Source organism: Cydia fagiglandana, chromosome 21 (assembly GCF_963556715.1).
Source record: "Cydia fagiglandana chromosome 21, ilCydFagi1.1, whole genome shotgun sequence".
NCBI classification, from domain to species: Eukaryota; Metazoa; Arthropoda; class Insecta; order Lepidoptera; family Tortricidae; genus Cydia; species Cydia fagiglandana.
The window spans coordinates 8933063-9004059 of record NC_085952.1 but is presented as its reverse complement, the minus strand read 5'-3'; the positions used below and the strand labels follow the sequence as shown (position 1 = coordinate 9004059).

At 39.3% G+C, this 70997-nt stretch overlaps 1 protein-coding gene across 1 annotated transcript; it reads left to right on the top strand.

Annotated features, from left to right (window-relative positions):
* The first annotated feature begins 42816 nt into the window (after positions 1-42816).
* On the top strand, positions 42817-70035 carry LOC134674963 (uncharacterized). The gene is made up of 2 exons (XM_063533108.1): positions 42817-43137; positions 69745-70035. The coding sequence occupies exons 1-2, from the start codon at positions 42817-42819 to the stop codon at positions 70033-70035; spliced, it is 612 nt and encodes a 203-aa protein (XP_063389178.1).
* Positions 70036-70997: the final 962 nt, after the last annotated feature.

Sequence of the window (70997 nt, the reverse complement as noted above, 5' to 3'; positions counted from 1 at the left end):
CCTTAGGGCCCCCCCACATCTGGCGTCTTTCGAGCGTCGGCGTCTGTCGGCGTCGGTCCAGCGCTATGGAAAATGACGTCGCTGCGCAGTTGCGTCGACGTCGGCCATAGAATTGTAGACGCCGACGCTCGAAAGACGCCAGATGTGGGGGGGCCTTAATGTACAGGCAATAAAGTACTGTATACATATTTTTGACACTTTGCCTGTATTCATAGCTCTGTTGTTGACTGTACATAATTTCCGAAAAACTCATTGGTACGAGTCCGGATTTGAACCCGCAACCTCCGGATTGCAAGTCGCATGCTCTCACCGCTAAGCCACCAGCGCTCTAAGCAGATTTTATTGAATGTAATCTGAAAAGGGCAAAGGACGTTCGAGAATAAATAAATGAACTTATTTCGATTGATCATATCATGATGAAATCTTCTTATGATATTATATCGTACGCCATGCCCGGAAGCAAAACTATGTCGCTTATGTCAACCAAAATAGTAATGAAAAACAGGAAAATGATACTGCAATAATATAAAAGGTCTCGCTAGGCCGGGCCCGGGCCGAGGCATCCGACATGTAATTTTCTATGGCGGCTGATCGTAGATCAAGCGGTGCTTTCCATAGAAAACAACGCGCCGGAAGCTCCAGCCCGGTCTAACGAGGGTCACCCTTAAGGATGACTCACGTTTGACCGGGCCGTGTCCGGGCCGAGGCTGCCGGCGCATCGTTTTCTATGGAAAGCATCACGTGATCGCCTGTCATGTCATATAAAAGTAAGCTCCGGAAGCTCCGGCCCGGACATGACCCGGTCTAACGTGAGTCATCCTTTAACATTGTCTTTTTGATAAAAAGTTATTTTCTTATAACATTCCGCCCACGTAAGCTAGAAACACGACAATATTTTCTTCTGGTAGAATCGAACTTACTCAATCATTGGAGTGTCAAAAGCAATATTTACTAAAGAAATAAACGATATTAGACGAGCGCGTGGGTATAGGGGCAAATAACGGAACAGAGTAAAGGATGACTCGCTAGACCGGGCCGGGATCGGGCCGAGGCGTCCGACACGTCATTTTTTATGACAGCTGATGGGTGATCACGTGTCACATTGAACATTACTACCATGTGAGGCAATTTCGAATATGTTGAGAATTGATTTTGAATCAGAATTAAATGCCAGTGTCATTGCTGTAGCGAACTGACACCAATGACAGATGATGATAACAATGAAACATTGTAGTAGTGGTGGTTCAGGTGCTACAGCTATTGCCTACTTTCCAGCTTGGTTTTAGACCATCTATTGCCACATTTCCGAACAGTGGCGTGAAAAGCACTATGTAATGCTATATGCTATATTTCTGATGGCTAATACCTAATTCGTAATAATATAAATGTAACTTTACTGAATGAATCGCTATTTCACATACAAACTGTCTCAAACGGAGACAAAGCGGTCCACACTGCCCACAACCATGATTGTTCGCAGTAGGGCATTACCCTTCGCATGAATTTGTTACTCTGTTTGGTTTCTATACTCCTTTAGCGTGAGTAGGGGTAAGGTATAGGAAATAGCAACAATATCCGTCTCACAATAGGCGTCGCGTGATATTTGGGAATTATTCTAAATGTGCTGCCAAAGCGGCGATCATCAGATGAAGGGGAGGTGAGCTTTTCTAAGCGAATTTAATGAGGTTTAGTCGTGTTGTAGGTACTTGTTAATCGAGTAAGCGCTATTTAACGCGATGCGTGTCTGTTTCAGTTTGGGCAAACATGCTTTCATCATTGACATAGATATCTAAGGACTGGCCTTACGGGCAATAAGAAAAAGGCATGAATGGGGCCATTTACAACGCGATTGGTTTATGAGTCCTCATCACGCGCGCGATTCATAGAAGAAAATAAATTAAATTTTTTTTTTTTTTATTATGAATGGGCTTACTCATGGCCACAGACTAGCCGAGGCGTAGACGTGGCCTACGATGGAGCGAGCTCGCCCAGAAGGTGCCTGTTCACCACATTTATAACACGTTACACGTTACGTACCCGGGTATGTCCTTAAACTACGTCCAAGACCACCGGTGGACGGGCAGCAGCGTCCCTCAAATTCGGTGTACTCGACTGCGATCGCCAACCCGCCTGCCAAGCGTGGCGATTATGGTTATTCACCCCCCAAAGGGGGAGGCCTATGTTCAGCAGTGGACGTCTTATGGCTGAGATGATGATGATGATGATGACACGTTACGTTACGTATGCTTGTTAAATTGACTTTATGATTATTCAAACATGGTAGAATATCAAATGTAAAAGCTATCTGTCTAGCACAAACTAAACATAAAAGCAACGTATCTTTCTCCGATAAGTTGCTCTAAAACATGTACATATACCTATGTACAAATTTGTACATAAGGTAAACTATTATATTGCCGCCGTTATCATTTGGATGTGGTCCCAGTGTGTGAGTGAGACAGTGCTATAAATTTTCTCGGTTTCCACAAATTATCAAAGCAACTCGGTTTCTATTCTATTCTATTCTAATCAAAATGGCGGTATCATCAGATCTAGAGCACACAAACCTCTTACAAAATACCTACCATATACATTATATTTCTGCTACAATCAATCATTCATTGTACATTTTGTCATCCTTTTTCCGGCAAGCCGAAATCTTCCGGAAAAGTAAATAGAAAAATATAGACGATCGGCCCACCGTAATCAAATGTCAATTTTGGCCAGCAAAAAGGTAAACGATCTAAGGAATCCGCAATATTCAGAAAAACCGGGCAAGTGCGAGTCGGACTCGCGCATGAAGGGTTCCGTACCATAATGCAAAAAAAAAAGCAAAAAAAAACGGTCACCCATCCAAGTAGGTACTGACCACTCCCGACGTTGCTTAACTTTGGTCAAAAATCACGTTTGTTGTATGGGAGCCCCATTTAAATCTTTATTTTATTCTGTTTTTAGTATTTGTTGTTATAGCGGCAACAGAAATACATCATCTGAATTCATCAAAATTTCAACAGTCTAGCTATCACGGTTCGTGAGATACAGCCTGGTGACAGACAGACGGACAGACGGACGGACGGACGGACGGACGGACGGACAGACGGACGGATGGATGGACGGACGGACGGACGGACGGACAGACGGACAGACGGACGGATGGATGGACGGACGGACGGACGGACGGACGGACGGACGGACGGACGGACAGCGAAGTCTTAGTAATAGGGTCCCGTTTTACCCTTTGGGTACGGAACCCTAAAAATGTGTGTGATGTATGAATGTTATATTATCAAAGGAGTGATGTAGGTCAAAAGGTTTTGCTAATGTGGTCGAGGCTTTTATGTGGGCAGCTGTGCTTGGTTTGACCCGAACTCGATACAGAATGTTATTTTTACTTTAGGTGCATGTTGCTTGGGCAATAGAATTGAAAAATAGGCAGAGGGTCGCTAACGCCGGGGCCACTCAAAAGGTGACAGTCCATTTCCAACGACAGCTGCACTACTGTTCACTTTACTATGGAAATTGACAATAACACCGACGCGTTCAGTACCAGCCTAGGCTATCAGGCGATAGCTTCGACAACGAAACGCTTATTTGTGTCTCTCTATCACTCTTTCTTATTAGTGCGACATTGACAGTTGCGTTTCGATCGCTACGTAGCGTAAGCGATTGGCGTGTTGGCGACGCAGCCTGTAGTGCAACTGCGGTCAGAAATGGAATGTTACCATAAGGGTAACATTCCATTTCCAATGACAGCTGCACTACTGTCAATTTTACTATTTATTTATTCGTATGGCATTTACAGAGTCGCTAATTATCAATTACAATATTTACAATACGATATCTAAATTCTTCACCCATTGGGCAGCGTGTGCATTAGGCGAGTGAAGGTCTAGGGCCTCTCCGACATATTTCCGTTTCGGGCAACTATGTATAATGTGGTGTATAGTCTGTACTGGGGCCCCGCAGTCACATGCTGGTGAGTCTCGCCAACCACACTTAAACAGGTAGTCCGCACTGCGTCCATGTTCGGTACGGAGTCTGTTTAGTTGGCACCATTCCTTCCTAGATGCTGAAAAGCCATACGGCTTTTTGGTAGGATCGTAGGCATTTAGGCTGGGGTTTGGCAGGTTAGATTGCCACTCATCTTTCCAAGCGTCTTTTATATTGAAGCCACCTTGCGTCAGGTTTTGAGCGGTTTGATAGGGCGGGTGTCGAGACTTCAGACGATGCTGTGGTGGGTTAAGGAATTCCTGGTGGATCGGCAGGTTCGGGTCGCTGTGAATTTTGTTCGCTTCTTTTACCAGTGCCAATTGTCGTCTAAGATGAGGTGGTGGGATGTGGCTTAGGGTTGGGAGCCATTGTACGGGTGTGGATTTGATCGTGCCTGATATACATCGCATAGTATTACGCAGTTGCACGTCAACTTTCTCTGTGTGTGCGCTATTGAGCCAGACTGGTGCGCAGTATTCACCAGCAGAATAGACTAAGCTCAGGCCAGTTGTACGAAGAACGTCCGCTTTTGCTCCCCAAGTCGTGCCAGTTAATTTTTGGAGAATGTTGTTTCGGGTCACAAGTTTTTTGCTCAGCTTTTGAAGGTGGGGACCGAAAGTAAGTGAGCGGTCCAGCGTAACACCAAGATATTTAGGGTGCGGGTTGAAAGTTAATATTTCACCATCAAATGCTACCGTTGGAATATAAGCAGCTTGCTTGTTGTTGAGGTGGAACGTCGACACTTCCGTTTTGCTGGCATTTGGAACAAGCCGCCATTTCCTAAAGTACTCGTTTAGAGAACCTAGATCTTTGTTGAGCTGCTCTTCAGATACCTCGAATGTCTTGTGCTGGTGCGCAATGGTGATATCATCTGCATACACAAATTTCCTAGAGACTGTTTTAGGTAGGTCATAAGTATATAGATTAAAGAGCAGTGGGGCCAGTGTAGATCCCTGTGGAATGCCATTGTTTAAGGTTCTAATGCGGCTTTGTTTATCTCCTAGGTGAACTACAAAATTCCTGTTCCTAAGCATATTGTCAATCAGGCAGGTAATTTTACGACATGGAACAGCCTTCATTAGCTTATAGTAGAGTCCCTGTCTCCACACCGTATCATAGGCTGCACTTAAGTCAATAAAAGCAGCTACAGTTTTCAAGTTTACTATGGAAATTGACAATGACAGCGACGCGTTCAGTACCGGTAGTGCAGCTGCGGTTAGAAATGGAATGTTACCATAACGGGAATTGCCGGGAAAGGCCGATGATTATCGCAATCATTGACACTTTTCAGAGGGCCACACTGGGAATTATTTATCTGGCATAAAACAACTCGAGGATGATCGGTGAATGACAGAAACCCGATACGTGAATATGTGTGCGTGAGAAATTGGCTTGCAAATAAATCACAGTTTTGTCTTACGTGACCCTACTCTGGCTGTCTATCTATTCTGTGGGTTAGTAATGGGATAATTTTTTTTTTTCAAAATCAAAATCAAAATCAAAATCAAAATCAAAATTTATTTATTTGTAAACATAGGTTAAATAAAGATCTTATACAATAATTTATGTTTTCTCTATGTTTTACCATTTGGCATACAAATATAAAATCAGAAGAGATGGAGCATGCACTAATTATAATATAATGTCAAGCGAAAATAATATGTAAAATGTCAAGCAAAATAAGAGTGTACTTAAAACTAAATTAAAATTAAAATGTGTCCAGTAAATATTCCATTATCGAATAGTATGCTTTTTGTACCAAAAATCCATACAGGCATTTCTTAAATTCAATTAAATTATCTATTGTAATAATATGTCTTGGCAACTTATTGTATATTTTAGGTGCCATCCCAAAAATACTTTTAGCAAGCAAAGCAGAGTTCACGGATTGGATGTAAATTTTGTCGCATCTGCGAGCACTTTTAAACATTGAAAATTGATGTATGTTGTTCTTGACATAAACCGCAGTTTCAAAAATGTATAGACATGGCAGAGTTAGTATATTGAACCTAATGAAGTGTGGTTTACAGGTTTCAAGTAACGGTAATCTACAAACAGATCTTAAACATTTTTTTTGCGCCTTAAAAGCAGCCTCTCGATCAGTGGAATTTCCCCAGAACATGACGCCATATCTTAGTGTAGTTTTTTAACTTTACTTTGTTTCTAAATTTACAGGAAACAGACTACACCAGTTGATCAATACAATACAATACAAATACTCTTTATTGCACACCATAGTAAAAGAAGACAATACAAAAGAAAACAGAAATACAGGCAGAGGTAAACAACAGGCGGTCTTATCGCTAAAAAGCGAGCAATATTTTGTCATATAGACTTTTTGAATTTTGAGGAAACGGGAAATTCTGGGAGCTGGAGCCGATACTGCGGTGCGGTGTCTAAAAGGAAATTTTTATAATCGTAGGTGACTCGCTTACCCCGTTAGTCCGTAGTCCTCCTCTCTCTCTCTCTTCAGTCGTTCCCTCATTCCTGAGGATCGTGATCACTTGGTTTCACATCCTCATCCACATCGCTCTCGATCCATTGTTGCCCTCACTGCTTGATTGCTTTGTCCTCCTCTACTAAAACCTAAAGCGGTATATTCTTATGGTATGCGGCGGAGCGGTATATTATCAACTTCTTAAATTATTCTCATTTAATTGCGAAATCAGTATACGATGCGGCAATTTATTTTCAAGAGTGATGTCAGTTGTCAATATGTCAATATGTCAGAGCGCCACGTCTCGGTAGCCAGTAGTCACCGTAGAGTTTTTATTTATTTTAAAAGAGATGCTGAAAAGGAATTTGGCGCAATAGCGCCACCACCAGTAATACTGCCCACTGAATTACTGCAGGAAACGTCAAATTTACTGCATTGCTGCCGCAAATGATCTTTGGCAACAATGCAGTCGGCAGTAATGTCGCGCTGCAATACTGGCTGGTGTAGTCTGAATCCTTTAGATTGGGGCATAGAGCATTTAGTAACTGGAGATGTCATCGCTGTCATTTTCTTCTCATAGTCTGCCGATTTTTGCGGGGGAGGGGACGTCAAATGTATTGCTGTTTCATGAACAGAGAGCGCAACTTTGGTGCCGATGACAGACGTATGACGTGAAGCTAAATACAGAGTGTTGTTATCTAGATTATAGATACTTAAACAAATGACAACTTATTAGCCTCTTTAGTTTACTGATATTGAAACTTGAGTTGAGAGTTATTATACGTACTGGCCACGTATAAAAACATAACTGTCTTTGTCATGTTAAAAATAAGATTGTTGGAAATGACAACCAATTACTGTTTACTTATTTTTTTATTAGTAAAATATAACCGAAATATTATTGTTTGAAGTCGCTATGGAGTATTTGCAGAAATTTCCTTTTCTGATTGTAAAATATGAAAAAATGTGACCAAAATTTAACAGCAAAAGCAAGCAATATAGATAAACATTTGAAAACAACAAAACATATTGAATGAGAAGGAGATCGTTTCGTATCGTTTTTTAATGTTTACATTATTTTTTGTGTAAATTACCAAGCATTTTTATAAATAAACAATTATATAGGTATATATTATCATTATTAAGAATCATTGAGGTGTTACAACGTTGTTTAAAAAAAACATCCTATATGCGACTTAACGTCATAATGACGTCATCGGCACCAAAGTTGCGCTCTCTGTTCATGAATTATACGTAACGTACAAATAGCCAAGTCAGTCCAAGCTCTTAAATGGCCACTCCAGTTATTAAATGCTCTAAGTATTGGAGACAGGGTATTTTGTTAGTTATGCTCGATGATGGTTTGATATGAAACTCATATTCATTTAAAGCCCGAATATCAAAATGGTTGACACAGGAAAAATGTTCTACTTTACCGTCAGACGGACTAATTAACAGCAGACCATTACCAGCTCGAACGAGTAATGATACAGTAATTATTCGCGTTGATTGTGCGCAATTAACAAGCCATTTGTTACTGCTTGACCTACTGAGGATTGGCTTTTATTTTCCAATCGATACTTTAGGCATAGAGAAACACGGTGTAACATGAGTAAACCGAATAATTTTAACAGCGTATTCCTGATCATATTTAGAGACAAAAATGTCCTATAAACTTTTTCGAAATTCGCCTAGTTTCGGAGATATATTTAATTTAAAAATAAAAGGTAAAAGGCCCTATTGATGGTGATGTTGCTGCTATGGGACGTAGTCTAAATATCCTTATTGATAGATGTCATAAAGTGACAAGTAACACTTTGCAAAAAGTAGGTTTACGAAAAAAAAAATGTAAAAATCAATTTTAAGTGACAAGTTTACCACTAATATTTATTTTTTATGTACAAATACATTCAAAAAATTGAAAAAACTAGACAAAAAAATATTTTTTTTTTTGGTGAAATTGACCTAAACTCATATAATTTTTTTTCCTTCTTTTGACCTCAGAAATGCGAGGTTAAAATTATTCGGTTTCCTCATGTTACACCGTGTATAGTAAGAATAGAGTGCTCAGATTCAGATTCAGATGTTTTATTGGTAAAAGGCAATCATTTTACAAGTCAATAAATAAATGTACAATATCTAACTGTTATAATTTTACATTTCAGGTACACACACACATACGTATTCCATCAGGCCATAATTTAAAAAAAAAGTAATTAATCGTTTTAACACATTCATTGCCAAGTGCTACGAGTTATACGCTCGTAGCGCGTAGCCACGGTTTTGTCGTATGGAGAGCGTAGTCGCTACGAAGAGTGTACCCGACTATCGGGTTTTTGGCTTTGAATGTGTTAAGCCACAGAATAAATAATAGTACTAGGTACAGAAGACTCACTCTAACAAAACGCGTCTGTTACGATCAGCACAGATATGGCCGCTAGGTGTCGACAGCGCCACGCGCTGCTTATGGCAAACACCAAAATTGGGGTCGAACGGATGTACTTTTAGCTACCTGTAGCAAAGCGACGAAATAGCGGAGTGAGACACGCCTGGTTAAGCATTCAACATTGGACCTTCTGTAAGTTCTGTACAGTCAGCAGCAAAAGTTGCTAAGCGGGCGAGGTGTTCAAAATTACCTTGACACACTCTTATTCTCCTAACAATAAAGTCGCGTCAAGATCATTTTGAACACCTCGCCCGCTTAGCAACTTCTGCTGCTGACTGTACCTAAATTGTTTTGATGGCAAAGCTAAAAGATAATTTCCCCTACCGAACGAACTGTTTTCAGGACCGGAAAATGTAAACTAAATTTTCCGCGTTGACGACTCATTAAATTGGCTCATTAATACGGGTTCCGATTTGCTTTTAATTAGCTACAAAGTTTGTGAAAACAGTAGTATGTTTTACTCATTATTTCCGTATTTTAATGCTGCTTACTTTACTTAAGCCACCAGATTTTATACAGCGATATGTCGATATATTAAAGTCAGGTGGCTGGACAACAAATATTCAATAACAGGCTGATTCTGTTTTAAGAATTTGTTAAGGTTTTGATCTTGTTTAGATACCACCTTGGCAATCGCTTATACTTACTAAAAGAAATTCTGAGATCAAAAACCTTCAAATGCTTCAATCATTGCATGACTTCTAAGTTAATGAGTCAATTGCAGTAAAATTTTAAGTACGTATTTAAGCGCAATTAAGAATCTGTGATTAGTCTCAATTTAATTGATTCATTTGTGTTACGAAAATTAAGTAAGTACCTAAATAAAATTATATTGTATTGGATTTATTGTACAGACAACAACAGAGCTACGAATACAGGCAAAGTGCCAAAAATATGTATACACGACTTTAATGTACAGGCAATAGAGTACTGTATACATATTTTTGACACTTTGCCTGTATTCATAGCTCTGTTGTTGACTGTACTTCATTCGTACACATAAGTATAAGATTATAGCCTACGCTGACACACTGTCATGCATCAAACTGTAATAGAAATGCCTTAACTATGGTAACACAATGGAATCAATTAACTTTAGACTAATTACAGGTCCTTGACTATGGATTTTTTTTGCAATTCACTCTCAATTCACTCTCGGCTCCGAAACGTGGTCTTTCACTATCGGCCTCATCTCAAAACTCAAGAATCAGAAATGAGGAGATCCGTAGACGAACGAATTAAAGTCACCGACATAGCCCACCGGATTAGCAAGCTGAAGTGGCAATGGGCAGGCCACATTGCACGCAGAGAAGATGGCCGATGGGGTCGAAAAGTGCTCGAGTGGAGAACACGGCTAGCAAGCGCAGCGTAGGACGTCCACCCACAAGATGGACAGACGACCTTGTTAAGGTCGCCGGAAGACGCTGGATGCGGGGCGCTTCCAACCGGCACGTATGGAGGTCCAAGGGGTAGGCCTATGTTCAGCAGTGGACGTCTTATGGCTGAGATGATAATGATGAAATATTAATTGTATTGTATTGGATTTATTGTATTTCATTCGTTTTCGTACACATAAGTTTATAGCATACGCTAACACACTGTAATAGTAATGACTTAACGAGGGTAACACAATGGAAACAATTAACTTTAGACTAATTACAGTGGAATTACTATGGATTTTTTTTTTGCAATTCACTCTCATAATACATTGTGATGGTTCCTAAAACCCGCTAAGCACTAAGGGCACACGTACACGTCCCACGTGATTTACGAGGATAATAATTACATTTTCATTTGCGTATGTCGGCAATAAATCTCCTTGTATTAAAATTCTGAAGTCAAAAGTTAGGCCAAGTTCGGAGAAGTAATTTACACTCGTCACATTTTTGACAGTTAATTTAGGTAAGGTGAATGCGGACTAATCCGTCTGCGAGAAATTCCGTACTCCCTGCTGGAACTGAAAGAAATCGCTACCTAAATGTTGAATATTTTATTGACTTCTGTGCGGATATATTATGATGGTTGTTCTTGTCTACGTGACAGCGTGATAAAACCGTGTCCGTCACTTTCTATCCCATGGTGTTAAAAAGTGACAGTTGTATTATCACGTGGATAAAGATGGATAAAGCTATCCATAATACGCCGGCTGTACATACAATTTAGAAATCGCTACTTGTCGAAAATTCCTATTGTTATAAAAAAATGCGCATGTGTAGATTGTGTAGGTACGCAATTACCCAGACGTAGTTGGCCGCATTGATCTACTAAGAACTTTCAATCGCAAAGCCCGGTCGTAACAATTTAAGCAAAACAGAACTAATGTATATATTTTTGTAACATTTTGAACAAACACTTTTCTTACATATCATCAAAGTCATCATATCACAAAGATCACTTATCTTTGAACAAAATAATTTCAATACTAGTGAGAAGGATTAGGTGCCTCAAAATTTTGGACATTTCCAACTAACAAAGGTGTAAATGGAATCCAAACTTCTTAATAAAACATTTAAGTACCTACTTTAATGGACAAGTTCGCGAATTCTCTCAATTCTCAAACATTAAAACCGTGATGCATAAAATTATGTTCAGGGGTTAAAAACTTGGTAGAACTTATTTTAATAAACTCAGTTCGAGATTCTTAAATAACAACACTGGTTTTGTTTTCCATCATCATCATCATCTCAGCCATAAGACGCACTGAGAGAAAAATCATCACCAGGAATTTAAAAACAGTTCTGTACTGGGGGAAAAAATGAAGTATTAGTAATAATTATGGACGTTTCACTATTTCTGTAAAGTTTATTTATTTCTACAAACAGCTCAGTAATCCCAAATATAATTTCAACAAACAGATAATAGAAATTGCAAGAACTAATAGAAATTGCAAAAGTCAATTTGTTTCTATTAGTTAACTCTCCTTGTCCCCGGATTAAGTTTATTTTTGTAATTCTAAGTGTATTTTTGTTGTACTTTTCTCTCAGTGCGTCCACTGCTGAACAGAGGCCTCCCCTTGGATCTCCATACATGCCGGTTGGAAGCGACGGTACGTGGCGGTTGTTTTCCATAATTGAAAGAAATTCTTTCGCTTCTTGGAGAGACCTTGTTTTTTTTAAGTTTTATTACCTGGGTACATAAATCAAGATTCCTCTTCATTAATCATTAAACAAAAATAGATATGAAGAAGAAAAACATTAATTTTAAGTTGTTTTTATACTTACTAACACTATGCGCTTACCTTTGAATAATTGTTAGGGTAACATTCCATTTCTATAACCGCAGCTGCATTACTGTCAATTTTACTATGGAAATTGACAATGACAGCGACGCGTTCAGTACCGGTTGTGCAGCTGCGGTTAAAAATGGAATGTTACCATTACGCTTAGGGATAGTAGTTTAAAACGTTTGTAGTTATATTTTACACAGTGTAAACAATTGTAATGTTGGTGAACCAATAAATATAAAAAAAATATCCACGAATTAGAAATAAATAATTAATTTAAAAAATAAAACACTTATTAACTTGGCCCTCACCCTTCACTACCATCGTGTTCGTGACAATATAATATGGGTGGTGATTAAACGCTGCGGTCTACGTAAAATTTACGTTCGACTAAAATACCTAAAATATCATGTTACATTATTATGTATAACATACTCTGGATTTATCGGCTTAGGTCGGTTTTAGTAAAATTAAATTTTGTGGTACCTATTTGATTAGTTACATAGTTTGTGCATTAATTATATAAATTGGGTAGCTCACAGTATCTAATTAATTATTCATATGCTTTATATAAAGCATCGGCTCCATCAGCTAGACATACCATATATGTACAGTCAACATCAATAGTACCTATAGTTCGTTTTTTTATCATTAGAAATAAGGTAAACAATCTTGATGTGTCTTTTAATTGAAAAACCCATTTTAAAAATAAGTTACGGCAAATATGTAACAATTATGAATCTAATACGATCATTTACATTCTTTTGCTTTCATAAGTAATAGTTTTTGATTTTTAAAAAGGGTTTTTCAATTAAAACACATGTCAAGATCGCTTACCTTCTTGTAAGTTCTTTCTAATGCTAAAAAAACGAACTGTAGCAAGGCTCCAAACCGGTTTTTGACGTGATAACGTCTTATAAATCGATGAACACCGGTAGCGTGCACGAAAAAGTGTCACGTTGTGGACAGATCTCCATGGTAACGTTATGGACAGGTGAGATCTCCATTTACCACGTTAAGTAATGTAATGGTAATGTTTTCTTATGACGTTTTCAAAAATTATCGTCCGTAAACCGACTTTCAGACAACCATATTTTTTTATACTAAAATACCGGTATTTTTACGTTAGGTACTTTTTCGTTATTTTTGCTGATTAATGTGCGAGGTGGTCGTAATGTTTTTACTGTTAAAAAAACAAAAGCAAGAGAAACAGGAGAGGAGGCTTGAGGTCACGACCTTCCATTTTTTAAAGGTTTAATGTTAAGTATAATGTTAGGTTACATGCATTTAAGTATCAAACAAGTAATCGAAAAAAATAACATAAAAAGAACATGTCAAGATAAGTATATCGAGACGAGAGTTCCTTTAGGGACTAGCGTTCGCATAGCGGCGCGATTCGAGAAATGAATTAGACATTCACTAGATATGAAATAGTAACGATATGTGACGTTCCACGGCAAAAGGTACCTTATGGCCGCAATAATATTGATGGAGCGGCGTTAATAATAGCGTAAGCGCCAACCGCCATACCCTTTGTCGTGGAACGTCACATATCGTTACTATTTCATAGTGAATGTCTACTTCATTTCCCGAATCGCACCGTTACACGTGTAAGGAAAAGATGATAAACAAATGTTGACAGGAAAAGAGAAAAGGACCCGGTACGTGACGAATGTTGTAAACGAGTTATTTGTTGTTTTGGGGTAATCGATATTGGTAGTGTCATAAGTAGTAGAGTTCAACGATTGTTATCAGCCGAAATACGCCCACTGCCGAGACCTTAGAGCATTTAGACTGGAGATGTCATCGCTGTCATTTTCTTTACCGTCTGTACAGTCTGTAACAGTCTGCCGATTTTTGCGGGGGAGGGGACGTCAAATATATAGGTATTGCTACTATTTCTACATGATTTGGACGTAACGTACAAATAGCCATGTCAATCCATACAAAAGTTTGCACAAATTGTGCAAGTTTTTCGGCAGAGGGGTAGCTCTCAATGACCACTACAGTAAAGTTATTAAATACGTCCACTGCCGAGGCATATACCTACAATTTTTTGTCCAAATATATGGTCATTCCACGATCAAGTCTTACTCTGAGTATTAGGTACTAGATACAAAAAAAACAATAACAAAACAACTAGAGTTAGACCAAGAAAAGTCTGCAGAGATTTTGATAGCCCACGCAGTGCAAAGTGTTATTTTAAACGCCAAATTTCTATGAAATTATGACGTATAAATAACAGTTGCACTGCGTGAGCTATCAATATCAGAAAAAAACACAATAAAAATAAAATAAAACAAAACCAAGCTAACATGTGTGAGAAAGAAACTCACTTGAGTTTAAATTATTAATAGAAAAAAAACTGTACCTACATAATCCGTGCTTTAAAAAATAATAAGAGTACCCATTATCTACCTATGCACGTCTACGAAATAATCCAGTAACTTTGTCGAATTTTGTAACCTGGCTATTTTGCGTCAAATCCGGTAGTTCTGATTTTTTGCAGGGTTGTTTATGATGTTGGCCCAATGAATATAGCCTAACCCTTATATTATAGCTAAGAACTGATGTAAAATTATAAAATTATGAAAGGCTTTATCTCGGAAAATATTAGATGTACAGAGACAATTCTAGTGTCTTATTGTAGCAAATTTAGTCTACTTTAAAAACGCCCAGGAAGTTACTATCAAAATCTAGTACTTTAGGGTTATAATCGTCCAAATCTAAAAAAATTGCGGTTTATTCGATTTTTGACAAAGTTGCGTTCGGCGCTCGAGGTCACAAACTTGGATTATTCATTGGGCCAACATCATAAACAAGCCTGCAAAAAATCAGAACTACCGGATTTGACGCAAACGCAAAATGTATAATTTTACTGTATTAAAAAGCATAATCGCAGTAAGACGCTTGATTAAAATACTTCACAGATATCATTCATACGGCATCGCACCGTCTGGGTTACACTGCCTCACACACAAAAGGTTATTACTTGGATTGTTGCCATTGGCGCTTAAGCCTTTTCATGTGTGAACCGTGAGCCTTTCGCATAAGGCTTTTGTCCGATGTGTCCAATCTTAGCCTTTGTGCGAACGGCGTGATACGTGACTTCTTTGGACCTAAGATGCGAATTAATAAAATGCAGGAAAGTTTAATCACGGAGAATCGGGTATAGCGAGGTAGAATCTTATTGAAGTTATTAATAATGTCACGTAGGTACAGTCGCCATCAGATATATCGGAGCGTCCAAGGTGTTCACAATATCTGAACACGCACTCTAACGCCTTGACAACAGAGGCGTGCTCAGATATTTGTGAGCACCTTGGCCGCTCCGATATATCTGATGGCGACTGTACCTACAAATAAGTTTCTTGAGACTTTTTGGTTGATACATTAGTAAAGTTTCCTCACAGGTAACAAGAACTTGTATTAGGCCCAAGATATAGTACACATCGTTTCGTATAGGCAAAAAGAATAGATAGTATAGAGGGGTCCTGTCATTGTCAATTTTGTAGTCACGGTACATTAACTGCCATCTATCGACACACGATTAAAACTTAAAATAAAATTTAAAATGTATAAATTAATCAAAATATGTTTACGGATAAATGATTTTTAATTTTTATTGTTCCATACTGACCCAAGTTCTTTCACTGATATGTGTTAAAATTGTTAAATATCAAACGGTGTCCTCAACGCCATCTAACCGAGAATAGGCCAAAGGTATAAATTATAATGGCGCCATCTATTCGAGAATGACTTATTCTTGATATCCGAGGCACGTTTTTTTCTTAGACTTTATCTATCTTATACGGAGTTATATATATATCTCTGGTATAGGTGTTATTAACTTAGGTATTATTTTGCTACAAACGCGCTATAACTACCTACATAGTTATAATTACCTCTTATAACACGAGAAATAAACAATAATCAATGTAAATTAAACGTATAAAAACACCCAACGCAATGGATCGATTTTGGTAAAACATACTTATATATAAGAACCAACTGCTATAAAATCGGCTTTCAAATAAATATAAACCGAATCCAAATCGGTTCACCCGTTGGATTTGTCGAACTGACACACACGCATACCGGTCAAACATAAAATCCCTCTTTTTGCATCGGGGGTTTAATAACCGTAAATTAAACCCATTTATGTAATTACTTTACTCAAGTGTAATATGAACAAATAAATATGTTTGGTAATTAACTACACTGTACAAAAAATGGTTTAATATAATAAAATACCAAACTCCAATTAGCCGCTGTAATTGATTAGGTCCTCGATTAGCTACCCAGCGCTCTTTATTCAGTCTGGCATTTTCATATTTGAGCCATTTAGGGGGTTTATTTAGGTAGAGGGTTAAGTACAGGGCATTTTATCGAGTAAATATTGAACACGACAATGCGAGGCGGCTTCAGCGGCAAGCGGAGGCCATTGGTTAGAGAGGGACACAGCGATCAGATCTTTCGTTCCCACGTATGGTTGCCGCCACCGCCGCCGCCAGTCGCGCAAAACCGCGGCCGGGCCGTAAAGGCAGGGACAATCTGAGCCGACGTAAACAATGTATGCAATTCTTTAGGAAATCAGCCGGCCTAGCCAAGGTTGCAATCGCTATCGCTTCGAAAGCGAAAAACTTTATGTCTCTCTATCTCTCTTCCATATTAGTGCGACAGTGACAGTTGCGTATCGATCGCTACGGAGCGTTAGCGATTGGCGTCTTGGCTACGCGGCCTGAACCACTATTTAACTGTCCCTTACAGGGATAAGTTCGCCTTTGTACCATTAATTCTGTAAATATTATGTAAACCTGTGTTGTGTGCAATAAACTGATTACTACTACTACTACTAACTGTAAATCAAAAAATACTAACCTAAAAACTAGTTGCACCGCCAAAAAACTCACTGCACAACAAAACAGCAATCACCAATTGTAGGTATCACCGTTTGGCCCTATGTTTGACTGGTAGAGAATGCCATTTGGCATTAAGTCCGCCATTTGTACATTGTTGTTTATATTTTGTGCAATAAAGTTTAAATAAATAACAAAATAAACAAATCATAAATCTAGCCCTAAATTAGCCTGAGGCACTGTTCCCAGGACAAATAAATAAAACAGAATTCTGTGATACATCAGAATTGAAGGATGTTTTTATTTGAGGGACCAATAAAAATATATTTTTCAATGTTTATTCCTTTTGCAAAGCTGCATATAAATTAACACAATCAGGGCTAAGAACCCGACTGTCGAGTACACTGTTCGTAGCGACTACGCGCTTCATACGGCGAAACCGTGGCTACGCGGCACGAGCGTAACCTACGGGTTACGCTACGGGTTAAGGGTTACGCCACTTAGTGCCAATGAATGTGTTAAAAGCTTCTACTACTTTGTAAAGTAATTTCTGAGGCACCGACCGAGCTATAAGGCCTGAAATGTAAACCTTAACGCGTGCTTCTATTTATCACCCTGTCATACTCACAATAAAATGAATAAACGGACCAGTCACGGGTCACGCCTTCATAATTACCGGGGCAACGCGCACAGACCTGCAGTGTATGGATATGGACTATTCTAATATCATCATCATTAACTTAAGAGTTATTATCTTGTCGGTGGAGTATCCAGTGGCGTAGCTAGCATGGGTGGCACCCGGTGCGGAAATTGTGGGTGTCACCCCCAAAATTCAATCAAAATTGTAAAATATATTTAAATAGAGTAATTGTAATTTCTACTTAAATAACCCTTAGAGCCGGGTGTCACCCCTAAATGGGTGACACCCGGGGCGGACCGCCCCCGCCGCCCCCCCCCTAGCTACGCCAATAGGAGTATCTTCCAGCTTTATCTTGCGCCAGCTCTTTGACTTTACTATGACTCGACCTTTTTTCTTCCACTTGTTACAAAATGCTGCGTCTGGGTTTTCTTCTTCCGCTTGCGTCCTCTAGGATAGTTTTAAAGATGTGGTCGTGTCGTTTTAAGTGTCCAATCATTTTTCCGCATCTATTTGCAATGGATATAGTACAGTTGCTAATATAAGTTATACAAATTAAAACGGCAGATAGGTTGAGTCATCCATTTGCTATCTACTCATGCCTAGAAAAACAAAATTAGCCATGGTTTTTTTTCTACTACGCAAGTAATGAAATTTACGAAAAACTGTCATAGAAGTGAAAAATTTTTTTTGCACCAAATAAAAAATTTCTAGACCTGAGAAGATAGCATATGACTAAACCTATCTGCCGTTGTAATTTGGCAAACGATGTACCAAACACCCTGTATATAAAAGGACTGGAGCGCGACATCCAGATATTTTAAATAAGAAACATACCATGGGCTGCCCCGTACAAACACATTTCTATATCGTGTATCAGAATTAAGGTAAACGTAACTAGAGCTCGGCGTGCTAATGCCCAATAGATGACACCTTGGTGTCACCTCTATTGACAATGACTTAAGTTTCAAGATGACATGTACTTCAAGCACCAGTACGTTTACCTTACTTTTTCCGGTTTAAGGCGATGATTATTTTTCTAAGCCATTTTTCATCCCTTGTCACAGAAAAAAACTTCTATACCTACTTGCAAATCTTTAAGAAATTCGCGTTTTTGCGGCACAACAGTAGTCAAATATGAGGAATGCTCTGCTGACATACTATGTCCACAATCATTACATAGCAAGAAGTTAAAATTTAAATCGGCTCCTGAAATGAAATCGAAGTTCATGACATTCGTATGTCTTTGCCTAAGTACAGCAAAAATACTTTTCATTGCCTGGGAACAATGCCAAAAGGTGATTTGCGTGTTTTTTTGTACATTGACGTTCATAATTATGTACACTCATTTTCACCTTATTGCTACGACTTAGGGAGTAAAGTTGTATAGATATTTATGACTACACGAGTTCAGGGCGTGGGCGTATTGGCGTGTGTTAGGATGGGCGTTGCATATGATGTATGGTGATTATTAGTATGGTCAAGGCCATAATATAATATTCATGGCAATTATAATATGCCTCGTGCATGAACTATAGGGAGTAGCGTAGGAGCCTTCAGATTTTTGGCATGAGGCGTAAATGTCTAGTTTATGGTTCCGATGTAGCCCACAAGATGGCAGAACCTACTATTTAATGCACAAGGAAACGTACCGACGAGAACGGTAGATGTTAGCACTTGCTTTGGCAATGAACATGTGCACATATGTTTCCGATTCAGGCCACAAGATGGCAGACCCTCCAACGCGCACGGTCTCTATAGGTTTGTAAGATGCCCATTGAGTATGGAAAATATTAATAAATAAAGGTAATCTACATGTATCTATGAAATACGATTGATAAATAATTTTTCAGATGGGACAGCAATGAACTAAATGAACAGTAGAAAAAGATTTTTTTGTTTGAAATTATTAGGTAGGTAGGTATTATTATAATATCACTAGCTAGACATTTAATGCAACAGTGGAGGCTGTATAGTTGTAAACCATCAAAAACATAAATGTAAAAAAGGAGAGCCAAGTTCAATACAAAAATTATGCTTGGCTGTGGGGTTCGCCGCAAAAAGAATGGAGATCTAAATGAGTGCCAAGTTCTATGCAAAATCCAAATATGTATTTATAGGAACAAAATAACATTATAAACAAGTATTAAACTCTATTTCTTTGCTTTATTGGATACCTATAACAATTGCTGTTATTTAAAAAAAATGTGAGATCTTAAAGCAGGTTAGATTTGACTTGACCAGTTTTCATTACATCAGTCATTTTATAAAGTTATTCAACATATATATTTTGTAATTCTGATAAACACTGGCCAAGCCAAATCTAACCTACTTTAAGATCTCACATTTTTTTTAAATACATTCCATGACTCTTCTCTTTCCACACAGACTGCCGTATTCGAACTTCAAAATATTCACAAGAGACGACACGTTCTAGATCCATTCTAGATACGTTATAGTTTAGATATGTCACTTTTACGTTAGATAGAGTAAGATATCTATTAGATGTGAATTAGATCTCTAAGTCATATCCCGAGGAAATCGTTCAAGAGTATCTCCAGAATCGCGAAAATGTCAAATTTGACAGGATAGATCTTAAACATATCGTTATCGTATCTTGGTGATGTCTAAAAGATGTCTAATAGATGTCTATTTCATAATCCGAATCGGGCCCAGACTCTACTCGTACCAAGTGTGCCTAACCTCGATAGCGGCTAGATAACTAAACTTCAAACTAGAGATGCACCGGATATCCGGTTACTATCCGGTATCCGGCCTATATGGCCATTATTTTACTATCCGGCCGGATACCGTATAGTGAACTACTATCCGGCCGGATACCGGGTTTGCTTGATTTCGGAGTAAACAAATTGGATTTAAGAAACAGACACGGTCATTATCGTACTTGTGTATTATTTTAAAACAATTTAATCATTCCACTGACTTGAACGCGCATTCATTTCGAACCTAGAAATGAGTCCGCGCGAACGTTTACTAGGAAACAGGTCAAACCTGCAGAATGCGCTCCTGAAAAACCGAAATGTAGGTATAGTTCCCCTGGCTGAATATTCGGCGGCCGGATATTCGGCCGATGGTCAGGCCGAATATCCGGTATCCGGTATCCGGACAAACAACTATCCGTTGCATCTCTACTTCAAACACCACTACTGTCACTAAAAAACATTTTTCAATCCCGATTCAGCAAAAGCAGCCGCATATGCAACGCTGACAGCGACATTGATAGAATGACGCGCCAAACGAGCAATGTCGGCTGTTGCAGTTATGAAAAAAGCAACGTTGACCAAACCGTTTTCTGTTACAGAAATATGGAACGGAAAATAGAATCCACTTGGAATGGATACAACCCGCGTATGGTAAAGTCGGACCAAGCTAACTCTGCATTGCCTATTATGCAATGACAAATTGTGGCGCTGTCATCATTTATGTCAAATTTCTATGAAATTATGACGTTATAATATAATGACACTCCATACTTTGCTCTATTAATTTCGTGCAATCTAAATATTTATCCGAGGACTCTAACATACTGGAGTGGTATTTAAACTTTTGGTCTTTCGATCTCTTTTTGCACAGAATATCGCTCACAAAAATACAATAAGCCATTTATTTGTGTGATGCGAACAGATATTTGTTCCTGAGTCATGAATGTTTTCTATGTATTTAAGTATTTGTATATTATACATACGAGTATATACATATAATATACCTAGTTGCCTGAGTACCCACAACACAAGCCTTCTTGAGCTTACCGTGGGACTTAGTCAATTTGTGTATTAGAATGTCCCTATAATATTTATTTATTTATTCTACATCCTGCTACATCTTGATGAAATCGCTAATAAAAGTGAACTCTAGTACAGGTGAATAAAACTCAAAATATCATGACCAAATATATTTAGATGCGAGCTCGAGTAACTTTACAATTTCTATTCGAATTTCAGACAATTAACGCTACAAATTAAAATTTCGAATTTTAAACAAGCTCACTGACCAGCAATTTCGGAACTAAAGTTTTTCAATAGGTACAAAGGAGGATGAGTCAATTATACATAGTGGACTAGTCCTTGAGTTTTCACTTCTGTCGGCACTCCCGGAGTGCAACCCGTTGTTTTTTTTCACATGTTTTCACTCACTTCTAGCTTCCTACAAAAATTATCATTTTAGGTAGGTAACCTACCTATATATAACCTTCCGACTATCTAGTCTATGATATGATAATATTGCTTTGTCATCCTCTCTATTATGCATGCATTTCAGCCTGATCGAATAATGGGGGAGGTCAAAGTTTAACCGGCAAGATTAATGAAGATTCTTATACAGTAGGAACATTCGTTTATTAGTCGAAGTATTTTTGGAGCAACCTGTAGTTTTGACGCCACAAACTTAAATAATAATATTCTTAAATAGACTTCTAGTTAATTTTATTCTTTTAAGCTTTCTCGTAATTGGGTAAAAACTCGATACATTTTTAATACCTAATTATGAATAAATTTGTTAGTAGAAAATGGTGGCAAAAAAATGTAGGCACAAAAATTCCTTCCATATAACTGTTGAATGAAATGTAGAAGCAGTGGTGGCCGAGTGGATATGACGTCTGACTTTCAATCCGGAGGTCGCGGGTTCAAATCCTGGCTAGTACCAATGAGTTTTTCGGAACTTATGTACGAAATATCATTTGATATTTACCACTAGCTTTTCGGTGAAGGAAAACATCGTGAGGAAACCTGCATACATCTGCGAAGAAATTCATAGGTATATGTGAAGTCCCCAATCCGCATTGGGCTAGCGTGGGGACTATAGCCCAAGCCCTCTCGCGCACGAGGGGAGGCCTGTGCTCAGCAGTGGGACGTATATAGACTATATAGGCTGAAATGATGAACTGTTGAATTCCGCGCATTTTTCGACTCAAATCATTTATGGCAGGCAAAATTTTCGTAATAGAAAACTTCCGGAAATTCCCTAAAGGAATAAAATCCTTATTTCCTCCACGAAATTCGGATCAACGACACCCTACTTGTCTCTCAAGGTACTCTATCCGCTTTCAATTTAAATTTTTGGTAACCGCCAATCGATAGGATATGCAGAACCCTCTCTAATAGCACACCGACCTAAGCTGTTATTCTTACTGGTATAAAGCTAATAGCCTTAGCCTAACCAGCTAAACTATGATCCCCGATTGCTCAGCTTTCCTACGGATCCCAATTTAATACTTATATTGGTTTTCCTAAAGCAAAGCGCTTGTAAGCTATTGGAATAACAACGCAACGACCTAGCAGAATCGAATCAACGCTACCTTCCGAAACACCTTACCTTACAATAATCTACCTTAACACCTACAGACAACGTTCAAATTGTATTAACATTACGTTGAACGTTCTCGGAGACTTTTAGTTCAAACGAGCAATTTCCAACTTTAACACCAGCGTATAAAGTCGGAAATTATGATTTAACTTTCTCAATCGCTCTGAGCATTTCGAAAATCGAAGTTGCAAGCTGGTGTTGTGTTAAGGAAACTTCTACCTTGGTGATTAAAGGATAGAGTATAAAATGGAGTACAGATAAAATGTAAACGATTTGTTTAAGTTTTTTGCTAAAGTGTCTCCGATATTAAACGTTGAGAGCTGATGGAGGAAATAAATTACGTATTAATTGAGGTAAAGGTACGGCAGTCGGTAAAACTTTTAGATTTTGAAGGACAAAATTATGCTGTTTTAGTCTTTTTGAAACTATAATGTACTACAGTCACCTGCATTAATTATGTTACTGTTCGATAAATGTTAATAATGATAGTCTAGCCTTAGTATATTGTATGTATTGTGTGACAGTACTACTAGGCCATGCATCTTCTATGCAAGAAACAAATGAGCTGAAACGCTACTTAATTTCATTATGGGAATACTTCATAGTAAAAAACCGGACAAGTGCGAGTCTGACTCGCCCACCGAGAGTTTTTAGTAGCGACTGCCATCTGACCTTCCAACCCAGAGGGGAAACTAACTAGGAGGGGAAAAAACTAAAAATAAGCCTTATTGGGATCAAGCCACACTTATAAAACTTTTAGAAATAGGTATATCGAGATGACAAATACGAATGAAAGGTCACGTGATCTTTTCCATTAACTACTTTTTAGATTGATGACGGCGCGGGCGAATACAAATTTAGATTGGCGGTTCGTATCAACAATCGTAACTGGCCCCCAGAAAAACCCTTTTTTTAGGGTTCCGTAACCATAGGGTAAAACGGGACCCTGCTACTAAAAACTCCTCTGTCCGTCTGTCTGTCATCAGGCTATATCTCATGAACCGTGATAACTATGTAGATAGTTGAAATTTTCACAGATAATGCCGCAATAACAACAAATACTAAAAAGTACGGAACCCTCGGTGGGTTAGTCCGACTCGCTCTTGTTTTTTTTTGTACGCTTGCCGATCATTAGGTAAATGTTGTTGTTGTTGAAATGTTGTTGAATACCAGTCAAGTAAAATTATGCGCAGCACGAGTGAATTTAATTATGGCGCTTACGGTGCATAACACTAAATATGCGAATATGTTGGCTGTTAGCTTGTAATGGCTCATAATATGCGACGTATGCATGTTATAGACATTTATGTCTCTCCCGTTTTCTATGAAATGCGCTTAGTTTCGTGCTTAATATCGGTACAAAATCGGTATAATAGCTTATAATTAAGCCCAAGCAAAGAGAATAGAGTGTATAGAGGCGCATTGTCGAAGTAAATTAAGACTGTAAATTTACTGCCATCTTTCTACAGAAGATTGAAACTTCATAATTTAAATCATGACTCTCTATTTCAAATTCTCTTTGGCCCAAGTTACTGCTAGAGTCAAGCGTCGGCTGAGTATTTTATGGCTATTCTACACGATGGCCCAGCGCCGGCCACTCCAAGCGATGCATTTATGAATTAAAATATTGAACTAATAAACGTCTACTTAATTTATTATCTCCTATAATATATTCTCCTTTAGATTAAAATGTATCAATTTTACCTAGACACGCAGGTTATTACTTATCAACCATTATGTTGCAAAAAAAATTGGTACAGTTAATATTTTTGGGTTACCGATTCAAAACGGCTACAAATTACGAGTAGGTATACAGAGTTTCATCGTTTGATATTTAATTCGTTTTCAGGGTAGGAAGCTTATGATTTGCGCTCAAGTGCGTCAAGGAGTTCCTTTAATAAGTACTTTGACGACATAATTTTGAATGAGCGCTATTCGAGGTACAAATTAACTGACATGAAACCCATCTTAGAACTTATTGTACCATTCAAAACGTCGTATCTTACATTGTAAATACAGTCACTTACGCCATTTTTCCATGGAAAGCCGTAATCAGTGGTACATAAGGAGAGCTTCGAACCAGTAAGTGGTTTCTCGTGACAATGGGCATCACAATACCCATTGTCTGTGTATCAGCGCCCTACAGCACGTACAGTTAACATACATACAGCAGAACAACCTACCACCAGTTTTGACATTGACAGATACGCTCGCGTCTAAGTAACTTACTTTCTTGCACAGATGCACAGACAAAACATCCTCCAGACTTAGCATAGTCGCGCTACCCCCTCTGCCACGCATACGGTAATTTTACTCCATGTTCGAGTCGAAATTGTCTTTGTGTGAAGTCCGTGTCTTTGAACGGACCAATCACGGCACGGGATTTCGCTCATCTCGTCCCGCGCACCCCCGCATTTTTGGCATCATCGGTTGCATGAAATAATTGCTCTAAACTCGGTTTAGAGGATTCCTAGTCTATGTTTCTATGCACCAGTCGCTTTTCGGTGAAGGAAAACATCTTAATGAAACCGGACTAATCCCAATAAGGTCTAGTTTCTCCTCTGGGTTGAAAGATCAGACGGCAGTCGCTTTCGTAAAAACTAGTACCTACGTCAATTCTTGGGAGAAGTTGTCAAGTCCAGACTCCCATGAGCCGTGGCAAAATGCCGGGATAACGCGAGGAAGAAGAAGGGACAGGGACAAAATGGCGGTACCTATATAAGCGAAATTTTCTAGAGTTACATCAAGAAAAGTCTGCAACGATTTTGATAGCATACGCAGTGCAAGTTTTATTTATATGTCATAATTTCATAGAAGTTTGACGTTTAAAATAACACTTGCACTGTGCTATCAAAATCGTTACAGACTTGTCTTCATCATCATCATCTCAGCCATAAGACGTCCACTGCTGAACATAGGCCTCCCCCTTGGACCTCCATTCGTACCGATTGGAAGCGACCCGCATCCAGCGTCCTCCGGCGGCACTAACAAGGTCGTCCGTCCAACTTGTGGGTGGACGTCCTACACACACACACACACACACACACAGACTACACGCTTACACACACGCGTACAGACTTGTCTTGGTCTCATTGATTACCTTTTGGTGGGATTTTCAATTATTGACTAAGAAATGATTCGTTTTTTTTTTTTTTTTTTTATTATGAATGGGCTTACTCATGGCCACAGACTAGCCGAGGCGTAGACGTGGCCTACGATGGAGCGAGCTCGCCCAGAAGGTGCCTGTTCACTCTTGATTTGAAGGTTGCCGGGTTATAAGAACACGGAAATATAGACGCCGGCAGGGAATTCCATTCCTTGGCAGTTCGCATAAGGAAAGTAGAAGCAAAGCGCTTCGTGCGAATTGGTGGAATATTTACCATGTAAGGATGGAAACCGGCCGTGCGTCTAAAAGTCCGATGGTAGAATGGGGACGGTGGTATAAGCTCGTGTAGCTCTTGGGCACACTCCCCGAAGTGCAGCCTGTAGAATACCGACAGTACATACATACATGTTAATATTAAGGGAATGTATCATTAAAAAAATAATATATATTTTTTTTATTATTTATTTATTTAGTTATTTATTATACTAGAAGTTACAATATTTTTTGTTACATACAATGCTCCACAAAACTACATTTAGTTTGACTGTGGAGTCTTAGTATACTAGTATACTATAATACTATACTTAATTAAATTTAAAAATTAGAACAGGTTTCATCATCATCATCTCAGCCATAAGACGTCCACTGCTGAACATAGGCCTCCCCCTTGGACCTCCATTCGTACCGGTTGGAAGCGATCCGCATCCAGCGTCTTCCGGCGGCCTTAACAAGGTCGTCCGTCCATCTTGTGGGTGGACGTCCTACGCTGCGCTTGCTAGTCCGTGGTCTCCACTCGAGCACTTTTCGACCCCATCGGCCATCTTCATAGGTTATAGGAATAGGTTTACATTTTAGTAACTAAATCTTAATTCTCACTGCTATTTTTTTTAAAGTGCTTCTTTCTGCGAAACCGAGCAATCCGAGCGGCATTTTGCATTTAAATTTTAAATACGAAAGGTTAATTAATTTTCGCCATGTAAATGCTTAACTAGCTAACTAACGGCCCGATTCGAACTTTAAGATACGTCAAATATCAGAACAAGCGGCGCAAATATGCTGTCCTCGGTGAGGGATACATATTTGCGCCATTTGGCGTAGAGACTCTGGGACCGTGGGGGCCTAGCGCAAAAGCCTTATTTAAGGAAATGTCCCAGCGTCTCATCGACACCACAGGTGACCAGAGGGCTGGCAGCTACCTCGGCCAGAGAATAAGCCTGGCCATCCAAAAAGGAAACGCTGCCAGCCTCCTGGGCACCATAACAAACGAAGGCGACCTGGGGAGCATTTTTTATTTATAAGTTCTGTTAAATTTTAATTTAAATTTTAATGTTGTTTTTATTATCACTTTATTTGTTATTGGTAAATAAAATTATCGTCTTATTACAATTGTATATACGTCAAATATTATAATAGGAGCCTCGGAGTATAAATCCTAGGAGCATAAACTAATTATAATAGGAGCCTCGTCTGCCAACGTGCCAACAAACCGCTCTGTGGTTTGGCAGAAGAATGTATTGTATCTAGATGTAAGTAAGCTTGTGAATAAACGCTTTATTTATTTATTTATTTTTTATTTTTTTTATTACGTCGAGATACGATATGGATTAGATATATTATGGCAGAAACGTCACTTTTGAGTTTGATCGAAATATCAATAAATTAATACATATTTAAAGATAACTCAGACAGACCAATGCTTTATGCCAAAACATTGTCCGATTTATCTAATTTTCTACCCCAAAAAGATCTATTGTACAGTCGCCGTCAGATATATCGGAGCGGCCAAGGTGTTCACAATATCTGAACACGCACTCTAACGCCCTGACAATAGAGGCGTGTTCAGATATTTGTGAGCGCCTTAACCGCTCTCATATATCTGATGGTGATAGTACAGTTGTACCTACTGTTTCTATGTGCACAGTGCACACAATGTTTTTGTGTATAAAATACTACATAAATACAGTTAAGTAAGTACATGTTTTCAATTATACGAAATGAGTGCGTATTTTCACGATCCATGAGGTAAACGTACATTGAATGGTTTCCTTTCTGATTTTCACGAGAAGTTGTACAAAACATACATTTTTCGTTTGAAAATATTAAATGTATTATAAAAACCCCTGGGTCTCCAAACTTTTTTACCCGAGGGCCATATTACGCTCAGAATTTTCGCGCGGGCCACCGTTGGCGCCGAGGAGAGGGGGTGTATCTGGTTGCTGATGTTAGGGCTGAACACCTGGAGCCTGGCTCCCGCCGGCCGAACTGGAACGCTGTCGGCGGGCCGGATTTTAACGCTTCGCGGGCCGGATTTGGCCCGCGGGCCGGGGTTCGGAGAGCCCTGTGTTAAACTTATCAGTTAATCAACAAAAATTTCCTACTAAACTCAAACAGGCAATAGTGCGTCCAATCCATAAGAAAGGTTGTTTTAAAAATTATTCTAACTTCAGACCCATATCTTTACTATCTAGTGTTGACAAAATAATAGAGAAATGTATTACCGACCGAATATCACATTACCTAGGTACTTACAAACTAATCATATTCTAAATAGTCGCCAGCATGGATTTCAAAAACAGAAAAGTACGAACACACTATTATCTGCCTTTATAGATGAGATTAACAATAATTTAGCAGATAAACAGTTTGTGGTAGCTATCAGTAGTGTGTTTGTACCGGTTTTGGACCAGAACTTTTCCGCCAGAGGGCGACAGTATGTATGCGTAAGGTAGTGACAATTTAGTTCACCCTACTCCCCGCTAGATGGCGCCACTGTGTATGCGCAACGTTAGTTCCAAAGGTCGCCGCTAGATGGCGCCACTGGTTAGTTCACCCTACTCCCCGCTAGAGGCGCCACTGTCTATGCGCAACGTTAGTTCCGAAAATATCCGCCAGCCCCGCCGGAGGGCGACAGTATGTATGCGCCGCTGGTTAGTTCACTCTACTCCCCGCTAGAGGCGCCACTGTGTATGCGTAACGTTAGTTCCAAAAATCCCCACCAGCCCTGCCTGGGGGGCGACAGTATGTATGCGCAAGGTTAGTTCTAAAAATCCCCACCAGCCCTGCCTGGGGGCGACAGTATGTATGCGCAAGGTTAGTTCCTAAAATCCCCACCAGCCCTGCCTGGGGGCGACAGTATGTATGCGTAACGTTAGTTCCAAAATTATCCGCCAGCCCTGCCTGGGGGCGACAGTATGTATGCGCAACGTTAGTTCTAAAAATCCCCACCAGCCCCGCCTGGGGGCGACAGTATGTATGCGCAACGTTAGTTCTAAAATTCTCCACCAGCCCTGCCTGGGGGCGACAGTATGTATGCACAACGTTAGTTCTAAAAATCCCCACCAGCCCTGCCTGAGGGCGACAGTATGTATGCGCAACGTTAGTTCCAAAAACATCCGCCAGCCCTGCCTGGGGGCGACAGTATGTATGCGTAACGTTAATTCCAAAATTATCCGCCAGCCCTGCCTGGGGGCGACAGTATGTATGCGCAACGTTAGTTCCAAAAATCCCCACCAGCCCCGCCTGGGGGCGACAGTATGTATGCGCAACGTTAGTTCCTAAAATCCCCACCAGCCCTGCCTGGGGGCGACAGTATGTATGCGCAACGTTAGTTCCAAAAATTTCCGCCAGCCCGGCCAGAGGGCGACAGTATGTATGCGCAAGGTTAGTTCTAAAAAGCCCCCGCCAGAGGGCGACAGTATGTATGCGCAACGTTAGTTCACTCTACTCCCCGCTAGAGGCGCCACTGTGTATGCGCAACGTTAGTTCTAAAATTCTCCTGCCAGAGGGCGACAGTATGTATGCGCAACGTTAGTTTCAAAACCATCCGCTATGAAATGAATAGATGTCTCCACTTTGTATGTGAGTTGTTGAATCGCTTAAATGAATAGATATCCCTAGTGGCGCCTTCGTCGGTGGACACCGCTAGTTAGTTCCAAAAATCCCCGCCAGGCCCGCCAGAGGGCGACAGTATGTATGCGCAACGTTAGTTCCAAAAATCCCCGCTAGCCCCGCCTGAGGGCGACAGTATGTATGCGCAACGTTAGTTCTAAACTTTCCCCGCCAGAGGGCGACTGTATGTATGCGCAACGTTAGTTCTAAAACCATCCGCTATGATATGTATAGATGAGCAGCCGTCTGAGTATTTCTAAAAAAGTCCGCAGAGTCAGAGGGGGTTCATGGTAAGTTAATTAATCTTGGTCAAGCAAATCTAGTCAGTAGAAAAAGGCGGCAAATTTGAAAAATCGTGGGCTACCAACACTACGTTTGAAAAGTTCGAAAATCGTGTGTCATTTATATCTTATCTGTGGAACTGTTTTGTTTACATTTCATCGCTGTTCGATGTACATTCCTGCCTTTTGTTCGTTTCCTAGGGTTACCATACTTTAGTTTGCTTTACATTGCTTCTGACATATCCGGCTTGACAGACTATCGATTCGCTTAACAATATAGATGTCGCTAGTGGCGCCTCGTCAGTGGACACCGCTAGTTAGTTCCAAAAACATCCGCTATGAAATTGCAAAAAGGCCCATCATGTTTGTTTTAAAATATGAGACATATATCGGCGTTTTTTTTTAATACCACGTCAGTGGCAAACAAGCAGACGACCCCACCTGACAGTAAGCAGTCACCGTAGCCCATGGACGCCTGCGAATTCAATAGTTTACACGGATGCACTTTTATTTGCGGTTGGTTTTGTCGCTTGTGCTTATCAAATGTATGGAGTTTGTAGTTTACCAACCGTAAAGGGGTTTTTCTTTTATTATACCACATTGGTGGCAAATAAGCATACAGTCCGTCTGATGGTAAGTTGTTACCGTAGCCTTTGGACGCCTGCAACTCCAGGGTGGATACAAGCGCGCTGCCGACTGCCCAAAGATTCAATAACTTTGTTTTAAAATATGAGGCTTATATCGGCGTTTTTTTTAATACCACGTCAGTGGCAAACAAGCAGACGACCTCGCCTGACAGTAAGCAGTCACCGTAGCCCATGGACGCCTGCGAATTCAATAGTTTACATGGATGCACTTTTATTTGCGGTTGGTTTTGTCGCTTGTGCTTATCAAATGTATGGAGTTTGTAGTTTACCAACCGTAAAGGGGTTTTTCTTTTATTATACCACATTGGTGGCAAATAAGCATACAGTCCGTCTGATGGTAAGTTGTTACCGTAGCCTTTGGACGCCTGCAACTCCAGGGTGGATACAAGCGCGCTGCCGACTGCCCAAAGATTCAATAACTTTGTTTTAAAATATGAGGCTTATATCGGCGTTTTTTTTAATACCACGTCAGTGGCAAACAAGCAGACGACCCCACCTGACAGTAAGCAGTCACCGTAGCCCATGGACGCCTGCGAATTCAATAGTTTACACGGATGCACTTTTATTTGCGGTTGGTTTTGTCGCTTGTGCTTATCAAATGTATGGAGTTTGTAGTTTACCAACCGTAAAGGGGTTTTTCTTTTATTATACCACATTGGTGGCAAATAAGCATACAGTCCGTCTGATGGTAAGTTGTTACCGTAGCCTTTGGACGCCTGCAACTCCAGGGTGGATACAAGCGCGCTGCCGACTGCCCAAAGATTCAATAACTTTGTTTTAAAATATGAGGCTTATATCGGCGTTTTTTTTAATACCACGTCAGTGGCAAACAAGCAGACGACCTCGCCTGACAGTAAGCAGTCACCGTAGCCCATGGACGCCTGCGAATTCTATTGTTACCACGGATGCATTTTTATTTGCGGTTGGTTTTGTCGCTTGTGCTTATCAAATGTATGGAGTTTGTAGTTTACCGACCGCAAAAAGATCCAGATTTTTTTTTTATATACTACGTCGGTGGCAAACAAGCATCCGGCTCACCTGATGGTAAGCAGCCACCGTAGCCTTTGGACGCTTGCAAGTTCAGACTTTTGAAACCTATACATCATCATCATCATCATCATTATTATCATTAGACCCTCAGGAAAACCTCGACAGGGGACACCTCCGGCCCCCCTGCTCATGAAGTATTTAGGGTTTCTAGCACACTTATTTACGGTTGATTTTGTCTCTTTTGGTTATCAAATGTAGTTTGTAGTTTGCAGACTGCAAAAAGGCCCAGATTTTTTTTTTTAATAATACGTCGGTGGCAAACAAGCATCCGGCTCACATGATGGTAAGCAGTCAACGTAGCCTATGGATGCCTGCAACTTTAGAGTTGTTACATGCGCGTTGCCGACTGCAAAAAGGTTCAATAAGTTTTTTCTTTTTTTATATACCACGTCGGTGGCAAACAAGCACACGGCCCGTCTGGTAGTGAGCAGTCACCGTAGCCTATGGACGCCTGCAATTTCGAGATGTTACATGCGCGTTGCCGATCGTTGAGATGTAGACCGTGACGTTCGAAAACAAAAAGTCGTATGTGACTGTAAACTTCCATTCACCGTAGAATTTGACAGATAGAGAGAGTTTGAATTAAGTATTGTAACCTTAGTCAGATAATGAAGCTTATTTGAAAGATTATTAACTCTAAGTACTAGAAATAAAGTAGATTTTACTAATGCTGTAATTCTGTAATGCGACATGGTCATGAAATTCGTGCGATGTTGGGGGTATACTCTTCAATCTTTTCAATCGGAATGGTCAGAGGTCAGAGTTCAGAGGTCAGAAAGTCCGTGAGGGACAGAACATACGCAAAGTGACGAAATTGAAAACACGTTTTAATATACCTGACAACATATCAAGCATAACCTACGTAACTTGGTCGGGTTATTTGTTACCTAACATAAACCATACTAAATTCACTGTGGGGAATTAAAAAAAAATGTGAGAATGTGACAAGGACAAACAATAATAACGCTTTCTCTGCTACTCCTACTGAAAGATTACATAAGACTATCTCGTTTGGTCATTTCCCCCTCCCCCTCCCCCTCCCCCCACCAGTTCCAATTATAATATCATAAATGAGATCACAATACCTGCAACCTGTAACTGACGCATACGCTTTCTAAAATTAATTAAAAAATCAGAAAATAACAATGGAGTACGTCATTGAACTCGTTGCGAGGCTGTGGTTTAGTAACAAGGGGTTAGGGTACAATTATAAATGTGGAGATAACGAAGAAACAAATATTGCATTCATCTCATCAATCGAGGCGCTGGCACCTGACGTGGACATTTACAAGTGGGAGGCGGCCCGGATCGATCTCAAGAAGCTGATCAAAGAACTTCTGGAGGAGAGGAGCATCCTTCAGTTACACTCGGGATACCATGCGGAGGGGCTTTTGCTGGAGGTGCTAAGAAAACACAACATTAGATCATTCCTCTCCGTGCCTCTTAAACAGAAAACTTTAATCTGGAAAGACGCGGGGGTGTGGTTCGTAGAGGTGACCAACCCGAAAATCATCAAGAGAACTTATGTGTTTTTTGACTTCGAATAAGTGTACGTCTGTGTATGTCTGAAATAAAAAAATGTTTAAAAGTGAATGACTATTTATTTATTTACCAATCATTTAGATATTTTATAATGTTCCCAATGCGAGTACAAAAAAGAAATGCAAAAGCTGGTTTTTCAAAATTCGTTGTTAAGGGGCTCCTTGGCGCTAATGACATTCGATCTGAATCCCTTAGTTTTCTAATGTTTTTGAAGTGAGAACTTCTTTAGCGGCGCTGGGCACTTTCTGAGGGGGGAAAAAATTATAAACTCGAGACAGCGATCACGTGATCGTAACGTTTAGATGGCCACTCAATTAGATGTTAATTAAATCAATAAAGAAAAACTCAATGACATTACATGAAAAAGGTTCTAATCTTGTACGGGTTGAAATACGAGGATCTCACAGTTACATTCAAACTTTATATCACTCAAATATAATTCAATAAAGCTACATCTTGATGAAATCGCTAATAAATGTGAACTCTAGTAATGGTGAATAAAACTCAAAATATCATGATCAAATATATTTAGATGCGAGATCTGCAAGGTAACTTTACAATTTCTATTCGAATTTTAAAGAATTAACTGTACAAATTTGAATTTCTAATTTTAAACAAGCTCACTGACCAGCAATTTCGGACTAAAGTTTTTCAATAGAAAGGAGGATGGGTCAATTATACATAGTGCTGCAGACATTTTGGACTAGTCATTGAGTTTTCACCCCCGGAGTGCAATCCGTTGTTTTTTTGTAGCTATAATAGCAACGACTTTTAGCAATATATTATGCCATATTTACTTCAAAGTTCATTGTCTTCGAGATATTCGACATCAAGTTGAACAATTTTAGGCCAATAACCTGGTTTTCAGGCCATAGCTTTTGTGTTAATTATTTTAAAATTTACATCTCTGACCAGTTTTTAGAGACGTCAAATACGAACCCAAATATGCAGATTTCGTACATGTAAGATCCTTCACAGCAATCCAGTTACGAAAAAAGTGTTATTTTAGACAATGTTTAAAAAAATCATAAAAAATAAGTATTCATTAGTTTCAAAATCCGGTAGACAAGAATGGAGATTAAAGATTGAAGAATCGGTAGCCATTTGTCTTATAATTCTATCTGTAGTGTAAATGTAGGAGTAACGGCTTAAAACTTGTTAAATATCGATGAAAACCGCGGGGAGCCCCTTAAGGTGAGGTTGTGTACTGGTAAAAGCTGATTACTGTGGATAATAGTATGTAGAGCAATGATTCAGAGTTACTAAGCGTGTGTCATCATCGTCGTTAAAACTATATCAAGTTTCGATTTCAAACAAAAACAAGACCTAACCTAATCAAAGCAAGTGCTATACCATCTACATATTATGCATAGTAGGTTCTGCCATCTTGTGGGTCCCATTGGAAGTATAAACGTCACATTTACGTCTCGCGCCAAAAATCAGATGGCTCCTATGCTGTATAGTTCATGCATGCTCCCTATTGTCAGTTCAGTACGGTGGCGCTTAAGCAATGTCAATGTGAAAACAAATCCGTTTAAAATTACAAGGAGGGATTTCATATCATCGGTAAGTAGGCGAAAGTGTGTCTGTCTGTCTGTCTGTTACCTCTTCACGCTTAAGCCGCTGAACCGATTTAGTTGAAATTTGGTATAGAGATAGTTCGAGTCCTGGGGGAAAATCAGGGATATCATTCCTGAAGAGAGTGCAAAGGCGGGTGGAATTGAAAGGTTTAATGGCATTGCCTAATAATTGAAGTAAGCAATGAGCATATTGAATGATTGCTATTAGCATTATCCAGGCGTTATACCTACTTTAGCTGCTGTCACTAATTCCACGCAGACAAAGTCGCGGGCAAAAGCTAGTATTTCAATATTTTCGGTAGGATTTTTTGATTGTTTAGTACAAAAATCAAGTTTACTTAAATGTAATAAGGTTGACATCTGTTGCGGGGTAGCAGAACTTCTGTGATTGTAGCTCAACTATGCGACGCTAGATGGGCTACTCGTATCTTCAAAAATAAAAATCGTAGATGCAATTTCGACATAATTTCCTTTACTGTAAAGTTCAAATTATTGTAATGGGCTAGGGCTCATAGGATAATCTCTTTCGAAATAAGAAAATATGGTCAATCATCCTTTAGATAGCGTTGCGTTTGTAGTAGTGTGCATGTTGACGACATAGGTTTCCAGACCGCAGGGAAGCATCATATATTTGTTAATGCCTGGAAGATTGAGGCCTGTCTGCCCATGCTGATGCTAGCTCTGAGCTTATTGAATTGCCTTTCTTGGAACTCTTCAACGTACTTTCGGTCATTGGTTCATTTGTCTTAGAGTTTAGTAAAATGACATTCGGTGTATACATATGTTCAGTGGGCATGCTAAGGGTTATATTTGCAAAAACCCAGGTGTTGAGTTTGGTTAATGCTTGAGAGCTCCATGTGCATTTGGCCTGTTTAGTGTCCATATTATGCAGACGCACTGCTTGCCACCATTTGAATATTGTCTTTAGAGCTCTTTGCATTAGGTTGGATATCGTGTGGAAGAAGAAGTTTTGGGTAGAAACGATGTTAGACTAATAATGGACTGACGGATATAGGCTGTCAGTAGTCCTTTTTCCCTGCTTTTGCTATGAAGTTTACCTTGACCCGAGTCCAATTATCTGGTACGATTCACCACGCGAAACTTGCTCTGAATATTATGGCCAGATGCAGATTGCTGTAAAAGCGCCGCTGATTTAAATCAAAAAGTTTGGTCTAAAGATGTTTCTTGCTATATTCCAGTCGATATTGCGTGCCACTGTGGATTCGAGGATTCCTATGGGCGCAAAGCTGTGTTTATTACTGGTTGAGTATGAACCGGGGAAGTGGGTGTCTCTGAGCAAGTTCCTCTTCCGTGTTCATAAATGTGCCATCTAGTGTTTAAGGAGACCGAGATAGTTGGTTGGTGTCTTGGAGAGTATTATGTAAGTTCATGCTCCTTTATGAGTTTGGGCAATATCAGGAGGCACCCCGTACGATTGCCCTGTCTAGACGGAACCTTCTCCATTATCTTATTTTTGCCTCCCATATTTGTTTATTATATTCAGTCAATGCTCTATGATACGCGTAGTACCATACCCATTCTGTTAACAATTAAAACAGATCAATTCCAAAACCTGTTCTGTTGTGATCTGTTCTGTTCTATCTTGTTCTGTTCTGTTCTATCTTGTTCTGTTCTGTTCTATCTTTTTCTGTTCTAACCTGTTCTGTTGAGAGCTGTTCTGTTGTGATCTGTTCTGTTCTAACCTGATCTGTTCTGTTGTGACCTGTTCTGTTGTGACTTGTTCTGTCGCCGCGCGCACCCGAGTTGCATACATTGCCATTGTTAGTAGCTCGGTACCACTTATAGGGCTAGCGGGTCTTATTTGAAATGTTCTTTGTCTTATGGGCAGTTGTGTTAAAGTCTGTCACAACCCTACTGTGTTCTTATGCGGTGTCTGCATTAACGCATATATCAAAGGCGTCGGTTCACTGTTACTTTTTATACTGTGGTTCCGTCTAGACAGGGCAATCGTACGGGGTGCCTCCTGATATTGCCCAAACTCATAAAGGAGCATGAACTTACATAATACTCTCCAAGACACCAACCAACTATCTCGGTCTCCTTAAACACTAGATGGCACATTTATGAACACGGAAGAGGAACTTGCTCAGAGACACCCACTTCCCCGGTTCATACTCAACCAGTAATAAACACAGCTTTGCGCCCATAGGAATCCTCGAATCCACAGTGGCACGCAATATCGACTGGAATATAGCAAGAAACATCTTTAGACCAAACTTTTTGATTTAAATCAGCGGCGCTTTTACAGCAATCTGCATCTGGCCATAATATTCAGAGCAAGTTTCGCGTGGTGAATCGTACCAGATAATTGGACTCGGGTCAAGGTAAACTTCATAGCAAAAGCAGGGAAAAAGGACTACTGACAGCCTATATCCGTCAGTCCATTATTAGTCTAACATCGTTTCTACCCAAAACTTCTTCTTCCACACGATATCCAACCTAATGCAAAGAGCTCTAAAGACAATATTCAAATGGTGGCAAGCAGTGCGTCTGCATAATATGGACACTAAACAGGCCAAATGCACATGGAGCTCTCAAGCATTAACCAAACTCAACACCTGGGTTTTTGCAAATATAACCCTTAGCATGCCCACTGAACATATGTATACACCGAATGTCATTTTACTAAACTCTAAGACAAATGAACCAATGACCGAAAGTACGTTGAAGAGTTCCAAGAAAGGCAATTCAATAAGCTCAGAGCTAGCATCAGCATGGGCAGACAGGCCTCAATCTTCCAGGCATTAACAAATATATGATGCTTCCCTGCGGTCTGGAAACCTATGTCGTCAACATGCACACTACTACAAACGCAACGCTATCTAAAGGATGATTGACCATATTTTCTTATTTCGAAAGAGATTATCCTATGAGCCCTAGCCCATTACAATAATTTGAACTTTACAGTAAAGGAAATTATGTCGAAATTGCATCTACGATTTTTATTTTTGAAGATACGAGTAGCCCATCTAGCGTCGCATAGTTGAGCTACAATCACAGAAGTTCTGCTACCCCGCAACAGATGTCAACCTTATTACATTTAAGTAAACTTGATTTTTGTACTAAACAATCAAAAAATCCTACCGAAAATATTGAAATACTAGCTTTTGCCCGCGACTTTGTCTGCGTGGAATTAGTGACAGCAGCTAAAGTAGGTATAACGCCTGGATAATGCTAATAGCAATCATTCAATATGCTCATTGCTTACTTCAATTATTAGGCAATGCCATTAAACCTTTCAATTCCACCCGCCTTTGCACTCTCTTCAGGAATGATATCCCTGATTTTCCCCCAGGACTCGAACTATCTCTATACCAAATTTCAACTAAATCGGTTCAGCGGCTTAAGCGTGAAGAGGTAACAGACAGACAGACAGACACACTTTCGCCTACTTACCGATGATATGAAATCCCTCCTTGTAATTTTAAACGGATTTGTTTTCACATTGACATTGCTTAAGCGCCACCGTACTGAACTGACAATAGGGAGCATGCATGAACTATACAGCATAGGAGCCATCTGATTTTTGGCGCGAGACGTAAATGTGACGTTTATACTTCCAATGGGACCCACAAGATGGCAGAACCTACTATGCATAATATGTAGATGGTATAGCACTTGCTTTGATTAGGTTAGGTCTTGTTTTTGTTTGAAATCGAAACTTGATATAGTTTTAACGACGATGATGACACACGCTTAGTAACTCTGAAACATTGCTCTACATACTATTATCCACAGTAATCAGCTTTTACCAGTACACAACCTCACCTTAAGGGGCTCCCCGCGGTTTTCATCGATATTTAACAAGTTTTAAGCCGTTACTCCTACATTTACACTACAGATAGAATTATAAGACAAATGGCTACCGATTCTTCAATCTTTAATCTCCATTCTTGTCTACCGGATTTTGAAACTAATGAATACTTATTTTTTATGATTTTTTTAAACATTGTCTAAAATAACACTTTTTTCGTAACTGGATTGCTGTGAAGGATCTTACATGTACGAAATCTGCATATTTGGGTTCGTATTTGACGTCTCTAAAAACTGGTCAGAGATGTAAATTTTAAAATAATTAACACAAAAGCTATGGCCTGAAAACCAGGTTGTTGGCCTAAAATTGTTCAACTTTATGTCGAATATCTCGAAGACAATGAACTTTGAAGTAAATATGGCATAATATATTGCTAAAAGTCGTTGCTATTATAGCTACAAAAAAACAACGGATTGCACTCCGGGGGTGAAAACTCAATGACTAGTCCAAAATGTCTGCAGCACTATGTATAATTGACCCATCCTCCTTTCTATTGAAAAACTTTAGTCCGAAATTGCTGGTCAGTGAGCTTGTTTAAAATTCGAATAGAAATTGTAAAGTTACCTTGCAGATCTCGCATCTAAATATATTTGATCATGATATTTTGAGTTTTATTCACCATTACTAGAGTTCACTTTTATTATCGATTTCATCAAGATGTAGCTTTATTGAATTATATTTGAGTGACATAAAGTTTGAATGTAACTGTGAGATCCTCGTATTTCAACCCGTACAAGATTAAAACCTTTTTCATGTAATGTCATTGAGTTTTTCTTTATTGATTTAATTTAAATCTAATTGAGTGGCCATCTAAACGTTACGATCACGTGATTGCTGTCTCGAGTTTATCTTTTTTTCCCCACCTCAGAAAGTTCCCAGCGACGCTAAAGAAGTTCTCACTTCAAAAACATTAGAAAACTAAGGAATTAAATTAACAACGAATTTTGAACAACCAGCTTTTGCATTTTTTTATGTACTCGCATTGGGAACATTATAAAATACCTAAATGATTGGTAAATGAATAAATAGTCATTCACTTTTAAACATTTTTTATTTCAGACATACACAGACGTACACTTATTCAAAGTCAAAAAACACATAAGTTCTCTTGATGATTTTCGGGTTGGTCACCTCTACGAACCACACCCCCGCGTCTTTCCAGATTAAAGTTTTCTGTTTAAGAGGCACGGAGAGGAATGATCTAATGTTGTGTTTTCTTAGCACCTCCAGCAAAAGCCCCTCCGCATGGTATCCCGAGTGTAACTGAAGGATGCTCCTCTCCTCCAGCAGTTCTTTGATCAGCTTCTTGAGATCGATCCGGGCCGCCTCCCACTTGTAAATGTCCACGTCAGGTGCCAGCGCCTCGATTGATGAGATGAATGCAATATTTGTTTCGTCGCTATCTCCACATTTATAATTGTACCCTAACCCCTTGTTACTAAACCACAGCCTCGCAACGAGTTCAATGACGTACTCCATTGTTATTTTCTGATTTTAAAATTAATTTTAGAAAGCGTATGCGTCAGTTACAGGTTGCAGGTATTGTGATCTCATTTATGATATTATAATTGGAACTGGTGGGGGGAGGGGGAGGGGGAAATGACCAAACGATAGTCTTATGTAATCTTTCAGTAGGAGTAGCAGAGAAAGCGTTATTATTGTTTGTCCTTGTCACATTCTCACATTTTTCATTCCCCAGTGAATTTAGTATGATTTATGTTAGGTAACAAATAACCCGATCAAGTTACGTAGGTCATGCTTGATATGTTGTCAGGTATATTAAAACGTGTTTTCAATTACGTCACTTTGCGTATGTTCCGTCCCTCACGGACTTTCTGACCTCTGACCTCTGACCATTCCGATTGAAAAGATTGAAGAGTATACCCCCAACATCGCACGAGTTTCATGACCATGTCGCATTACAGAATTACAGCATTAGTAAAATCTACTTTATTTCTAGTACTTAGAGTTCATAATCTTTAAAATAAGCTTCATTATCTGACTAAGGTTACAATACTTAATTCATGACGGCTGATATTTGCTTATAATTTCATACAAAAATGTAAGACCAGTAGACCTTATTAACTCTTAATACGGTAAAGTTTAATACATCAAACTCTCTCTATCTGTCAAATTCTACGGTGAATGGAAGTTTACAGTCACATACGTCACGGTCTATATCTCAACGATCGGCAACGCGCATGTAACATCTCGAAATTGCAGGCGTCCATAGGCTACGGTTGACTGCTCACTGCCAGACGGGCCGTGTGCTTGTTTGCCACCGACGTGGTATATAAAAAAAAAGAAAAAAACTTATTGAACCTTTTTGCAGTCGGCAACGCGCATGTAACAACTCTAAAGTTGCAGGCCTCCATAGGCTACGTTGACTGCTTACTGTCAGGAGAGACCGTTTGCTTGCTCACTACCGACGTATTATATAAAAAAAAATTGGACCTTTTTGCAGTCAGCAAACTACAAACTACATTTGATAACCAAAAGGGACAAAACCAACCGCAAATACTACATGAGCAGGGGGGGATGTCGAAGTTTTCCTGAGGGCCTTTATAATGATGATGATGATGATGATGATGTATAGGTTTCAAAAGTCTGAACTTGCAAGCGTCCAAAGGCTACGGTGGCTGCTTACCATCAGGTGAGCCGGATGCTTGTTTGCCACCGACGTAGTATATAAAAAAAATCTGGATCTTTTTGCGGTCGGTAAACTACAAACTCCATACATTTGATAAGCACAAGCGACAAAACCAACCGCAAATAAAAATGCATCCGTGGTAACAATAGAATTCGCAGGCGTCCATGGGCTACGGTGACTGCTTACTGTCAGGCGAGGTCGTCTGCTTATTTGCCACCGACGTGGTATTAAAAAAAACGCCGATATAAGCCTCATATTTTAAAACAAAGTTATTGAATCTTTGGGCAGTCGGCAGCGCGCTTGTATCCACCCTGGAGTTGCAGGCGTCCAAAGGCTACGGTAACAACGTACCATCAGACGGACTGTATGCTTATTTGCCACCAATGTGGTATCATAAAAGAAAAAACCCTTTGCAGTTGGTAAACTATAAACTCCATACAATTGATAAGCACAAGCGACAAAACCAACCGCAAATAAAAGTGCATCCGTGTAAACTATAGAATTCGCAGGCGTTCATAGGCTACGGTGACTGCTTACTGTCAGGTGGGGGTCGTCTGCTTGTTTGCCACCGACGTGGTATTAAAAAAAACGCCGATATAAGCCTCATATTTTAAAACAAAGTTATTGAATCTTTGGGCAGTCGGCAGCGCGCTTGTATCCACCCTGGAGTTGCAGGCGTCCAAAGGCTACGGTAACAACTTACCATCAGACGGACTGTATGCTTATTTGCCACCAATGTGGTATAATAAAAGAAAAACCCCTTTACGGTTGGTAAACTACAAACTCCATACATTTGATAAGCACAAGCGACAAAACCAACCGCAAATAAAAGTGCATCCGTGTAAACTATAGAATTCGCAGGCGTTCATAGGCTACGATGACTGCTTACTATCAGGCGGGGACCGTCAGCTTGTTTACCACCGACATGGTTTAAAGAAAACGCTGATATATGTTCCCAAGGTCAAGGTCAATCCCCGTCAAGGTCAATCCCCGTCAAGGTCAAGGTCACTCAAGGTCAAGGTCACTCAAGGTCAAGGTCACTCAAGGTCAAGGTCACTCAAGGTCAAGGTCACTCCCCTCAAGGTCAATGCCCCTCAAGGTCAAGGTCACTCAAGGTCAAGGTCACTCCCCTCCCCTCCCCCTCCCCCTCCCCCTCCCCCCACCCCCGCGGGGAACCTCCCCCTCCCCCTCCCCTCCCCTCCACCCCGCGGGGGGACTTGAATACCTACACTGAGGCAGAAACGGCAATTCTACCCTACTGCTATCTTTTTTGATTTTAAAAAGGCTTTTGACACCCTAGAGACCGATACTTTGCTGAAAGCCATGGAGGAGTGCGGGGTGGGGCGGCCACTGAACCAATGGTTCCGTGACTACCTCACCGCGCGGTCCTTCCGCGTGAAGGTCGGGTCGGCGCTCAGTGACGAGCAGGCCGTCCGCTGCGGAGTGCCGCAGGGCTCGGGCTGCGGGCCCCTCTGTTACCTGATGCACGTGAACAGCCTGTGCGGCGTGCTGCGCCACTGCTCCGCGCACATGTTCGCGGACGACCTGTGCACGCTGCGCGCTGGCACCGACCTAGAGCAGACCTGCAAGCTCGTACAGGAGGACGTCGATGCCGTTGTCAAGTGGTCACACGATAATGGAATCGTACTAAATGCCGATAAGACAAAACTCATGATAATTCATTCTCCATACTTGGTACCTAAAAATGATATCCCATCCATTTTCACTCATAGTTTCCAATGTTTTCATAGTATTAATAACTCCGGAACTTGTAAATGTCAGCCCATAGAAAGAGTTAATAGTTTTACATATCTTGGCATGAAAATCGACGAAAATTTCTCCTGGACGACTCATGTAGATTACATTAGTAATAAATTAAGAATACTTTTAAGCATATTTTACCATCTTAGTTTTAAAGTTCCTGTTAGCACGTTGAAATGTATTTATACTTCTTTAGTAGAGTCTATTATTAGTTACGGTCTTGACTGCTATGGCCTCACGTTTAAAACTAACATAGATAAATTAGAAATGTTACAAATTCGTTTTCTAAAGTTACTAGTTAATAAAAAGATAAAACACAGTTGCAAATCTGACTATAGACAATTATTTAAAGTATGTAAAATTTTACCAGTGGGATTAAAACTCAAATATATGTCAGCTGTAAACAGTCATGGCAGCCAGGAACACAGGGATCTAGTCAATCATAGTCATAATACCAGAGCACTAACTGCGGGCAAATATGAAGTACCTAGGTGTATAATTATTATGGCGATAGGACACTAAAGAAACGTTTACCCTATTTACTGAACACTTTGCCCACGGATATAGTAAAAGAGCCCAAAATAAATACAAATACAAATACAAATGTTTTATTTCGGAAAGAAAATTATAACAATATTACATTTATGCTAGCCACCACACTAGGCAAAGCCTGTCCTGTGGTGGACATAATATGGACACAAGTAATAACAATAATACAATGAGGCTTGAAGGAAAAAAAAAGGAAACAATTATTTGGTTTAAAAAAAAAAACGATAGATAGATTTAAAAATAGATTTAAAATCAGTCTAAAAAGGTATCTCCTGAATACTCTATAGGGGATGTGTTACCCTATAGTGTATTCATGATATACCTACCTATTTCAACTACGAATGTAAACCTATTCTAATTTTTAAATTTAATTAAGTATAGTATTATAGTATACTGAGACTCCACAGTCAAACTAAATGTAGTTTTGTGGAGCATTGTATGTAACAATAAAGTTGTAACTTCTAGTATAATAAATAACTAAATAAAAATAAAAACCAATAACACTGTTATGTCTCCTTCGTGGTCTTTCTTGTTTTTTGCGTCCTAAATATTAATACTCAAGTAAAAAGGTAATTTACTTTATTTCCACAGTTATTTACGTTAGCTCAATGTGGCTAATTGCGTCATAGGGACTATTCCGTCTACTAGCGCTTTTTACGAACGACGAACAAAATTGATAATTTCATCAACAAGGTTGCGATTGCTTTTAGTTTCCTTAATAAAAAGCAGATGGTTTTTTTACCTACATTTGAAAATCAAAGAAATAAACGCACGTGGACGGAATAACCCTCATGACGGAATTAGACACATTCACCTTAAAGGGGTCCATTGATTAACAGTCCGCCGGACGGTATCGGCCTGTCAGTTAGAACAAAATTTTTACAGTTCCGAACAACTGACAGGCCGATACCGTCCGGCGGACTGTTAATCAGTGGGCCCCTTAACGGCATGAACTATTCATGACACAAATTAACAGAAAAATTAATGAGCGAAATTTCTACTGAAACGGTAGGTGACCCTTCAATGGCATTCAAATACTTGCGAAGAAATAATTCAAGAGAGTAATAATTGAAAAAAAAAGCACTAAAATTGATTTACAGCCTAAAACCAAACAAAAAAATAAATCTCAAGTCAGAATTACCGCTCGACAATTTAATAAATACCATAATGATAAAATTACAAGCCCATAAAAGCCGCGATAATCTCAAAAGGCTAATCATGGCAATTATCACCCTATTAAAGCGTATAAAATATAAATTCGTTCATTCATTTCATTCATTCGTTCATAAATCGTTGGCTGGGCCAATTAGGAGCCTTTATACATAATTCGCGCACCTGCTTTACTCGGGACTTGAATAAATTTGCTTCAACAACATAGTCTGAAATAGAGTGAAGAGTGAGGATGGTTTGTGGGTAAGGGTTCTGCCGATCAAAACCTATGAATAAGATTGAATAAGAATAAGAATAATTAATAAGAAATTGAATAGGAATGAATAAGATTGAATATTTTTATTCAATCTTATTCACAGCAGCACGTATTTATACAGGTAATAGCGACCCGCCCCGGCTTCCCACGTGCAGGCGTGTCTCACTCCGCGATTTCGTCGATTTGCTACAGGTAGCTAAAAGTACATTCGTTCGGCCCCAATTTTGGGGTTTGCCATAAGCCGCGCGTGGCGCCGTCGCCACCTAGCGGCCATGTCTGTGCTGATCGTAACAGACGCGTTTTGTTAGAGAGTGAGTCTTCTGTACTTAGTGGTATTATTTATTCTGTGGCACGTGTTAACAAATTATACACCTACACCTTCTTCAAGAATCAATCTATTGATATGTATTGATAGATGAAACCGCATGAAAATCCGTTCCGTAGTTTTTTACGAAGCAAAGTTTAATACATAATCTGCTTCTAAATAAGATAATATAAAGCTTACCGAGATAGAGCCCAATAATTTATTATTTAAGAATACAGGAAGGACGCCATGGCCATATACGCCGAAGTCCGGTGGACTACGTCGGAAATAGATGCCTCAACCTCACTGTCCAAGGTCCTAGGTCACGCATCCGCGGTAGACTTAAGAAGCGCTGGCTGGACGTCGTGACAGCGGACATGGAAGAGAACAATCTCACACCTGAGGATGCCGAAGACCGGGCAAAGTGGAGAAGATTGAGCAGGAAAGCGGACCCTGGCGCTAGGCCAGCAAAACGCTAGGTTGAAGAAGAGGGTGCTAAAATATCTTAAATAATCACAGTACCCTAAAAAGACCTTAGCGTATAAACGAAGTCGTGTACAAAGAAATTGAAATAAAAATCTTTGGAGCTAGAAGAATACTAATTTCAGAATTAATAAATGAATTCTGAAATTAAATTCATAAATACTCTTGGTATGCAGATTTGCGGAAGAGTCTCGAAGAGAAGAATAAAGGATGTCTCACGTTAGACCGGGCCATGTCCGGGCCGGAGCTTCCGGGGCATCGTTTTCTATGGAAAGCATCACGTGATCAACGTCACCTGTCATAGAAAAGTAAGCGCCGGAAGCTCCGGCCCGGACACGGCCCGGTCTGACATGAGTCATCCTTAAGTCTCGAAGGCTTAGAATATTTTAAAAATATTTCTTTATTAAGTGGACCCTCTGATGCCCTAATACGACGATAATGGGACAAATTGGTCGGTCTAGTCGTGCTCGAACATACATAAAATAAAAAAACCGACGATACTTCCTCTCCCTCCTTCGAATTACTTCCATCGACTCACTTGAAGAGTTCCATCGACGCATCCTCTTTTTGAATTCGGTTAAAACGTAACGAAACATAAGCCTTAGTTATAAAGTTCACATCAAATCAACATTCAACAGCCGTGCTCCGTGACAGCTTTTCTGTAGGATAAGCCTTTGCGGATTGCCATGAATTGTGTTTACCTGCGCGGGTGCCACCTGTCGGTAATCCGGCAATATTGACAGCGGTAAGGCGCAGTGAAGGTCCCCTTAATAAGATCTCACAAGTGTGACATCTAATTTATTTAACTGTGTTCATATTTCATCATCATCATCATCAGGCTATATTAGTCCACTGCTGGACATAGCGCTCCCCTAAAGAGCGCCAAAGCGCCCTGTGTTCAGCTTGCCGCATCCAGCATCTGCCTGCAGTCTTTCGCAGATTGTCATCCCACCTGGTCGGAGGGCGTCCTACACTACGTTTGCCGAGTCGCGGTCTCCACTCAAGAACACGTTTACCCCAGCGGTTGTCGGTTCTTCATTAGATATGGCCAGCCCACTGCCACTTCGGCTTCATATGTTCTATTTAATATAAAATCAATGGACTTCACGAAATAGTTTCAAATGTATTTTTCAATTTAAAAACTGTATTTATAGGTACTAATGTTATTTAATTTTAAATTTCTCGGCTCTGGTACGATTCATTAAAATGTTTATCCGTCCAATTAGCTTTGCCCAATTAACTCATAATTGAATTTTAACGAAAACATTTCAACGTCGAATTTCGAAACCGGATACCGGAGGAAAACCAATGTAAAATGAAGCAACTCAATCATTACCGGATTTGGAATTATCGTAGCACTTTTGAACAGATCTAACATGTAATGACACACATGTAACATGTAATGTATGTAACATGTAATATTAAGATTTTAGAGATGGAGATTTTCTTTTCAACCTTTGGCCTATTTTGTGAGGTAGGTACCATACATTTATGTATATTATCTAAGCATCATATCATGGCACGGTAGCCACGGTGGTATGCTGGTATGCCTCCGTCTCAGCATGGGCAATAATCCTTTCGTATATATCTGCCCTGTTTGTCCTATAAAGACCTCATTTCTCAACAAATTCTTGTGAAATTTTGTGAGCACGTCCAATAATATTGTGTTTTTAGGGTTCCTTACCCAAAGGGTAAAACGGGACCCTATTACTAAGACTTCGCTGTCCGTCCGTCCGTCCGTCCGTCCGTCTGTCTGTCACCAGGCTGTATCTCACGAACCGTGATAGCTAGACAGTTGAAATTTTCACAGATGATGTATTTCTGTTGCCGCTACAACAACAAATACTAAAAACAGAATAAAATAAAGATTTAAATGGGGCTCCCATACAACAAACGTGATTTTTGACCAAAGTTAAGCAACGTCGGGAGTGGTCAGTACTTGGATGGGTGACCGTTCTTTTTTTTTGCATTTTTTTGTTTTTTTTTTTGTATTATGGTACGGAACCCTTCGTGCGCGAGTCCGACTCGCACTTGTCCGGTTTTTTTCCGTGACGATTCACTTTTTGGAATGTTCTCAAAATGCTGGAGCCACGGGGGTTCACGAGCTCCATAGCCACAGAGTCACTTAACTAGTTTTACTAGTTTAACATATCGCTGATTAATCTTTTAATGATAGCTTCTGCTGGACTAGTATTCAAATACTTTGGTAAGTGTACCAAACAAATTATATGCTGTACCGAACTATTTGAATACCTTGGATGCTACCTACTATATGACGCTGACTGTACTTTCGATCCACCGATACTTCTTTTCACCTCTATATCTACCATATATATGTACCTACCTACCTACCTATTACAGAACCGGTATACCATGTAATACATAAATAAACATGTGAAAATCTCTGAAATTAACGTATATTGATCCACTATCCACACCGATTTGCGTCAAATCCACGGGTCAAACGGCCAACTTTCGTCAAAGACTTCATTTAGGCCGGATTCGGAAAGTTGGGGCTAAAATGAGCTTTTCCTCGTGTTTATTTATGATTCTGCTTCTAGCTTTGAGATTTTTGCTTTGAGTTAAACATTCTGGTAGTTCTGCACTGGTTCCAATCAGCATATTTATTAGGAATTAGAGGTTTGTAAAGCATTTGTTGTATAGTTTACGTAGGTGTATTGGTGATATCTCATATTGGAATGAATATTTCATAAAATTCATCTTTAAGCTTTAGCTATGATGACTTTTTTTAATAATTGTATCTTATATTCGTGTTGTTTGTTAGCTGTATATCTATGACTCCTAAGCTATTAGCTTGGAATTTGGTTGTCTTTTTTAGTCTGTATCTATTTGCTATTTTATTTGACTTTAGTGGTAATAATTGCACAAAAATGTATCAATAAATCCCGCCAACAATCCACTAGTTATTTTACTTTAGTTTTTTTTAAAGGGCATTTTGCCTACTAACACTCTTAATTTGAAGATGGTACTAATTTAGGAAGATCGCCTACCACTTGTTGGATGACGGTTAAAAAACCAAAAAGAGGCTCTTATGAATAAAGAAGAAGACCAGGTCTAAAAGATGATGAGGTGATAGATGGCGCAAGCGTGTTGTGGAGGGGAGAAGGATATGCGACCAAGCCTGGTTTAATGCTTTAGATAGCAGAAGGTGTCGCAGTAAGCAAACCGGAACAGGAATTTCAGATGGCATGATTCTCTGCCAAAAATGTGGGACGTCGTGCCGCTCACGCATCGGCCTCCACAGTCACCAAACCCGTTGTCTAAACAGGCCCCGTAGACAACAAACCAACTGCTAATGCTCCGTTGCGAACTGTCACTGTCACACTAATATGGAAGAGTGATAGAGAGACACAAAACTATTCGATAGCGAAACGCAACCGATCCCTTGGCTAGGCCGCCAGCAATGCATAAATCGTCTGCAATAGACGCAAAGGCATGTGATAATGTGGTCTAAAAGGTGGATGCAGAATTAAAGTAACAGTCTGCTTCAAGTTGGTTCTTTGGCAACCACGCAACCCGGTGAAATGTGCATGTGCAATCCCGTTACGGTTTCATTTCCGCCGCAAGCGCGTTGTTTTTGCTCAACACCGGACTTCCATTATACCGATTGGGGGAGATGTTTTACAACCGATTGCTTTTATTATCGGAGTAAAAATAGTGTACTTCATCATCATGCAAATATTTTTGGTCTTCTCTTTTTATCGTGTGAAGGGATCATAACTAGATTTATAATATTTTTCCAATATCTTGCCACCTCTACCTTTAACCCTCGGAAGGTAGCTCTTATGAGGCCTTTGAGAATATTTTTTATGGAGTCAGATTTTCTTAGCAGAATACAGTTACCAATGAAATTTTAGATAGGATGCGAGGCGGGCCACAAATTGCGTATTTTAAAGCGATTATTACAGACAACATGGATTTAAGTACTAAGAGCTCCATAATGTTTATTGTTTGTGTTTATACCTACGTTAACGGGCTGATTAACGTCACTCTGCAATCTGCAGTGAACTATGAAACTTCAATCCAGAGGTCGCGGGTTCAAACCCCGACTCTTACCAATGAGTTTTTCGCAACCTATGTACGAATATCATTTGATATTTACCATTCGCATTTCAGTGTAGGAAAACATCGTGAGGATTAAACTGGACTAACCCCAATAAGGCCTGGTTTCCCCGCTAGGTTGGAAGGTCAGATGGCAGTCGCTTTCGTAAAAACTAGTGCCTACGCCAATTCTTGGAATTAGTTGTCAAGCGGACCCCAGACCCCCGTGAAGGCGTGGCAAGCCGGGATAACGCGAGCAAGATGTATATGTAAAAGTGGCGATATAGAAAAAACGAAAGAAAGCGTGACGGGTGACGGGCAAGTGAAAGTGAAGAAAGGTTTTCACTATCCCTGTATCTACATCTGCCACCGACTTATGGAAATCTGAAGTCAGTAAGAAGCGCGATTCTATCTGGGTCATCTGGGATCAGTGTTTAAGTAGGCACCTGTTACGGCTTACAAGGGTAAGATTATGGTTATGATGGGTATCACTTGGCATAATCCTATTGTGCGGGCAATTTAGCGGGCATTAACCTTATAACCTATAATCCGGATTGGGCGTGGGGCACAATTAGCGTGGGGACTATAGCCTATGGGCCCGAATCGGATTTTGAAATAGACTTCTATTAGATATCTTTTAGACATCACCAAGATACGATAACGATATGTTTAAGATCTAACCCGTCAAATTTGACATTTGCGCGATTCTGGAGATATACTCTTACAGGATATGACTTAGAGATCCAATTCACATCTAATAGATATCTTACTCTATCTAACGTAAAAGTGACATTGGTTGCCCGAATTGCGCTGCAAAAGAAAACTAGTTGATATCTAAACTATAACGTATCTGGAATGGATCTAGTACGTGTCGTCTCTTGTGAAAATCTTGAAGTTCGAATACGGCAGCAAGCCCTCTGGCGTATGAAAGGAGGCCTGTGCCCAGCAGTGGGACGTATTTGTAGGCTGAATTATTATGATAACCTATAAGTAATTATGTGGATGTCATGAATTATGATATGATGGAAAGTTATGTAAAGTTTAAATAGAAAAGCATTTCTTGCTAATTAGATTCCAAACCTGTTCACTGGAATTCACGAAGTCAATATCCGCTGTTTTAATTATATTGGGAACTCGTTAAACAACTATAGGTACAGTCAAGGAATTTAAATTCCGACCCATTTCGTACTTTGTCACAGTGACAATCAATATGAAAGCCGCTAGAGACCTCGTACGGTTGTCACTGTGACAAAGTACGAAATGGGTCGGAATTTAAATTCCTTGACTGTACGAGTATATCGAAAATATCTACTTAGCAGAAATTATGTAGTCAATCTGCCGTATTCGAACTTTAAGATATTCACAAGAGACGACACGTACTAGATCCATTCTAGATACGGTATAGTTTAGATATCAACTAGTTCTCTTTTGCAGCGCAATTCGGGCAACCAATGTCACTTTTACGTTAGATAGAGATATTTATTAGATGCGAATTAGATCTCTAAGTCATATCCTGTGGAAATCGTTCAAGAGTTCCAGAATCGCGCAAATGTCAAATTTGACAGGTTAGATCTTAAATATATCGTTATCGTATCTTGGTGATGTCTAAAAGATGTCTAATAGATGTCTATTTATTTGTTTAGATGTGTATTTGTTTTGTGTGTTATTTCCAAGATGTTAAATAAATGTATTTTTTCTTCTTCTTCTTCTTCTTCTTCTATTTCAAAATCCGAAACGGGCCATATATGTCCTGTTGAAAATTCCGATAGGTACCTACTTCGTAATTTACACTCAGCTAACAATGGTATACCATCTGTTCAATATCTTGGTCCAATGTTATTGCGTCTCACTCTCTTATTAACCAAAATGTGAGATAAAATACACATTGATCAAAGAAATTGCACAGACGGAATACCACCAGACATCTGGTGCAAGTGGTGCTTAAACTACAAGTTTGAACTTGTCAAAACATCATCCGCCATTTTCCACTTACTTGCTGGCTCGGCGCCAAGCGATGAGTTAAAATTTAAACGCCGGCAGAAGGGTAATGTTTTGGCATGCACTAGAGCGGTAAATCTGCTTAAATTCTCTAGGGAGCGAAGTTTATGATTCGATACATTATGTATTCGCGGAATTTATAATGTGTGATACGTTTTGCCGCCTTAGGCCCACTTGCACCATTCCACTAACCCGGGGTTAAGCGGTTAAACTGTTAACCTAGTGTCATATTGTATGGCTAACCATGGCAACTCCTGGTTTAACCGGTTAACCCCGGGTTAGTGGAATGGTGCAAGTGGGCCTTAGAATTTTGTAATATTTTATACAGTACCTAAGGAATTTAATGTGTGTACTTATTGGGTACAGTCGCCGCCAGATATATCGGAGCGGCCAAGGTGCTCACAAATATCTGAACACGCCTCTATTGTCAAGGCGTTAGAGTGCGTGTTCAGATATTTTTGAGCACCTTGGCCGCTCCGATATATTTGATGGCGACTGTACCTACTCCAAGAGACTGCCAGTGTATTACTAGGTATATAAATTGAGAGCTGAAATAGAGAAACAGAGCCAATTCATTTACATACCTTTTTGCCAAAAAATTTGATATTTTCTGAAAACTCTAACCCCCTTATTCATAAACGTTTACTAAAGTTAACAAGCCGATAATAATCGTTTGTCCCTTTCCATCATACCAATACGTCGGAAAGGGACAAACGATTATTATCGGCTTGTTAACTTTAGTAAACGTTTATGAATAGGGGGGTAAGACCTTTCAACCCCTCTCACAATCTTAAGAAAAGATATGACGGTCATAGGAATAATGTATTTGACTTTGATATGTGAGTGACCCATCTACAAGAACATGCCTATGAACAATAAGTTTCTAACTGCAGCAGACCGATACTAATGTAACAATTGGTCAATGTTTTGGTGGAATTTTAAGGATGTCACGTTAGACCGGCCCGTGTCCGGGCCGGAGCTTCCGGCGCTTCGTTTTCTATGGAAAGCACCACGTGACCACCGGTCAGCCGTCATATAAAATGACACGTCCGTCACCTCGGCCCGGTCTAGCGTGAGTCATCCTTTACGGTCTTACCTGCACATTTTATCTATATGCCGGCCTTCCTCACTTTGATCTTAAATTAGAATCTTAAACATCTATAATTATGTGTAGGGTTACCAGATACACATTTAGAATTTCCTGACAAAATTCCTGATTTCCGAATATTTTTCCTGACATATTCATATTTTTGACGACGACGGGGGGTAGGGCTCATTTTATTAATTTAAGTTTGATTAAAATATTATTATTTTTTAATATTAATAAAAAGGTACTTTATAAAAAAATCTATGAATTCAATAAATTCCTGACATTTTCGTGTTCCGACCCCATTCCTGATAAAAGGCCAAAATTCCTGACATGTCAGGAAAATTCCTGTCATCTGGTAACCCTAATTATGTGAGTGACCCATTGATGAATTTCCATAAACAATAAGTTACTAACAGGTAAAGAGCTTCCGGGGCTTATTTTTCCATGACATGACAGGCGATCACGTGATACTTTCCATAGAAAACGATGCGCCGGAAGCTCCGGCCCGTACACGGCCCGGTCTAACGTGAGTCAACCTTAAAGCTGCCAGTCAGTATCCGTTCATCAAAACTATGTTACCCGTAACATCCAACTATTAACTAAACGGGGTAAGTTAAAGTCCGTAGCGATATTCCAACTTGTACGGTAGACGGAACGTGTGTACACGGCATTACGAAGTTTTACCGAACGTTCGACAGAACACAGATTTGATACAGTAAGCGTAGTTAACAAACTCAATGTAGCCTGTTGGGAGTGATAACTTCCGTCCCGAGAGTAGATCGCATGTAAGTACAGTTGTGTAAGTTGCAGAAAGTTTCCATAAAGTTGGTAAAGATCACGAAAATTTCACAGGAAATGAGGAAACCTTAATTCGGAAACGGTCAAGGCATTATATCGCCGACTTAGCAAAATTTAAGACATCAACATGTTTTTTGTGGCTTAATATTCTACACATGACCTTAAAACGCAAAATCTTTCAAAATTATATTGAGATGACAGATGTCATCGTACCTATTTAAGCTACGTAAAAATACAATAGTAAATAAGGCCCGCAATTTACGGCGCACCCTGCAAATAAGTCTATTATCGCTACTCTCTTCAGTCTCTTCTCGGCTATCGGCGCGATTCGGGAAATGAATTAGAGATTCACTAGATATGAAATAGTAAAGATATGTGACGTTCCACGAAAAAAGGCCCCGGCTGAACTGAAATATTAACGAATTGGAGCGGCGTTAATAATAGCCAGTGCCAGCCGCCATAAGATACCTTTTGCCGTGGAACCTCACATATCTTTACTATTTCATATCTAATGAATATCTAAAGCACTTACCGAATCGCGCCGTATAATTCGGGTTGGATCACTTGGTAAAGTTAAGCTGAAACAGCTTGGTTAAGGATGACTTACGCTAGACTGGGCCGGGGCCGGGCCGGACCTTCTGGCGCTTGGTTATCTATGGAACGCACCACGTGATCACCGATCAGCTGTCATAGAAAGAGACATGTCGGATGCCCCACTTGCGCCACATCTAGCGTCTTTCGAGCGTTGGCGTCTGTCGGCGTCTGGTCAGCGCTATGGAAAATGACGTCGCTGCGCAGTTGCTTCGACGTTGCGTCGACGTTGCGTTGAGCAGCGGCCATACAGTTGTAGACGCCGACGCTCGAAAGACGCTAGATGTGGTGGGGCCCTAAAGGCCGAGCCACACCGGCTTGCGTGTGCGTGATGTGCGCGTGTGCGTGCGCTAAAATGTTGGAGTCGCACACGCACACGTCACGCAAGCGGTGTGCCATCTCTAATAAGGATCTGTATACTACAACGCCGTGCACGTCACGCACACGCAGCCGGTGTGCACAGGCCTTAAGTGGTATATACGATACTGTTTTTCATCTACTCGCTGTGCTTCAGAAAACTTAACGAGTGGTTGGATGTAAGCAAACTTGAGCGAATAAAGATAAACATTAAACACCCAAAGTACCCGCAGACGAAACGAGACGCGAATCAAAGGGTGGATCAAATTAACAGTAACAGTTCATGCAAATATATCTACACACATGTACCCTGTAACTGTTACGCGTATAGGGTAGGGTAAAAGGGTTATTTTACGCATACTACCTTCATTATATCCACTAACATACAATAATGGTCAAAATCATATACCACCATATAAAAGTAGCATATCATATACCTACTAAAGAAAAAGTGACAAAGCCCTCCAATGCTTTATCCACGTGACAAAATATCCGTCACTTTTTAACACAGCGTGATTGAAAGTAACGGATACCGTTTTATCACGCTGTCACATAGATAAAAACGACCATCATATCCGTACAAGTCAGATACTGAACCATACCACACACCTTTCCGACAGGCCCCAAACCATAGTTTTCGTGATCGAATTGTAGGAGGCAATATAGGGGATATTACTGCAATGTTCTGCCACCAGAGTGCAGCACTACCGACTCAGTAAATTCATAGACTAACTTATACATACTGTACCTTAAACTGTTTTTTGACAAGTTTTCACAGACAATAAAATATGACGTTGATGCATCAAGGCGGTTTGTTAACAAGGGCCTACCGGTAAACGCGAAAATCGAAACTAGTTGCCTCTTTATCGCTCAAATATTCAAGAGTGATAGAGAGATTAGATAACAAAACTTCGATTTTCTTGTTTCGCGGTAGGCTATGAGCTTGACGTGACGTGTGATGTGTCAATGTGGTTTGTTTACTGTATGTGCCACAAAGGTGCCACCTACGCAGAGCTTTGCCTAATATTCCCTATTGCAATGTTCCTATTTATTTTTGTTCAGTGTATTACTTACTCGCAAAACAATCAAGATATTAAATACCTAATTATTAATGAGCATGTCAACTGATGTATGAATTGTATGATGCAGAATAGATAATTATCATAATATTAATAATAGTACGTATTACCTAATCGTACTCTCGGAGCTATCTTAATGCAACAGTCGGCAGCCATTTAATTAATTAACTGGTAATGTGGCCGTAATTAATACCTACCTATTTATATAACACATTTATCACACTGATATGTAGGTACAGTCGCCATCAGATATATCGGAGCGACCAAGGTGCTCACAAATATCTGAGCACGCCTCTATTGTCAAGGCATTAGTGTAGTGCTTGTTCAGATATTGTGAACACCTTGGCCGCTCCGATATATCTGATGGCGACTGTACATCCGTACATTCCTCTAACGAAAAGGTAGAGTTAGGCCAAGAAAAGTCTTCAGCGATTTTGATAGCGCACGCAGTGCAAGTGTTATTTATACGTCGCAATTTCATGGAAGTTCGACGTTTAAAATAACACCTGCACTGCGTGGACTACCAAAATCGCTGCAGACTTTTCTTAGTCTAACTCTAAACTGTACTAAGGGACAAACTTTTATTTTGGTGTCTTTTACAGTCGCGGTCATCTACTAATAAAGTCTACAATCACAAAAAGTAATTATTTCGTGAAAATAACTACAAAAACATTTTTCGGGCGTTTTTCTTTAATTGTGCTACCACTCACCATTACATTGCTTCTTGATCTTCTCAATTTCATAATTTTATGTCAACGGAAAGTCCCCTATAGGCTTTGATTACATTGCGAGTGTATATTTTGCGCAATACAGGCTGACTCACGATAGGGCCCGGGTCCGGGACGGACCTTCCAGTGCTTACTTCTATGACAGATGACCGGCGATCACGTGATGCTTTCCATGGAAAACGAAGCGCCGGAAGCGCCGGCCCGGACCCGGCCCGGTCATACTTAATGGAGCATGAACGGCTTTATCTTTAGATTTAATTGTGCTAACTTAGTTTAATTTATTCACTGCTTCAAAGTACTAAGCAGATCTGTCTGAGTATTTGATATTTTCTTTGAGATCTCCATGTTTTTCTGACAGACGAAAAAACCGGCCAAGTGCAAGTGGGCCTCAACCAACGAGGTTTCCGTACTTTTTGTATTTGTTGTTATAGCGACAACAGAAATACATCAACTGTGAAAACTTCAACTGTCTATCACAGTTCATTAGATACAGCCTGGTGACAAACAGACGGACACACAGTGGATTCTTAGTAATAGGGTCCCGTTTTAACCCTTTGGGTACGGAACCCTAAAAATGTATATACCCTACAAAGGATTCCGTTTTTGCTGACTCAAGTACAGCACCCTAAAAAGGTAGCAATACCTAATGTAATTGTTTAGTCCATTAGACCTAGTATTACATAGATGAGCTATACGCGTGCCTCCGTGAGGGACAAAACATACGCAAAGTGACAATATTAAAAACACGTTTTAACATTCCTGACAACATACCAAAAACAGTCTACGTAATTCGGTCGGGTTATTTGTTGCCCACCATAAACCATACTAAATGTTTGGCGGGGAACAAACAAAAACTGAGACTGTGACAAGGACAAGCAATAATACCGCTTTCTCTGCTACTCCTACTGAAATTTCCATAAGTGCATCTCGTTCGGTCGTTTGCCCCTCCCCCGTGCCATCTCTATATTATTGTACCGCTATGGTTTAGTCTGACATCTATTGAGTTTAAATTGCTTATAGTTGTAGATTATTGATAAGTAGGCCTGATATCGTCAGATCAAAGCCTGATCCTCGTCCGAATGATTGGCCCACTTCAAAGGCAACGTGAACGAAGGTTAGCGTACCTATAACTTTACTCGAACTCAGTCCTTACTGTGACTTAGATGGCTAGAGTTAATCCAAGAAAAGTCTGCAGCGATTTTGATAGCCCACGCAGTGGAAGTGTTATTTTTTACGTCATAATTTCATATAAGTTTGACGTTTAAAATAATACTTGCATTTGATTGTATAGAAACCGCCATCTTTTTTCACAAAACGTTCACATTTTGAGACCAACGAAACTCCGGTCGTGTCATGCGATAAGCGTAATCATTTATTTAATTACACAAACGGGTCTACCGCGGTATAATTTCATTGTTTTTACCTTAAATTCCGAATTTTCAGCTGAGTAACTATATAGATAATAACGCCCAGTCAGTGATATACGTCATGAAAATTAACTTCCTATATCTTCCAAAATTAAATAACTAAGTTTAGTTGAGTGACACATAATACGGGTTTCCTAATATAATTCCCGTATCAAATTACATTTGGAAAAGGCAATGTAATCTTGTAAAAGCCTCTTATATGATTTAGGAAATCGATTCTTCTAAACTGGATTTGATATTTATTTATTTGAAATTTAAATCAGGCAACAAGGCCCATATATGTATATTAGAGTGACATTCCATTTCCAACTGCAGTACTGTTCATTTTACTATGGAAATTGACAATGACAGCGACGCGTTTCCATAGTAAATTGAACAGTATTGCAGCTGCAGTTGAAAATGGAATGTCACTTTTAGTCTTGGTGATTGCGCATCCCATGTAAGACTTTTACTTCACTTCGCATGCATCATTTAGCGTGAGCGATTATCAATTCACATGAAAATAAATACAAAACCGTAACAAATTGATAAATCAGAATTGGACTCCAGAATGCTGACCTATAAAACCAAGATTCCGGTTCAAGGATTTGTAGATAATGTTACAACTTCAAAAATTTTCAAGATTGTTTTCAATTTTCAATTTTGAGAGCTGATGGTTCTATGATACGATTAATTATATGTTTTTATCGATTCAGATTTTTGAAATTTTTCAAAATTGCGGAGTCATGGGGGTTCGCAAGGTCTACATCTCACAGAGCCACTGCCTGTTTCCAACTTTAAGACTAGACTATTAATTGACTTATCAATTAATAGATCTAGAAACGATATGGATTAGATGTGTTAGTGTCAAAAGTGACGTTTTTTTTTTTAAGGGGCTACCCGAGGTTTTCATCGATTTTTGACAAGTTTTGAATCGTATCTTCTTCTTTTTTTTTTTTTTTTTTTTAATTTATTTTAACAAAAGTACATACACAATTACAATTATATGGTTTCGCCAAACTGCTTGACAGTTTGCACTACAGATAGAATTATAAGACAAACGGTTATCGGTTCTTCAATCCTTTATCTCCAGTTTTGTCCACCGGATTTTGAAAAAAATGAATACTTATTTTTTTAAACATTATCTAAAAAAACACTTTTTTCGTGTCTAGTTTGCAGTGAAGGATCTTACATGTACGAAATCTACATATTTGGGTTCGTCTTTGAAGTCTCGAAAATTGTGTCCAAGGTTTTAATTTTAAACTAATTAACACAAAAGTTATGGCCAGGACACCAGTTTTTTAGCCTAAAATTGTTCAACGTTGATACCAAATATCTCGAATTCAGTGAACTTTAAAGCAAATATGGGATACTATATTGCTTAAAGCCATTGCTATTAATATGATAAGCTACAAAAAACATTAGAAAACTAAGGGATTCAGATCGAAGGTCATTGGCGTGGGGGAGCCCCTTAAGAAACGGTACATTTGACACTGACATATCTAATCCATATCGTTTCTAGATATATTTATAAACGTATCTTAAAGTTCGAATCGGGCCGTAGTTTAACCGTTTTGAGTAGGGCATTATACAATATTCGTTTTACTTGTTACCTCCTGGACCCCTATTTCGACAAGCGACGTTTGACGTATCGTGTTGATCTCCCGCTGATGTGGGAAAAATCATACGTTCTCGAATACGTACAATGTCAAAATTTGACATTAACAATCCACAGTTAGGGTGACAAGCAAACCAAACCGAACCACCCTTAGTTTAGAGTTGAGTTTTGGTTGTACCAAATGATATTATCCACCGTTGATGGAATCAACACTCAATACGCAATAAAATCAACTGTTGATTTGACGTGGATGCGAAATCTGACAGTTGTACATGTCGAATTTGGCCCCTGTAACTCGTGCTTACATATTCACCCCTGTTACCTTCATCCGATTTTGTTCCATAAATAATTAAACAAGCAAACACTCGAGCCGCCTTACTTATGTAAGGTGTCCTAATTTCAAGTCTCCAGTGGAAAAGGTCCCATGTTTATTATTATTACTAGAGCGCTTATGTTCTTTTGATTTAATTAGAATTTCTTCGGTGCGTTATTACAAAAGCTTGCCGAGACTTAAGTAGTGAGTAGCCTTACCAATGACTGCCTTAACAATGTAAAATTGAAATATTCGCTAACGTCTTACTTACCTACTTACAGCTGTGGAGCAACGACCCGAAGTGGATCTTGGCCTCCGACACCAAAGACCGCCATGCTACTCTGTCCAAAGCCATTTTTGTCCAGTCGACGGCGCCGAGTTCGCTAACGTCTTTCTGCACTTCGTCTCTCGAGCGGCACCTAGGGCGTCCAGACGGCCTTCGGCCACTTGGTACTCCAGAGCACGCCCTCCAGACTGCGCGATCTTCCCCCATCCGGACTAAATACGTGCCCGAGCCTTCGGAGTCTAGCGGCTTTCGATTGTCCAATGATGTTCGGCTCGGGCACCAGATCTTCAATCTCCTGGTTCTTGCGGAGTCTCCAAGTTCCGTCTCTAACGTCTGTATAACTTAATTTCTATCTATACATCTCGCTTGCAATATGCGAGTACGAGCTAGATGCATAAGTAGAAAGTTAGTTACGCATACGCCAGCGAATATGTCAATGTCGAACTGATGATAGCCGTACAGATCACTAAAGACGATGGACGTGAAAGTTAAAAATAATTCGAATGTTGCGTTTATAGTATTTTTAGTGAAACCCAACAGTGGAAACCCTTATAATGGTATTCGCACTCAACTTGTCCACCGAGCCACGTGCAAGCAATGAGAATAACGACCAGTGTCGGATCTGAATATTCTAGAGAAGTGAAATGCGTTTTGAATAAACACTTTTGTTTCCGTCTTTTGTGGTAGGGGTTATCCCCGTTGGTAAAGAGACGTGGCGATAAAGACAGCTAATCTCTCTCAGGGCTCTGTATATTATTGGATGAGTTCATTTAGCGAGATCTCTGACCTAAATGTTCATGCAGATTTAGGTTCTAATTGATCTTTTCTCTACCCAAAGGTTAAGAACATTAAATAGAGAAACTAATTTCATTTTCGTCATCAGGTGTACTGTATCTTAACATTTTGTAGAAACCATGCTGTGTATGTATATTGTTTAAGTATTCTGGCAAATAAAATAATCTTAATTCTAAGTCCATTTTCCTAACCTTTCGGGAAAAGAGGAGACAACTTTTGTTTTTCTACATGGCCTGAGCATTAGGCATAAGATTAGGTCAAATTATATCAGAAAATAGAAAAATAATAGCTCTCTACTGACATAGTTGCTGGCAAGACTTGTCACACTGGCAATATTATGAGATCCCTAATCGCGTCCATGTTCAATGTCTCTGCACTTCGTAAGTGGTACAGAAATCAAAATCCGTGACGGTGCAACAAACTACAAGGAACGCAATTTATAAACTTCCAATCTCTTTTGGTTACCTGTCTCTGGCTATACTGAAAAAACATTGTAAGGATTATGTAAGTATTAAGTAGGTAAACAAAACAAGCAGTATTTATTTTTGTTCGATCGATTCCTGTTCCGAATTGAATGTAGGTTCTTACCTATATTCAAGTCATTTACCTGCCCTCTTGGTTACACGTGTCAACGGTAAATATTTACATTGCTTTAACGAGACGGGACTTATCCTTTAAGGACCTTTATCCTTTAGGGACTTTAGGTATATACTAATACTGGGGCGTCCCATGGGTTGAGGTTACATTCGGTTCGCGACTGCAGCAGCTTAAGTTTTGCAGCTTACTTCTGTCACTGTCGGGGCGATTCGGGAAATGAATAAGAGATTCACTTGATATGAAATACTAAAGACATGTGACGTTCCACTGCAAAAGGTACCATTGCCCCGGCTGAATATTGGATCAGCGTTAAGAATAGCGTAAGTGCCAGCCGCCATAAGGTACCTTTTGCCGTGGAACGTCAAATATCTTTACTATTTCATATCTAGTGAATCTCTAAATCATTTCCCGAATCACGCCGTAAGTTTGGCTGCGATTAGTCCTTTTACGAATAAACTATGTTGAACTGCTCTACTCTTTAGCGATATGAAATTCCACGGACTTCCTATTGAACCAGAAAACTATTCCAGTCCATTAAAATGAAATTCACTTAAATGAGACATTTAAAAGTCAGCATTTAAATGTGATTACGGGGCAAAGAAAACACCTGGCGGTAAAAACCCAGCGCGGGCAAAGATGCCACGGAGGTGGGAAAATCTCCGAATAGTCGGACTTGAAACAATTTGTATGTTAATTTTGAGGTTTCGGGTTGGATTGAATAGCTATTGACAGGCCGATAGGTTTGCTTGAAAGTCTTTTTGTTGTTTTTGTATTGTTTCTGATCACTTTAGTTGTTAATTGTTCTAAATAATAAAAGAAAAGTCCAGTGCTAATGCCAATGTGTGCATGTTCGCAGTGTGTAACATTTTAGGTTAATGGGAAATATTAAAAACAAAACTTATACACACGCAGTAAGAAATTATGACGTAAAGAAATATCACTTGCACTGCTTGTGCTATCAAAATAGTTGCAGATTTCAATTGGTCTAACTCTATGTCATATTTTTTGGGTTTTTTCTGCCTTTGTTTTTTTTTTGGGGGTGAGGGGGCAAAACAAGTCCCAGTCCCGGACAAAGACATACAATTAATAGAGCACTATATCCTTTTTGCTATAAAATTATGTTACTTGATCCAGACGTCTGGCAAAGGTCATAATTTATTCTTTAATGTACCTTACGCCCGATCCGAACTTTAAAATAGTCAAATATTACGTCTAGATATTATGTATGGTAGATTAGATATGTCAGTGTCAATAGTGACGTTTTTGCTTAAAGAAACGTCATAATATTTGACACTGCCATACTTATCTAATCTATATCGTATCTAGCGGATTCTAGCCGTAATATTTGACGTAGCAGGAAGGTCTATAGAAGGCCGACCTGGCATAGCACCACCGCATACAAAACAACATGGAAATCCATGAAAGAGGCATATGTTCAGCAGTGGACGCAAATATGCTTAGAAGAGAGAAGATAATATTTGACGTACTTAACCCAAAGTTCGAATCGGGCCGTTAATTTTGCTCGCTCGTACTGACAAATAAGTGCGAGCGAGATGTGTAGAAAGTGAACACACAGTGATGAACAGTGATGTGTAGACATCGTATATGTCAGCGTTAACACTGTCAGTAACTCGTGGCACGGATACGTCTTCTCCGTAAGTCCACACTCCGTGGCCCAGTTATTGTATGCATTATTGAATTTATTTTCAATCTCGAGTCGGTCGGATTTTACTTCTAACGTATATTCGCCTTATTAAGCCAGCGGTGCGATTATTGATTTTAATAAAGCAAACTGGGCGAATCAAATTAAATTACGATACGACGAGCGAAAGTACGATAGCTAAATAACGTGATTGAAAAATCATTCTGATTTCAGTATACGTCCGAATTGGCCTGCGAGACAAATTACAAAATGTCCCAGTTCGCTATGACAGCATTAATTGCTTGGCCTAGACTCCCTAGACTTGCTAACTGGGGACGGTTTTCAATTTAACTTGCGACGCTGTTAACTGAGCGTTAACTGTTGTGAACTTTTGACCTGAGTTAAACTGACAGTTAGCGAGGTCTTAGGGCCTGCTCACACTAGCGTCTCCCGAGCGTCGGCTTTTAGACAACTGGCTGCTGCTCGACGCAACTTTGGCGCAACTGCGCAGCGACGCCATTTTCCATAGAGTTGACTAGACGCCGACGCCGCTGGGGACGAAGTGTGGGGTGGTTCCAAAACACGTTCGAAATCACCAACAATGTAAAATATTTTACAGATTTATTTAGGTTCCAAAATGTCTTTTGTGTTGTTTTGACTTTTACCGAAAGTTAAGAACATCGGTGATTTTTTTTCTTTATATTTTGGTGGCAAACAAGCATACGGCCCGCCTGGCGGAAGGTGGTCACTGCAGCAACGTCTAATCCCAGAGATCTCACTTGTCTCTACTTTTACCGAAAGTTAAGAACATCGGTGATTTTTTTTCTTTATATTTTGGTGACAAACAAGCATACGGCCCGCCTGGCGGAAGGTGGTCACTGCCGCAACGTCTAATCCCAGAGATCTCACTTGTCTCTACTTTTACCGAAAGTTAAGAACATCGGTGATTTTTTTCTTTATATTTTGGTGACAAACAAGCATACGGCCCGCCTGGCGGAAGGTGGTCACTGCAGCAACGTCTAATCCCAGAGATCTCACTTGTCTCTACTTTTACCGAAAGTTAAGAACATCGGTGATTTTTTTTCTCTTTATATTGTGGTGGCAAACAAGCATACGGCCCGCCTGGTGGAAGGTTGTCACTGCAGCAACGTCTAATCCCAGAGATCTCACTTTGTTTGTTTATAATGTGAATACAAACAAACATACGAACCGCCTGACCTTTGCTTTGACCAAAGTCTTCAATCTCAAAGACCTCATGCCGACCCTTTAGAAATCTGTAAGGTTTATATTGGCTCACTTCGGCCCATAAACCTGGTATGAAAGTGACATTTTTGATTATGACGCACGAGTTAACCGTTAGTGAGGTCAATTTCAAGGTCATTGGCTATTGTCGGGGTCTTAAGACAGGTGTGATCGCCATTACACTCCAGTGAACATTATGAAGGTTTCCAAAGAGGTTCGTTCATCTTTTGTTCGGTCCCGGCCCGTAAAGATAAGCCAGATTGTGCCCGTATCCGCACTTATAAAAATATTTTCACGTTTATTATAACATAACCTGTAAAATGTTGCCGTATTTATGAGACTTAGAAAGTAATCCAATTTATAGTGCCACATAAAATAATAGAAATTAAATAAAATAGAACTAGAAAAATTCCATAGTAAATTGTTGCCATGTTTTAAGCATTTTCGTCAAAAATGTGACAGAATTACGTAGGAAGTGGGACCCTAAATTTTCTACAATTTCTTGTTTGACCATAATTCAAATATTTATTTTCATAGTCAGGATCCATAAAATTGTTAAGCCACGTATTCACTATAAAGATTTTTGCATTATTATAAGGGACGCAGCCATGCGGTAGAATGAGATAGCAATATCACTTGCTCCCTCTAACGCATAAATGCGTTCCTTGGTGTGACCGGCGTTGGCCCATCGTGTAGAGGAGCCATTATACATAGAAAACATGCATTATAGAAGCAAATATTTGTGATAAACACACAAATAAATGCCTTTTACGGATTCGAACCCGGGACCTTCTGCTTCGTAGGCAGGGTCACTATCGATCGATTCGAACTTTACTTAAGATATACCTATGTCAAATATTAGTTCTAGAATCAATATGCATTAGATATATGTCAGTGTCAAAAGTGGCGTTTATTCAAACAAAAACGACGTTTTTATTGCGACGTTTTTGTTCGAAAAAACGTCACTTTTGGCACTGGCATATCTAATCCATATGATTATGAAATGTAAATCATTTATTTGAAACAACACAATCTCATTCCTAGACCTAATGTTTGAATTCGATTCGAATAAAGTTCAAAATCGGGTCGGACATTGCGCTACTTCAACCCGCAGCGGGATTTAAAGAAAACTTTTATTCAATCCAAACTACTTTTATATACTATTAGTATTTTCGAATTACTCCGTTTTTCGTTGTCATTCTACCACCACGTAGAAAATTGTATCTGACAGAAACATCCCGTAACTTAGGCCCTTTTAGAATCAAAGAACATTGTTACTTTAAAGCGAAAAAATCCAAGTTGATTCTGAGGGTATTTTAAAAGCTTTCCACTTTGTTTGGAAACTACGCTTTTGAATCGTATTAAATGGACTTTCGCTGAAGTTTAGAAAAATTGAACGCCGGTGCTTTTGCGATAACGATGGTCCTTTCAAAGGCTTGAAGTTTAAGCTTTGTTGCTTGTACTCCTTATTTACTTTTTTATTTTCGGACTTTGAACTTAAAAACTCCATTCAGTCCTGGGGCCCTAGCCAACATGACTGTCTTTTATCAACAATCTAAAAGTAGAATTTGACCGAGATAAACCTAGCACGAAAAGTTGGCTCTGGTGGAGAGCGCTGGTGGCCTAGCGGTAAGAGCGTGCGACTTGCAATCCGGAGGTCGCGGGTTCAAACCCCGGCTCGTACCAATGAGTTTTTCGGAACTTATGTACGAATCTTTTATCTTATCTTTTATCTTAAATATCATTTGATATTTACCAGTCGCTTTTCGGTGAAGGAAAACATCGTGAGGAAACCTGCATACATCTGCGAAGAAATTCAAAGGTGTATGTGAAGTCCCCAATCCGCATTGGGCTAGCGTGGGGACTATAGCCCAAGCCCTCTCGCGCTCGAGAGGAGGCCTGTGCCCAGCAGTGGGACGTATATAGGCTGAGATGATGATGATGATGTTTAGGTTTCGATGGGCGTTTTCTAGAAACGATTGTCACTTGTCTTAGCTAATCCCCCTGTTCAAATTTTCACCAGGCCATTCCTACTAATAAATCCCAATCCCTATTATAACTGCGAAAGTAACTCTGTAAAGGTTATAAGTACATCGCACACGTTAACGTACCTATGTATAGGGATGCGTCAATAAAACTACGTGCTCGGATCAAGACGACTGATATACAGGTTGTTTGGTACATCGTTTGCCAAATTAAAACGGCAGATAGGTTGAGTCATTTGCTATTTCTCAGACCTAGAAATTTTAAATTTGGCGCACATTTTTTTTTCACTTATATGCCAGTTTTTCGTAATTTTAAAATTTTTACTTGCGTAGTGGTAAAAAAAAACCATGGCCAATTTTGTTTTTCTAGGCATGAGAAGATAGCAAATAACTCAACCTATCTGCCGTTTTAATTTGGCAAACGATGTACCAAACACCCTGTTTATTTCCATCTCTTACCCACATGCATATGTGATATTTCATAAGATTTCAAGAATAAATTATAATTATTTTATGTGAGTTATGTTAAACTTATGGAATTCAGTGGGTAGTGATTAGAAATGTGATTTGTGTTTACCCGAATATTTGTTAATTAATCTGTTGGTAGTCGCGAAAATGACCCTTCTCTCCTACCCGCCAATTCAAATGATGAAAAAGTATAAATGTAACTTACCATGGGATGGAAGGGGCATTCTCGCTTTGGCGCTTGAACCGGTAACATTGAGTAGGAAGCCTTACTGCGTGTTAAGTTAAGAGTGTCGAAAGTGTTGAAGTAAGAACTTGGAGCAGAATAAATGTAAATAATTGTACCCAGGACTTTGATTCATCACAAGCCAGAAGTGGTAATAAACTGCGCCCATAAAAGGACCAGAACGTGTGAGTACCTAGTATATCTACATATTCATATTTTATATGCTCTGACGTTATGGTAGTAACTAGTAAGTTTTAAGTTGTGTATTGCTTATAATCTCAAAACCTGATTAATGATATGCAGATACACGATCACGGTCAAGTTGAAGTAATGAATGAAGACTTGCTACGTAATTTAACCACCGTAACGTAACGTAACTTAACGTAACGTTACGTGTTTACGTAATTTTTAAGACCGCCTGTTGTTTAGCTCTGCCTGTATTTCTGTTTTCTTTTGTATTGTCTTCTTTTATTGAGGTGTGCAATAAAGAGTATTTGTATTGTATTGTAATTTACAACTCTGCGGGTAATCAAAATTAATACAGGCACTAAGCGAGTTGAAAGCCTAACTTTTTACAAGAGTCGTGTTACGATTAGTGTCTACAGTGCAGTAGTATGCTATTTTTATTTAAATTTTTGGGTAATATCAATGTTTAGCAAAGTTGAATACAATGGATACGACTTGCATAAATATTTAATGAATCCGTTATCAATTAAAATACAAACACATATATTGTACGTGTACCATTAAATGCAAGTACGTTTATTGTCGTTAAAAAGGAGCAATTTTATTTAACTGAGAAAGGTTTTAAATTTTAATATGCTCATATTGTGAAGACATGCAGAAGTTCTCGGTTGATATGCAGATTTATTTGAAATACGCACTGTCGTTAAATGAAAGTGTTTACATATATTTACATCCTATATTTGAGTTTCGAATACTGAACCTAATCTATTAAATATGTAGTATGTTTAGTATGAGCTAAATTCTCCAATAGCAAGTCATGCTTGATTAACGCCTCTGGTTAGTTTTGAAATGAATATATATATTATAACCAGATATAATGTTAAAGTTGCATATGTAGATAGGTAGAGACGTAGCTATAGTCACCATATAGATGGTGTACTATACTCTGACCTTAATGTTTCTAGTTGTCTATGTATGATATTTATTGTCAACAAGGTTTTTTCAAATAAATAGTATTCTATGTATACGAACTATGTATGTTATTAAGATATCATGTAGGTGGTATCATATAACCGGGTCTAATGTTTAGTTACCTATGTATGTGGGTGAGAGTGTAGTTAGCATGTAGTTAGTCACCGTGTATGTGGTGTACTATAGTCAGACTCTAATGGTTCTAGATATCATGTAGGTGGTATCATATAACCGGGTCTAATGTTTACAGCTATGTAGATGTGCTGTTTGAGTGTGGCCATGTAGTGTGCTACCAGAGAATCCATTTTAGTTTGAGTTTAACAAGAGTTTGAGTTTAATACGGGTTTGAGTTCATAAGAGTTTGAGTTTATAAGAGTTTGAGTTTAATACGGGTTCGAGTTTAATACGGGTTCGAGTCTAATACGGGTTCGAGTCTAATACGGGTTCGAGTCTAATATGGGTTCGAGTCTAATACGAGTTCGAGTCTAATACGAGTTCGAGTCTAATACGAGTTCGAGTCTAATACGAGTTTGAGTCTAATACGAGTTCGAGTCTAATACGAGTTTGAGTCTAATACGAGTTTGAGTCTAATACGCTGAGTTTAAATGAATAAAGAGTTTATGTTGAGTTTAAGGAGTTTATTTTGTGGTTAAAGAGTTTATTTTGTGGTTAAAGAGTTTATGTTGAGTTTAAAGAGTTTATTTTGTGGTTAAATAGTTTATTTTGTGGTTAAAGAGTTTATTTTGAGGTTAAAGAGTTTATTTTGAGTTTAAAGAGTTTATTTTGAGTTTAAAGAGTTTATTTTGAATTTAAAGAGTTTATTTTGAGTTTAAAGAGTTTATTTTGAGTTTAAAGAGTTTATTTTGTGGTTAAAGAGTTTATTATGTGGTTGAAGAGTTTATTTTGTGGTTAAAGAGTTTATTTTGTGGTTAAAGAGTTTATATTGTGGTTTAAGAGTTTATTTTGTGGTTAAAGAGTTTATTTTGTGGTTAAAGAGTTTATTTTTTGGTTAAAGAGTTTAGTTTGAGGTTAAAGACTTTATTTTGAGTTTAAAGAGTTTAAAGGGTTTATCTTGAGTTTAAAGAGTTTAAAGGGTTTATCTTGAGTTTAAAGGGTTTATCTTGAGTTTAAAGAGTTTAAAGGGTTTATCTTGAGTTTAAAGGGTTTATCTTGAGTTTAAAGGGTTTATCTTGAGTTTAAAGAGTTTAAACAGGAAAAAGCATTGTTATGCTGGTATAGGGTGAAAGAAAGTTTAACGACCAATCATGCAGCGCACTGAAATTTAATTACAGGGTAAAATGGATTCCGATATTGACACCCCGAGATCATCTAGACTGCCGTCACGAGCAAGACTGGTGCAGAGTCGCAGTAGACGCTGGAGGTCAGCGACGGTCTACCACAGAGGACGCTGTGGACTGCGACAGCCGAGCGTGAGGGGCCTGAAGACAGATGTCGTCACCACAGCAGGCGCTGACGACGCTCAGATGACCCGTACGAAGAAGGACCGCGGGAGTCATGGCGAAGCTCAAGAAGGACCTACAGTGGAGGATGTCATCAAGCATGTAACTAGTATAGTAATTTGAAAAAAATGTTTGAATTCAGAGAGAAAACATTAGATAATTGCAACTGTTAATTACAAACCTGATTAAGCCATTAATGTAATTACGTAGCTTCCCATAAACAGTTCCTACATTTACCATAAAAGGTCTAAAATTTTATTATTGATGTCAGTTATTATTGCTTATGCTGTGGTAGTTGTCTCTCTTCTTATTCTGATATATCAGGCTAAATTTTATTGAGCGTGTCATGTTTGTTATAAGTAGAACTTAATAGAAAATAAGTATGTTACAGTGCTAAATCAATGCAATAAAATTTAAGTATGTTACAGTGCTAAATCAATGCAATAAAATTTGGGCTTATCTATAAGTACGTGCCGATAATAATGTCTGCAATCCTGCGTGTAATTAGCTAAATTAACAAATCGTATAGAGTTGACAGTGTGGACGATGTATTTCGTGAACGTTAACATGATCAGTAGTATAAGTAGGTATTTAAATAGGTATCCCTTTTTATGTAACAGCAATACTAGTCTGAAAAATGAATACAGTTTCCATCTGCAGTACCTGATACCATGAGTAAATTAAATAATTTGAAGTTTTCCTCTACTAGAGTTGCTGTAATTCTTTATATTATTTTATTGTATTCTGGTGTACAATGAAGAGTACTGGTATTATATAAACAGACTAACTATAATAGGATTGAAAAGGCATTGGGCAACACGGCAGAGTGTGATATTATTGTTGATCGTGCACCGGAGGTAGCACGCAGTCGGATGGCCGAGTGTGATATTTCATAAGATTTCAAGAATAAATTATAATTATTTTATGTGAGTTATGTTAAACTTATGGCATTCAGTGGGTAGTGATTAGAAATGTGATTTGTGTTTACCCGAATATTTGTTAATTAATCTGTTGGTAGTCGCGAAAATGACCCTTCTCTCCTACCCGCCAATTCAAATGATAAAAAAGTATAAATGTAACTTACC

Excerpts from the sequence above, each read along its gene's own strand:
- LOC134674963 (XM_063533108.1), top strand. The coding sequence starts at position 42,817 with ATGGAGGAGTGCGGGGTGGGGCGGCCACTGAACCAATGGTTCCGTGAC. Across the intron at positions 43,138-69,744 it reads GGTCACACGATAATGGAATC|GGTAAAATGGATTCCGATAT; the intron begins GTACTAAATGCC and ends ATTTAATTACAG.